Source organism: Amblyomma americanum, chromosome 4 (assembly GCF_052857255.1).
Source record: "Amblyomma americanum isolate KBUSLIRL-KWMA chromosome 4, ASM5285725v1, whole genome shotgun sequence".
Classification (NCBI taxonomy): domain Eukaryota; kingdom Metazoa; phylum Arthropoda; class Arachnida; order Ixodida; family Ixodidae; genus Amblyomma; species Amblyomma americanum.
In genome coordinates this window covers 111,505,496-111,577,584 of record NC_135500.1, presented here as the reverse complement: position 1 = coordinate 111,577,584, position 72,089 = coordinate 111,505,496, and the positions used below count along the sequence as shown (strand labels likewise).

General features: G+C 45.9%; 1 protein-coding gene across 1 annotated transcript; it reads left to right on the top strand.

Moving 5' to 3' along the window:
• Positions 1-32,211: 32,211 nt before the first annotated feature.
• Positions 32,212-70,772, top strand: LOC144130305 (uncharacterized). The gene is made up of 7 exons (XM_077664252.1): positions 32,212-32,252; positions 38,661-38,715; positions 43,846-43,861; positions 46,885-47,020; positions 63,114-63,405; positions 65,328-65,372; positions 70,468-70,772. The coding sequence occupies exons 2-7, from the start codon at positions 38,677-38,679 to the stop codon at positions 70,687-70,689; spliced, it is 750 nt and encodes a 249-aa protein (XP_077520378.1). The 5' UTR covers positions 32,212-32,252; positions 38,661-38,676; the 3' UTR covers positions 70,690-70,772.
• The last annotated feature ends 1,317 nt before the right edge of the window (positions 70,773-72,089 follow it).

Genomic DNA, 72,089 nt, shown 5'->3' with positions numbered 1-72,089 from the left:
AACGGATGGTATAAAGTTTTTCCAAGGGCTAACACCGGAAACAATTTGCTTCTTTATGTAAAGTTGACAATGTGCTAATTGCCATGAGTGATCTGAATTTCCAACCGTAGATTTGACCTCCATAAGATTCTTTATATTACCTAGATAGGTAAACAGACACTACTATCGAAGTTAGTTTCTCATTGAACACCTTATCGACCGCAGGAATGAAGGGAAGACGAGGTTTTTATTGGACTTATAGAGAGTTGGGCCGAAAACGTAGATTCTGCTTTTGCATCGGCACCTGCTCCGCGATACCCTCCTGTGTGCACAGATCAACTTATTTTTACATTGCGATTTATTTGTTTCATCAAATATAACGCAAGTGTTTCGCTGGAATGAAAGCTTTCGCAGCATACCTTCGAAGATTCCCGCGAAAGGAGTCGTATTGTTATGGCTTAACCGACGCTTAATTCCCAACAGTTGTCAAGGCAAACACGAAACCTCACTGCCCCGCCTTCCTGCGCCTCTACATGCTCGATAAATTGCAGCGCTGCCTGCTTTGTCTTGGGCTTGGGCAGGGCATGTAATGCTAAGGCAAGATAACCGCTGGTCCTTAAGGGCAACGGAGTGGATTCCAAGAGAAGGCAAGTGTAGCGGGGGGTGGAATAAGGTTAGGTGGATCGGTGAGAGTAAGGAGTTTGCAGGCATAAGAGGGCGCAGCTGCAAAGTACAGGGATAATTGGAGAGACATGGGAAAGGCCTTTGCTCTGCTGTGGGTGCAGTCGGGCAGATGATGACGTTGATGAATATATAAAAAAAACTCTATTGTTGAAACCAAACTGACCACACCGTTGGCGGTCGTAAGTTACGCTTTTGTAACGCTTATTCTAGGGTTGGATTCTCCCCTGGTTTGATTTCCCAAAAGATGGCTTCGGCTAGCGCGACTGGAAGGCAGGCCATCCGTACGGCGACAGTTGCCTTTCTACTATCGACTCGTGCCGACAAATCGTGCGAGCCGAAGAGAACTGATTGGGAAAATGAGCTGCGCGAAAATCAGAGCCCTTAAAAGCGTTTGATATATATTTTGCATATAAGCACCTGTTTTTCATAATGAAAACAATCCAAGTACAATGGTGTCTGTCGTGAAACTACTGTATTTCGGGCGGTACAACGAGAGGCTCACAGCAGATGCTCGAAAAGAGGGAGTTGCGCACTGATGCAAATGTGTACACAATTTTTTACTGCATCCACAGAGGCCCAAACTACCTCGTATGGATCGCTGGTAAATGCAATGACAAATCTGTCTTCCATATCGTGCAGGTTTGTGGGTTCTTTCTAACACTCCTTATTTTCTACATACCACCAGAGAAAAAGTTCTCTGGTTCATAGGCCCGGTGGGCTCGAATGCCGTGAAATCGGCTTCCCACAACAAATCCACGGCAAGATAAGTCCACGGTCTTATAACCGTGCTTTTAGCACTTGACGTGTGCCTTCGCTCCCAAAGGTCTCAATTAACCGACACCTGAGAAGCCCCGATGGATCGCCATCTACGAAGAAACCCCTCACTCCTCCACCAACCTGATCAGCGGCGGCGATGTTTGTGACCCCGGAGGGTACAACAAAGGAACCACAAAGAGCGCCTTAATACAAAAACCATGCGAGTGACGAGCACCGCACACCGCGACCCACACAGGCCCGGGGGCATGGGTGGGTGGAAGGTGACCTTTTACGCTCGCCTCTTTGAGAGCCCGACCACTCCTGATCCTAAATGCAGTTGCGGTTGAGCCAGACGATTCCTCCACAGTAACAATACCGTCCATGGTGGCGTTCCGTGAACCCGCCCTTGGCAACCAGCTTCCGCATCTCGGCGAGAATCCGGCATAGACGGCACATACCCACGTGAGGCATTTTTCGTTACCACAATGAGCGAGTAGTGGTCGATGTAAACAAGTAAATACAAAATGAGAACAAAATAAGCTATCGACTGGTATTTGAACCAATCGGGTTCAGTGACACCACAAGAAGGCAATGCCCAAGAAAAAGACCCACTCTTTGAAGGGCAAAGGCAGGAAATTGAGGAGACGCTATTTAAGGAGGCCCGACTCTTGTTTCGTTGTACTCTCCGCATCGTCGTCACTTTCTTTGTAGTGTACTTTGCAGCACTTAAACATGTAAATAGTTTGAATACATTCCTCTTGTTGTTGTTCATGAACCTCCCTGTTTGCCTGTAGTTTCCCTTTCGAGTTGAAAATTGGTTACCTTAGCCAGAACAACTGCATGGCAGCGATGGGATAAATATCGTCTCTTCACAGCATTTGGCATCGCCTGGTAGCTACAACAGCTCGCCACGCCTAAGGACCCCGTGATTGCAGCTATGTGAGTGTCCGACCTTTGGTTCCTGAAATTTGCGAATTTTTAAATTTACAGTTATTGCTGGCGTACTTTCTTAAACAGTGTTGTAAAGGCTAACTATTGCATGGATTGTAAAAAGTGACATATCAGTAGAGTGTCTGAATTCATATACCTGAATTCTTTGCAGAAACCAGGCATGGATATAGAAAGGAAGTGGGAGTGTAACTAGGCGGTGCGGTTCGCAATCCGCATTGTACAGGCGACACTATTTGGAAGAGTTGACGTGGAGGAGCTCATTGGAAACAGGAAGCTTATTAAGGGAAGAACAGCAGCTTAAGATAGACGTCGCTATATCAAGCAATATTATTGTGAGCGCGAAATTAAACTTCTGGAGAAGCTCAGGCTTAGATGTTGAAAGCAGGAGTTTGAAATCCAAAGCGTCGACGAACAGCTTCTAAAACTGGAGAGGCTTGAGGTAAGAGCTAAGTAAAGAGCGGTTTGTAGTTTGTGAGAGGGTGGGAGCGAGGAAATCTCGCTAAGGGACAAGCCATCCTATTCTTATGCTGCAAGGAGGCAGGCCACATTGCGTTATGCTCTTTAAAAGACATCGCGCACAAAACACCTTGGGTAGGAAAAGCCAAGGAATCAGGTGGCATGAAAGAGCGGTCGAGGGAAGATCTTGTCGTTGGTAGCGCTGCCAGCAGCCAAACCATTTTGCATCCGCACGTCAATAGCTCCTGAGTGCGTTAACCAAGAGGGAACAAGACGACGAACGGATTACACTCACACTCGGCTCGGAAGCATTCTAACCAATGCAGTGTGGTGGTAGGTGAGGTTGAGTAGCCCTCCCAGGCAGATGTTGCTCTTCTAGCGTTTTTTTTACGGCTGCGAGGGTTAAAGTTAGTGGTGAGGCTTTTTGACTAATAGAGTTACTTAAGGTACTGGATTCGATGCAATGCCATCGTCAGGGTATGTCATCAGGGTAGTTTCACAGTTGGGCAGAACTGTAGTGAAAGACGGCATCTCGGCGTTCTGGATACTCAGATCGCGCAGGGGGAAACAGCCCAACTTGAAATTTCAAGTACCACTAAGGACGCAGCACAGGTATATCCAGATATACCGAAAACCAGTCATCATCATCATCTGTCCAATTATGCCCACTGTAGGGCAAAGGCCTCTACCGTGACTCTCAAATCAAACCTGTCCCAGCTACAGTGGCGGCTCAGTGTTTATGGCGCTCGGCCGCTGACCCGAAAGACGCGGGTTCAATCTCTGCCGCGGTGGTCGAATTTCGATGCAGGCGAAATTCTAGAGGCCCTTGTACTGTGCGATATCGGTGGAGGTTAAAAAAAACCAGGTGGTCGAATTTTGCGGAGCCCTTCAATACGGCATCCGTTATAGCCTGAGTCAATTTGGGACGTTCAACCCCAATAATTCAAACCTAACCCATTCCTGCGCTAGCTGGGGCTGCAATACTCCCAAAAACTTCTTAAACTCATACCCACCTATCTTTCCGCAACCTCCTGCTTTGTTTGCCTTCTCTTGGAAACCAGTACGTTGCCCATAGAGGCCATCCGTTTACTTGCCTTAATATTATGTGCCCTTAATATTATGTGCCTTTGTTCTTAATTTCTACTGAAATGTGAATAACCCACGTTTGTTGCCTCACCCATACTACCCTGTTCCTGTCTCTTATCATTACACCTATTAGTTTTCTTTGGTTTTGGCCAAATACGCTAAATCAGTTGTAGTTTTTTACACACACACACACACGCAAGCTAACTCGCGGAATAGAGAATGGGCACTGCGTTCAATGAAATGAACGACAGTTCTTAGGAAGAAGTTTGCATCAGGAAAGAAAAATTGTGACCGACGGCCCCACGAGCAGCAGGCATGCCGCAGAGGAACCCGACAGCTTGGGTTTCTCAAAGACACGAAGAGAGTGCCCTACGACTTGACATCAAAAGCAATGAAAGCAGGAATGTTGTGGTGAAACCTCCGCAAAAAGTGTTGGCGTCGCACCATGAGCGGCAAAGGTCTGACATCAAACGCGATCAACGGAACGCAGTACCTCAGTGAGAGTCCGCCGTAGAGCACTTGCAGCTAAGACAGGGAAAGCAGGCTCATGCGTGAGCGATCAGCGGGTAAGCACTGAATCCTTTCTGCATTCTCTGCATTCACTCGGTTTTCCTCTGACATTTCGCGAGGTTTTTTCATGTAGGAGGAATGCCACTAGCATAAATGACAACCGAATTCGCTTCGTCTCGCTTTGTGGCGACAGCACATCGCGAAACCTCGTCAAATGGCGATACCATGAGCCAGAACTAAAGTGCAGGGCATTTTGTGAAACGCTGGCAGTACAACATTTTGAAATCAGTTCGGTGAACCACCTTCTTTCTTTGTGTTTTTCTGCGATCTCATCCTGCAGAACACTGCTATGTGAGTGAAAGCGTATGTTCAGTTGACAGCAGTTCATTAATTAGCAAATAAATTTTGTCATGACGCAGTAGTACTGCTGTTTTAACATTCATCGAGTATCCATCATGTTCTAATATGATAAAAACTCTGTCGAATGTTTCAAGTAAGAATCACCAAGAAAACAGTGAATTTGAGAGGGTCAGCCCGGTCCGGTGCGTTCTATGGAAAAGGGGATAATTTTGACGGAAGGAATTGAAATTTTTTAATTGTTTTCAAGCAATCATTTACAACGCCATTTGGCACTCACAGTTTAACATGTTACCAGCTGACAATTCTATGAGTAAAAAAGAAGGCTTGCAGGTCTCTCAGGCTAGGGAAGGTCTTTTGCAGGTCAGGGTTGTGCTCGGCCCAGATCTGCCCTCCAAATATAAAGCCAGAATTTCGCAATCTATGAGACCGGCATTGACTTCCGAGCCGAGGCTTCCGAGCATGGAGTATAGAGAAGGGGCAGTGGCCTCCTCTCCTGCCCCTGCTGACCAAGGGCGGCGATATCTCCGCACCAGCAGGGTACAAAAGACGAACCACGAGGACTGCTTCAGTTTCCATGCAAGGGGAGTCAACGAAGAGCGCTCGCCGCGGCTGTGTGAACCTGCGCACTGGAGCTGGTGGTGCCCGTTTGCTCTCCAATCTTTGGGAGCCCTCCGACACCTGATCTGATCTGCCGGCGTAGTAGCGGGGGACGATTTCCGCGCTAGCAACGATACCCTCCGCGCTTCCTTCCAGGGTGCAAGCGCCAGCATGACGCTGAGGATAGGTCTGTTGACGACAGACACCCTCGAGGTACACTTCATTAGAAATGAGCATCTGGTAGTCGTTGTAAATAAATAAACACGAAACAAGTGACGCAGCCTTGATTTGCACCATCGCCGTCTGCCAGCGTTTTTATTCCAAGACACCGGTATAGAGGTCTCCGTCCAGATCATGGTACCATCTACTCCTCATCAGTTGTGCCTGCTTCGTTGCTGTGAAATCCGTAAATTACAGTGTTAATACAAGAAAGCGATGGCACTTGCCGACCGGGGTGTCGTGCCACAAACAGCTGTGCAGCTCGAGTGGTTTTCTTCCGCGCTGAAACAAACAATAACACAGTGGAATTTCTCAACCATCGAGCAATGACTTGACGCAGGTTCAGCCATTTTAACTTGCGGAAAGAATATAGAACCCTATGGTAATTGGTTTTAGAGGAAAGAAAATGGCGCAGTAATTGTCTCACATCTCGGTGGATACCCGAATCACGCCGTAAGAAAGCTAGGAAGGGGGCACTGAAAAAAGAGAGAAAGTTTGAGCGCTCCGGTATAATTTCGACCACCTGAGTGCCTTTAAACTTTACTGACATCGGACAGCACACGGGCGTCTTTCGCTTTTCGCCTTCATGAAAACGGGGGCGCCGCGGCCGGCTTCGAACCCGAGTACTCCGGCTCAGCACACGCGCCCTAACCACTAAGCCACCGCGGCGGATTACATCACTGGAAGGAAGAGGAAGACGAAGACGTTTTTTGTCCTACTCTCGCCCCAGCTCTGTTTCTTCACCTAATTTTCCATAATTTACCTAGTTTTATTTGAATATTCGAGGACGGCAGCATCTTTAAGGCGGTACTGTCCCTATGGGAAGAGTAGGACTGCTCCGGTGCCGGCAAACCTAAAGGGACCACGCCAATCTAAGAAGGCTGGCTCGAAAGAGGCGGCATGCATGGCTTCCAAGGCTGCGGATTGACCAGAACATGGAGACGACCACCCGTCCAGCGAGACCTCATCGCTTAGTGGAGATGAGTCAGCGATCGTGGAAGGTGACGAGTCAGTGGGCGATATGGCTGACGTGGACAATGAGGGCTTCAAGCTGGTGAGTCATCGCAAGCAACGAACGGTCGGGATCCCGGTAGTGGTTGAGCCCACAAAAAAAGGGGTTGATTTCAGAGAGAGGAATCCCATCTTTATTTTCGTGGCCATTCAATCACTGCTGGGATCAGTTCCGATTCGTAGTCGGTTACCCATGCACGGGGCTCATCAGCTGGATGTCTCGAAGGAAGAGCAGGTCGACAAGCTACTGCAGCGCTCTCAGATTGGTGACATCAAAGTTAACGCGCGGTTGCCCCATTCCTACATGAAGGACACCTGTGCCTATTAAGGGTGTACCAAAGTGGTATTCAGAACGCGATATACTTGATTATCTAAAACCACAAGGTGTGCTGCACGAGAAACGACTTGTGCGTCGTGTGGAGTCTCCAGGGAAAGAATGGGCTGTGAAACCTACCAACTCTATCGTGTTGACATTCGCTCCTAACTCAGAACGCCCCGAGAAAATTTATCTGGGATTCACAAAACACGCAGTTGCCGATTTCGCTTAAGCTCCTCCACGGTGTTTTAGATGCCAACGGTTTGGGCACGTGGCCAAAGTTTGCACAAAGGATCGACGCTGTAAGTGGTGCGGATGCTACCACGACTTTAAAACCTTCAAGGCCGATTTTGCTTGCGCCAATTGCGGTGGTGATCATCCAGCGAGTTTCGGAGGCTGCCCGTTCCATGTGAGTGCTCTGCACCGTCGAATATCCTTTATTGCTGGTTCCAAAAACTAACCGAATGAGATGCCCGTCCCAGGATTAGACGAGTTCCCAGTGCTGCAGTCTGATGTTGATACGTTACCCAACAATGTTCCTAAAGACCTGAGCCCAGCAAGACGCCAAGGTCCATTGCGTGCGAGTCGGTTGTTCGACCTCCAGCAAGAAGTGTCCATGTTCCTGAGCGACCGGATCACAGCCAGACTCGACGGCAAGGGGGACACTCATATCCACAAGTGAAAAAAAACCAGCTATTGGGGCAAAGAGTGTATCCCCGTCGGCTTCTTTTGTCGATGTTGTGAGTGCGTTGCGCAAAATAAGGAGCTTAAAAATCAAGGTATGTCTGACCTTCTTCATATTTCGTTTGGAGACCTGCGTTCCCATGTTCCAGCGATGGCGCCTGGTAACCTGAAGAGCTACCTACAGCTGGTGCTTTCTTTTGAGTCCCTAATTACCACCTTCGTAGCGAACTTCCTTGCGGTCTATTATGAATGGATGGGCCTAAACCCCATGGATCTAATATTCACCAAAAAGTGCCGTTTATATTGCAATATAACTGCGCTGGGATTTTAAGTCGGTTATCTGAACTATACCTATTCTTGAAAGAGACTTGTGTTCCAGTATTGGCCCTGTCAGAAGCTGGCCTGCCAAGCGGGAGATGTTTGACTGCATATGTCGCCCGTAAAAACTGCCGCACGAAGTCATTTCCTGCAAGAAGTGCCGCGCTTTACATAAGAAGGGAAATTCCACATGTTTCTCTAAGCGTTGCTGATCTTTGCAGGGATAACTTTGAGGAAGCGGCTGTGAGAATACAGCTCGGCTTTCGAACCCTTTCTATTGCAGTCGTGTACGTGTCTCCGCGGAAGAAGGTAGCATTGTATTTGTTTTTACAGCAGCTCTGCGACCGCTGCCCAGCTCTTCGAATCCTCTGCGGTGATTTCAACGCCCATCATACCGTATGGGGTGACAGAAACACGGACTTGAGTGGACCCAAACTCGTAGACGTGATTGAAAGTTTGGACCTGTGTGTTGCCAATGACGGAAGCCCCAATTTCTTCCGGCCTCCAGCCTCAGCGACAGCTATAGACCTGACACTGCATTCACCTGACGTCCGCGTGAGATTGTCAACAGCGCCTGACCACATGGGAAGTGATCACTATCCAATTTTTGTGTTTGCTGCCGACTTTAGGACGGGTGGTCCTAAAATTTGCAATGCGGTCAACTGGGACAAGTATAGAGAGCACCCAGAACGTGTTTCTGGTAAGTTCTCAAAATGATTTCTAGTAAGCTGGCAGCGACTACGCTGGTCAAGTTACCTGATCATTTTCTGGCCCCGGATTTAAAACTCTGGAACCTTTGTGGCGGTGAGAAGAAGGGCGGAGCGCCAACTCATGCGGAAGAAGGACGACAGGGAACTGAAGACGACCTTCAATAGGCTCAATTCTGCCATTATACGGCATACGAACAAGCTCTACAGGTCGCAATGGCCCTCATTCTGCGCTAGGTTTACTGTGTTCTAACCGATGACGAGAATATTGCAAGTTAGTGGCAGCCTTGCTGGAGAATCTCGTCATTCGAAGCCTTTTGAAGCTCTTGCAATACGCAAGAAAAAACCTATTGCGTGCTCGGCAGAGGAATTTGCAGACGCACTCGTACGGGCTAATTCTGGAATGGATATATATATACCACCTGCTTCCTCCAAGTCTATCATGGACGTCCCGTTCACGCTTCGTGAGCTTCAGACTGCGTTCAGTGGCCTGCGGCGCCGGTGTGCACCAGGTCCCGACGGCATCACCAATCAAATGCTGAATAATCTGCCCTTAGAACTCTGGCAGGAGCTCCTCAACTTCATCAATCGAGTATGGGAGACTGGAGATGGTCGTCCGCCATGGAAGGTGGCACATGTAGTGCCAGTACTGAAGCCTGGCAAAGACATGACAGACCTTGCCTCGTATCGACCTGTGTCATTGACCTCCTGTGTAGCTAAGTTAATGAGAAGCTGGAAAATGAACGCTTATCGGGTGGCTTGAGGACAGCAAGGCACATTCAACATGTTTGACAGGATTCCGCCGAGGTCTTAGAGCCCAAGATAGCGTCTTAGACTTCGTGAGTCACATTGAACACCAGAGAGCTTTCGGCCTTTGCGAAAGCTTACGACAACGTGGTTCAGAGCTTAATTCTAAACAGTTTGCAAGGCATGGGCATTCAGGGCCATATGTTAAGATTCATTTGCAAGTTTATAAGGGATCATGCGGTTCGTGTACGGTTACGGAGTACCTTAAGCACCGAAAGGGTTCTATTTCGAGGTCTGCCTCAAGGAAGTGTTCTTTCCCCCACGCTCTTTACCGTCGTAATGGCTGGCCTTCCCGATTCGTTGCAAAAAAATTGCAGGCAGGTGCGTATGTCAATATATGCTGACGACATCTGTATTTGGTTTACTGGCTACCAACACAAGTGATTAGCCGTGATAGCTCTATAGGCTCTACTTTCGGTACAAACTTACCTTCAAGGTGTGGGATTGTCTCTATCAGAAGAAAAATCCGGCTTCGTTTTGTTTCCAGGTGTAGGAAGACGTCAAGCGCGGTTGAATATAGACCTGGGTCACTCTTTCAATCGTCAATTCAACCACACGCGTTTCTTGAGCGTCATTATTGACTCCCGTCTACAGTGGCGAAAAGCTGTCGACGCGATTGTTTCTTCTATATCTTCGCGTCTCAATGTGCCCCGTAAGATTGCACGTGAGCAATGGGGAAACCATTCTTCTTCTATGGTCAAACTTCATGAAGCGCTGGTGGTCAGTCGCATGATGTATCAATTACCTTTCATTTTCCCCTCGGCATCACACCTTGAACGTCTCGAAGTTGTCCACAGAAAGGACCTAATAAGAACCATTGGAGTTCCTCAGGCGGCTGCAAATAAGGCAGTACTTTATGAGTCTCTATCGAAACCTCTTAGCCTTGTCGCTTCTCAGAGACTACTAATACATCTTAGTCGCCTAGGAGAGACGGTAGCTGGGCGATCCCTTCTCAAGCGGCTCTGCAAGAGCCTACTTGACACTTAATACTCTTAGTTCTTTAGGCCTTAATGTCCCAAGGCAAAGGAAACGGTTCAAACCCCCTGGTCTTTTCCGACCCTCGACTGTAAGGTCACAATTCCCCATGTGAGCGCAAAGTGCCGCTCTCTTTTGGCAGCAACGCGTTCGCTCGTACTAGAACATATGGAAACAGAGTATGCCCGCCATCTCCAAATTTTCACGGATGGTTCTGTGGTCAAGGTCAAACAAGCTAGCGCAGCGGCTTTTTACATTCCTTTTTTGGACTGTAAGTGGTCTGTACGCTTTACTGCTGTCGTATCCTCCACAACGGCCGAAAGTGTTGCTATTGAGGCGGCTTTACGGAAGTTAGGGTCTTGTCCGGGTAAACCTGTGGTCATCCTAACTGATTCCAAATCTGCCCTTCAGAGGTTAGAGCGCGGATTCCCAACTGACGCCTTGTCTATAAGCTCTCTGCGCTTGGTGCAGAATCTGCACAGCAGAGGGTTTCTTTATATTTCTAATGGGTGCCCTCTTATATAGGAATCAACGGGAATGAGGTGGCAGACAATCTCGCCCATAAAGTTCTGTCAAAATGCAGGCAGCGCCGATAAACAACACACCTACACCGGAGCAGTGGGAGGCTGCGCTGTCCAGCTCGAAGCCTGAAGAGCAGCTCAAGCTGATCGACAGGGCTCGCAAGACTGCAAAGGCCGCTGGGGCCCTGGACTGAGGGCTCCACCTACGCTGCGAGAAATAACCCTTATACAATAAAGTTTTTCATTCATTCATTTCATTCTGTCAAGGAATCCATGAAAAGTACCTCAAGATGGAAAAAATCTTTACAGGAAAACGGTGCTCGATCATTTCAATACCCTGTGGAGTGCGTCCCGCTAGCCATGTGTGACCAAGGTACTGAGAAAATGAGAAGATACCAGGCGACTCTACTACATCGAATTCGCACGGCCTCTGCTCGCACTCCTGCCTGGACGCATAAGACGGGCATAGTATCGTCTCCGCTATGTACTTTACGCGGTGTGAGCGGGTATATCGAACATATCATGTACTGCCCAGAGTACAACGCGGATAGGTATGTGATGTCCGCTTCCTTCAAGAAGGCTGGAACCCTTCACAGTACAGTTGAGGACATTGTCTACCCGAGTGAAAACGAGACATGCAGAAGGGAGGCTGCACGCCTTCTTTTACCATTTATGCAGGACACGGATCTTGTTTTTAAATGGTGACAGCAGGAACGGACTATGGCCTACTGTGATTGAATTTGTGCGTAGATGGTTTCTTCTGGAGTGGACTACGTTAAATTGTGAGTGAATGTGTGTATAGATTGTAGATTGTGGCACTATGTTCTAATGTTACTGAATATGTGCATAGATGATGACTTCTCGAGCGGACTGTGATGTGGACTGAGTGGAGTGATTGTGCACATAGATGGTGACTGCAGGAGAGGAATGCGTGCTATTATAAGAGATTGTGCGTATAGCGGGGCAGATGAGACAGGTTTTATGACATTATTAACATAGAAGGGATGCTACGGTGGAGCACTTGTCGACAGAGTAAGCAAGGCTAACCCCACCTGCAGCCTTCAACACCTCAACTCAGCTACATCACTGGAAGAAACTGTTTTTGCTGCCGGCCTCCGGATGAGTGGCACAATCCCACAGTGTGAAAAGAATATCGTGCCGCCGGTTTTGGAGATGTAACAAGTTTTAAAGCGAAGACAATAGTACTGCTATTAGGGGAAAAGCCGCCGGCGTGTGCGTATCTGTCCGTGAACTGACAGATAGCCCAGAATTGCAGCGATTCCAAGAAAAATATGAAGACGTCATCAAGCAGACATATGACGCACTCAGCAAGCTGGGCACCGGCTCTTCACACATTTTTCATTACCCGTTCGTTTATATATACCCGCCATTGGCTGATCTCTACGTTGAGCAAGTGTTCCTGATATTTGTACCAAAATTGTGACTCAACCGTTTGTCGCACTGCGTTCCTAGTGGTGGCACGCCGTTTATCGTCGAATTCCTTACATGTCCTAGTGAAAGTTGCGGCTTGTTTGCGACAGGTATTCGAGCTGATCACATATGCATCTTCAACTATTTACCTTCCTAGACTTTGGTATGAAAAGTTTGATGCAACCGTTCATCGTACAGCATCACAGGTGGTTTCATGCACGCGTGTGTTTGTGTGTGTGTGGGGGGGGGGGGGGGGGTTGTGAGAGTATGTATGAGTCTCTCTGGTGAATTTAGTCTCTCGTATTACGTCTCACTGGCGAATTTAGTAGTGCGAAAGCGCTACTTCAACCGGCCAACTGAATCTGTATGAAGCTTGACTTTGACGATGCCTTTGGCCAAACCATAAATAGATAAATATTGCCGTGACTGGTATTCGAACGCCCCGTGCCGCGACCAGACCAGCTTCGTACTAGAGCCCTATGGTTTTTCCGCAGTCGATTACACCTTGTGTCAAACTGTAACACGCCCTCGCGCTGTAAAACGTTCATCATGGTTTTCTTCAACTAATACTACTAATACACACACTCTCGCACTGTGCATTGAACATCGTTCTCTTCATCAACTAATACTACTATCGAACTAATATCGTCGCCCGACGTGCCGGGTATCCGGCAAAGCAAACTCATGAGCCAACAGGCTACACACATGCTTCCACTCGTCTACTCGGTTTATGTACTTTCATAACCTACCGCTCTTTTCCAGCTTCCTTCATATTTCCTGGCTTTGCGGCCGCACTCGGCGCTGGTGATAAATCACATTTGGGAGAGAGAGGAGGTGGAAGAACACGGTTTCTGCCCAGAGCTCTTTATTATACCAGCTGTGAAATTCCGCTTCGAAAAGTTACTAGTCTCGGTAGCCACTTTGCGAGTGTTTACGGATGGTGGCGCCATCTGGAAGTGGAACCTTTTTCATGCGGGCAATATGGATGATTTTTTGTTAATGCATCTATTTTCATGATTTTGTTTCCAAGTGGTTCCTTATATATCAACAGTCTCACAGTTTGCAACATAAGCGCAGATTACGCTACTGACCGCGTTTGTTGCAGCAGCGCACATCCACCCAAAAGCTGACTATCTCCGACAGTCGTACTTTAACATCTCCGACAGTCGTACTTTAACATATGAACCTTAAGTTTCGAAAGTGGTAATACCGAAGAGCTCTGATGGCCACGCCACACCGCTTGTCACGGCTCGAGCTGGAGAAAAAGTGCAAGATGCATGTGACGGGTTCACTTCCAGAGCGACGTCAGCCCATAGGGGTGGTTGTGCGGCCAACAGGCGCCCGGTGTGCACCTATGGAAAGCCGAAATTTTCAGCAGCGTATTGCCCCCAGGAATTACGTTCTCGTTCTAGTTTCGTTTGTGAGGGTTTGACGTCCCGAAGAGACTCAGGCTATGAATGGCGCCTAGTGAAGGGCTCCAAAAATTTTGACCACCCTGGTTCCTTTAACGAGCACTGACATCACACAGTATCCGGGCCTCTAGAATTTTGCCTCTATCTAGATTCGACTGCCGCGGACGGGATTGAACCCGCGTCTTTCTTGTCAGCAGCAGAGCGCCGTAACCTCTGAGCCACCACGGCGACATTTTTATGGATCTAAAAGGTTATATCAGATGATCATCTACGATTTCAGTGCTACAACCAAAAACGTACAAGCGGTATTTAAAATTTTATTTACTGATTGATTAGCCTGCCCGCGGTAATTCGGAAACTGTTTCATAACGTCCGGAGCGGCTACGCTGAGGATCGCGCGAATTCCGTTAACCGGCCGCGGTGGATCAGTGGTTAAGGCGGTCGTCCACTGCTTAAGTACTAGGGTTCGAATCCGACCGCGATGGCCGCGTTTCAGTTGAGGTGAAATGCAAAAGGCGCCCCTGTGCTGTGCAATGTCAGTGCGCGTTAAAGATCCCCAGGAGGTCGAAATTATTCGGAGACCTCCACTACGCCACCCCTTTCTTCCATTCTTCCTCCACTCGTAACCTCATTCATTTCATTACGGCGCGGTTCGGGTGTTTACCTAGACATGTGAGACACTTACTGTGTCATTTCCCTTCCTGAAAACGAATTTTCATTTTTTTCATTCCGTATATTTGTAAGGAGCCAGAGCAGACTCACCAGGTCACGCACGAAGAAGACGAGAAGCGAAAGTGGAATGTGGAGCATGGAGAGCCTGCCGTGGAGAACAAGAAGAACGCGGAGGGCGACCGATGTCTAAAATATGTGCTGGCCTCTCGGGTTCCCAGGCCTGGGCGTTAGCCGCATATGTCCGGGCTACCAGACCTGAACGGCCCGCCGTCTACAGCCTGAGCCACCAGGTCTATGCGCTGCTCTTCCCTTCCTGCCTTTCCTGTGGCCGGCAAGCTCTGACGACGACCCGTCTCCATCTCCACCGCCGCTTTCCCAGGCTACCTGACCTGGCGGCCACGCACGTGTCCCTCATACGTGACGGGTCCAAGCGGCAGCGTTGATGCCTGCTGTGGGCATTGCCGTCCACATTACGCCAACGTTACACCAACACGTTACGCCAACCATAGTTGTCCCTACGTCTCTGTCAGAGTACCAACAATATCCCTCAGACTGCACTGACGCCCCGCCACACCTCCTCGCCAGACGCACCACATTGTGAGGCTCAGCATTGGGACACTAAAACTTGAGTGGACCTTTCTTTCCCCTTTATACGGTCTCTCCTTTGCCTATAGCGAGTGTTTTTCTGTTCTTGTATGTTCTTAGATCGTTTTTCCTGAGGACTTAGATTATTTTTTTTACATGCCACCTCATTTGTTTCCTCTAGCGTCCAACATCGAATAAAAATTTTGGGGGCGTTCAATTGGGTATGTTCTTGCAATTTTTTTTACACCAAAACACCTATTGGAACCAGTTCCGTTGCCTTTATATAGCACACGTGAGTCATCACCTTCTAAAATTATCCAGTACTTTCATTTCGATTATCACGTGGGGTTATACTTATGGTGCCAATTATTCATCCTAATCCGCCCACTCCATGATCTTAATCCGTTTTCTGGGGAGGATCAGTTTCTATAATTGCGAATTATGGAAATAGAATATATGAGGACGGGCCAAAGTGCAATTTTTTTCTGGGGGGGAGGGGCGGCACTGATTTTAAAATTTCCTGGTGAGAGAGAGAGAGAGAGAGACTCTTTAATGAAGAAACAGAGAATTTAGCCGGCGTTTCAATATCGCTGGCATGCTACTCTGCGTAGGGAGGGGAATTTGGGAGATAAAGACTGAAGGAGAGCAGTGTGGAAGAGGTGAAAAAAAAACGAAGATAAAATGCAGCCATGAAATGGGTACAAAGAATGCAGTGGCGAGTATTGATGTAACCTATAGAATGATGGAGTGCATAGTCCGACGAATGGGTTGACGAAGTTCACTGCAAGAAGAATGCATGAAGGTAACCTGCAAGTGAATTTAGAGCTTATCGAGATGTCCAATGTCTTTTAAATATGTAAAAAGAAAGTTCATTGCAAGTCTCTGTTGCCTCAAGCAGGCTAAGGGGCCTAAAACTTTGTCCATTGTTAGGGGCACTGGGCAGAGCTTGTTCATAGTACGCACGCTCGTTAGCATACGCAGGGCACTCAAGCAGGATATGTTCCACAGTTTCTATCGAAGCACAGTTGTCACAATGCGGACTGTTCATTTGTCCAAAACGGTATCGCAGGCCATTTGTATATGCAGCATTCAGACGAAGTCGGTGATAAAGTGTTTCGAGTTGTCGAGGAATTCTGGGTGAGAGTCTTGATCTAAGATGTGAGTCGATTGAGTGAAGAAATTGGTACTGATGTGTCGGCAAACTCCAAAGCCGATACGTTTCTTCGTACGCAAAACTTTTAGCCATTTGGGACGCATCAGATTTCGTGAGAAAACTTCGAATGTATCTCTGATGTTGATGGCCCTTACGGGCCGCTTCATCGGCTTTTTCATTAGCCATAATGCCACAGTGAGCAGGTACCCACTGAAATGTTATGCAGTGGCCTGCGGCAATAGCTAAATGATAGATATACCCAATGTCCAGGGAAACTGGCTGGTGATTCGTTTTCTTCAGCAGGTTGGCCAGGATCTGCAGAGATGCTTTTGAATCGGTGAAGATAACCCAACGGCCGGCGGTTCGGCGCAGGATGTAAGAAACAGCTTCCTTAATGCCGTGAAGCTCAGCTGTTGTAGAGGAGGTCCTCCGCTGCAGCCGGTAAGAAAGGGCATGGCCTGTTGAGGGCACATAATGGCCACAAGAAGTTTCTTTAGTAGTTGAACCATCGGTGAAGATATGGGTGTGCTGCGTATATTCTTTGACTAAGTAGGCGAGAGTAGCTTGCAGAAGTGCTGCCTGTGGCATGCGGATCTTTGCATTCACACCTGGAACAGACTTCTTCACCTTTAGAGGAGAGAGTGTCCATGGAGGAAAGGCCAGAGGTAGTAGTTTCTGAGGCTGATTAATAGTAGGAAGGGGCAGGAGCTGCACTGCCTGGCCAAAGCTAGAGTTGCTGTGAGTTAGGTGGACACGGTGTAGGAAGTGCTTCTTCCCTTGCAGGACATGGCGGAGATGGGTACGCATAGTTTTCTGGGCGGCAATTACCTCTAGTGGGAGACATCCTGCCTCCGCTACTAATCCTGATGCAGAGGAACCCTTTGGGAGGCCAAGACATATTCGCAGGCAGTTTTCCGTGCGGCATTGAGAGTCTTATTGCTTGATGTAGATAATCTTTGAAGCACTGGTAGACAGTAGCGCAAGGTTCCTTCAATGTAGGCTTTTTCAAGCAGAAGCATTGATCGGCAGTTGCTACCCCACCTTGTTCCCGCCATGAACCTGAACACTTGCGATGCTGCAGTAATCCTCGCACGGAGTTTTTTGATCTGAGGTGACCATGACAGATTATAGTCGATTACAACACCCAGGAATCGCTGAGATCGTACATATGGCAGCGATCGTCCGCCTAGGAGCAGCGGATATCGGGTCATCGTTTTTCTTGTAAACGCCATTGCAACACTCTTTTCTGGCGAGAGATGAAGACCTCTGGAAGCCAGGTACATCGAAATGTGCAGTAGTGCTCTCTGAAGACGTTGCTGGGTAATATAGCGCGAGCGTGACGCGGTCCAGATGCAGATATCATCAGCATAAATTGTTATGCGGACCCCTCGCGGAAGGTGTCTTCTTATGTGAATAAGGACAATATTGAACAGGAGAGGGCTGAGCACCGCTCCCTGTGGTACGCCCCCCTCCACTGCGTGAAAGCGTGTTGGACCGTTTGGAGTGGTAATAAAAATTTGTCGTTCTTTTAAATATTGCCCAATCCACTTGTATAGCCTTCCTCCAAGGCCAAGACTGCCAAAGGCTACGAGAATTGCATTGTGAATGACGGAGTCAAAAGCGGCCTTGATGTCTAGGAAAACGGCTGTTGGGATGTACCCAGCATGAAGGTACTCCTCAATTGATGAGACGAGGGCGATGATATTGTCAGTCGCAGACCTGTTTTGACGGAACCCGTTCATTTCTTGGGGGAACTCATTTCGTCTTTCTAGGAACCAAGTTATGCGCTTGCAGATCATGCGCTCCATGAGCTTACCTACGCAGCTCAGTAGGGCAATGGGCCGGAATGATGCGTAGCTTGTTGGCTGCTTACAGGGTTTCAAAACGGGCACGATTTTCGCCAGCTTCCATTCCGTGGGGACCTCACCAGCCATCCAGGAAGAATTGTAATACTCCAGGAGTCGAAGACGGGAGGTGTGGGGTAGCTTTGCAATGGCGTCATAGGTCACCTCATCATGACCCGGAGACGTGGGCCTGTTTGTCTCCGCGATAGCTGTGGATAGTTCTTCCATTGTGAAAGGCAGGTCTAACGCTGGCACTGCCGCCTTTGGGATGCCTGTTTGACCATCTGCGGAGAGTGTCGAATGCCCTGACCCTGCCGACAGCAGCTTGCAGTATTCTTCTGAGACTTCTTTTATAGATTTTTGTTCGTGAAGGGAGAGTGCAGCGAAGGGGTGGAGTTGTTGAAGTGGCGTGCGCATACCTCTAACTATCCGCCAAATATTGGTTACTGGTTTGCGCACATCCAGCGTAGAACAAAAGTCACGCCACTTTTGCCGACTGAGTTTATCCATGTAGCGTCGAATGTGACGTTGTGCCCGTCGGCATGCACGTAGGTCATCGAGGCTTTTTGTGCGCAGAGCTTTCCTTTCAGCTCGCCTGCGTATAGCGCAAAGCCTTTGGAATGTGTCATCATTTGAAGGTAGGTTATCATTTTTAGCTGTAAGTTGTGTACTCGCCCTCAGGCAATACGCAATTGTCGATGCTAATTCCTCATTGCGAGTTGCCGCAGTGACTCCTATGCTTACAGCGTCCTTGTATGCGTCCCAGTCTTTAGATTTTATAAGGAATTTCTTTGGGTTCCTCTGCGCATGGAAAGCCGATATGAGGATTGGGTAATGGTCGCTTCCACGTGTCTCCAAATCAGTGCACCAGCCAAAGTTGTGGGCGAATGAACTTGTGACAAATGTCACGTCGATGCTGCTGGTAGTCGTCGGGCCTCGGAGGTAGGTGATGCTGCCGTCATTTAATGGCTGAACTGAATGCTTGGAGAGAAGTTTTGCAAGCTTGGCACCTCGGGCACATGTATGTGAGCTGCCCCAAATTTCATTATGAGCATTGAAGTCTCCGCAAATAATATGCGGAGAGGGCGTCCTTGCTATCAAGTCTTCAAGTCTCAAAGCATCAAATGACGTGCCTGCCTCAAGATATACTCCAATCAGAGTGTACTGTTGTCCGGCAATAACTGTGACAGCGCATACGTATTCATTGTCGCTGTGAGGCGGGACATCAACCGGTGAGGCCGGGATATCCTTGCGAAAGCCTATCAGCAATCTGCTGACGTTATCTGGTCGTTGTGAATGATGGAAATAGTATCCATTGAGTCGGAAAGTTTCCTCGACGTGTGATTCACAGATGACTATGAAGGGGAAGCGGTACGCTCGCACGAGCTGTCGGAAATCTGAGAGTTTAGAGCGTAGCCCGCGAGCATTCCACTGTAAAATGGTGCATGTACGAAAGATGTTGTGGATTGTCAGCTGCGGTGAAGTTCTCGCTGTGGAAGCCATGATTACTGAAGTGTGGTATTACGCCCCTGCGGAGCGTAGGAGACCAACACCAACGGCTCCATTGCAAGGACAGCTTCTACTTCTGGGAGTCTTCCTGACGAGGGGTTTGCACGGATAAGAGCCTTGATGGCTGCAAACAGCATCGGAATCAGTAGGCATCTGACATCTTGTTCAGAGCTTCCGGTTTGCTGCCTGCCGCTGATCTTCTTGTCATGTTGTGGTCAGAGCAAGCGACGCTGTTTGTCGGGTCTTGCGTAGTGCGTTGCAGTAGCTTTGATGAAGGAGAAGAACCAACGGACTTCCAACGCTTCTTTTTTACCGCATCTGCGTAGGTCTTGTCAGCTGCTCTGCCACGCTGTGTTGACTGATTCTCGGAAAGAGCTGCCGTAGTCGTGAAAACCACGTCGGGGTTAGGTGGTGCTTAATGGCGCTTAGGGGGTTTCCCTTGTGTTTGCTCTGCCGTGTGAGCAACTGTGGCTGCTTTCTTTTTATAACACCCTCCATAGGAAGCAGGGTGTGGGCCACCGCAGTTAGCGCATTTAGGGTGCGCTCTCGAAGTGCATTCTTTGTGCGAGTGGGGGCCAGCACACACTTTGCAGCGCACGGGGCCGTTACAGTGTCTTGATATGTGGCCATGCCTCTGACATTTATAGCACTGAGTTGCTGCTGCGACGTATTCAGTTACAGGGTAACTACAGAACCCCAGCGTTACTCGTTTTGGTAGCGGCGCATCTTTTGCGAATTCCAATATAACTGCGTGACGACGTACCGCTTTTATCTTTCCACCACCCTCAGGAGTGTAGGCGATTAGCCTCCTTGCTGAGAGGACACCTTGGTCGCGTAGATATTCCTGCAGATCTTCGTCTGTGTAGGTGACAGGTACATCTTGTATTTTGCCATAGCTTGCCATGTAAGAGTATGGGACTCTGGCCTCTACAGCCACTCCAGCCAGCTTAGTTACCGTGAGCAGACGGTTGGCGGCGGGCAGCGTCAATACTGTAACCATCAGTCTCCCATCCTTGTGAATGCGATGGCTGAGGACTTTTTCTTGAGCCGATGCTACAACCGCCGAAGCCACAATGTTGGGTTTGGCTTTCCATAGGCTTCCTCCTTCCTCAGTGGGCCTGAAAACTACAGGAACACCGGTAGCTCTCTTTTACTTGTACGATACAGCTGTAAATGATGCTTGGTCCATGTCCTCTGGATGGTCGGTCAGAGGCTCGTTGCTGGCTTGGTCATCGCGCAGTCTCTTGTTTAGCGGGGCCTGGTCTGTAGCCGCAACTACAGGGGCCGCTGGACCCGCCGCTGGCGCTGCTGCCATCAGTGCAGCATGGAGTTCAGCTGGCGGTGATGTTCCGTGTCGGCGTTGATACGGCGCACAGCGCCGAGGAGGTCGTTTGACGTGCTTTTGCCGGCGGCCAGGGACCCCCAGGTCGTCGCACGTCGAGGACACACGCCAAAAAGACTGGAAAACCTCTGAAGTGAGAAAATAAAGCCGAAAATTACGGACCGGTGTCAGACAGCCGGCCCACTAATCGCCGTCTTCTTCTTCCTCCAAGGTACCGAATATCTCCTGGTGCCTTTTGATTGGTCTACTGGTAGTCAAGTGGTGTTTATGACACCACGACCCTTCATAGATTGCGGAAAGTCCTCAAGTGGTTAAACGACGCGCTATTATGCAGGCAGGTCGCTGTTTCAAATACAGCCATTGTAGAGCTTCTCGGATCCAGGTTACTCGTCCCGAGCCCCCGTTGTCTTATGCACAGCGCCACGGTGTCCATTGCCTCGACAGGGGTCAAATGGCTGGTGACAACTTGGCAGGTGACACCAGAGAACTTGGAAGCGGTGCGGAGGTTGTAATGATGTCACTAGATCACCTGGCCTCTCTCGACGAATCAGAGAATTCGATACAACTAGGAAAGCCAAAGTTTTTTTGCAAGACAACAACCTAATACCCAACGCATTTAAGCGCAGGCAGCTGTGGAGTGCTAGGGTGTAGGGTAAGATCTGAAGACATAGAAAGGGCACGGTGGGTTAAGGGAGCAAAGTCAACAGCTAATGACGTCGACGGCTGACTCCCCAGTTCACGGTCTACGCACGCCACCTAACGACTATCGACATAATGCCGTGTTCGGTCTTTGAGCACCTGCGCTGATTTTAGTTTTGATTGGTGTCTACTATATTCTGCAGTTTGGAGATGAACAACTGAAAACTAAAGCATCAAGCAGGTCAAAAAAGCTACCCAGGTACAAAGTGCGACTTTCCGACGGGCCTTACAGGGAATAACCTACACCTAAACAACTTTGACAATGCATTACGGATGAATGTCGAACCCGGGTGGATAAACTGGACATGGACCTAGTCCTGGCCCAAACGCAGGGCTATTATTAATAGCATGGCTGAGTGTAGGCATAGTCTTGGCGCGAATATCGGGTCATTCTTCTTAGATTGGCTGCATATGGGCATAGTCTTGGCGCGAACACAGGTCCATTGCTAACAGACTGGCTGAACAAAGGCGCTGCCCCGCCTTGGACGATGAGCCACTGCCGATAGCTAGACTGGTTGATTATAGGCCCTATGAGACATTGTTGGAAAAAGTCTCGGATTCCCGAAAAGCCGATGTAGGACCGATATTCACGTCAATTTTCGCCACCATTAGGTCACTGTCGGGTCATTCTTTTTGTGCTGCTTGGGTACGCAGGAGATTATGAGATTGCGCATTCCAAGTCAACACAAAATAACCACTTACCACCCTCAAATGAGCGGACTCACCGAACGGCTGAAGAGGGCGGCCGCACACATAATTAGAATGATTGTCGATGCGGGCCACACAATTCGGACGCAAAGCTCACGTCACATTCCCATACGCACTAAGATGGAAGAAACGACGCGCTTCTCTCCGTTTTTATTAGTGCACGGTCGAGAACCCCATACCCAATTATTCTAGACAAAACATTTTTTAGCGGGAAATCACTTATGAACGCAATTTTTTCACAAAATTTAAGAATTCACTACAACTGTCAATACATCAGCAGATCAACCAACGGCAGTTTTTTACATTTTTTTCTTAACGTTTTTGCTATCGTCAAAAGCGTTGTTCATTGCCTTTATATGGCAGCCTTAACTGTTCGACCAGATCACTGTAAAGATTTTAAAAGAGGTATATTGCTGCAGATCATAGGAAAGAATCATTAACTTGAGCATTTCCATTACAGCGTCTTACAAGTTTTTCATTTTCAAAACTTAGTTAATCCGAGAAGACGTGCGAAAGCAGGGGCTCATTATTCAATTCCAGGAGGCACGTAAGCTCCGCCTGAAGGGCATACGTGATGTATATATTGGTTTAATATCCGGAAATGCCAAATTGCGCGTTCTCTACTTAACATTCATTAATGGCGGCGAGTCCTCATACCACTACCAGCGCAGTGGAACAGCGGTTAAAGGATTCGTCACTGCACTGGTAAGTGGCTGCTCCTATCACAGCTATCTGTTGGGATTGTGCGATCAAAGTTGTTCAGGGGGCACACTGACGCTACGCTTTAGAAACCTGGCGTTGTGAAGTTTTCGCTTCAAAACTTTTCTCCGAGAATGTTGGACATGACCATCCTGAACGCAGTGCTGCTTCCAGATCGTGCTAATTGTTTTATAGCGGTTGCCGACAATTTTTTAGTCAGGCTGAGGTCGTCTGCCAACTTGTGCGACAGCGAATACGGCGCCAGCAAGCACAGGACGGTCGCCGCTATAACCTCAGCCACAGAGATGTGAGTTACCGAGTTGGCGAACTAGTCTCGGTGTAATGCTCAATGCGTATACAGGGGCGCTCTGAAAAGCTTCTTCACTGATACTTTGGCCAATTAAATGTGCTAATCCAGCGAAGCCAATAACGAAATTCCACCATAAGGCACAGTTTACCCCTCTAGACTACCTACCTCCGAAGTTGTTCATGTCAGGATGAAGCCATACCACGAGAGCTAGACCTTCACGCGTGTGCACAGCACACGCAACACACTTTATTCATCCCCTCTCGTTCTGCTTCTCATTGCTCGGACTCCAACACTGCCACACTGAGTCGGTGCCCTTCATTTAGAAGGCAGGGGGGGGGGGAGGGGATGACATTACCACATTACTAACACCATGTAGCGGCGACGTCCTTCGGCCAAAATGTATTATCTGTCTCTTTTCAAGCCTTGGGCATGCTAGGGACTAGAGGTTCTGTCTCTGTAAGAGAATACGGCAGGGAAATGGTTTGTACACCACCGAATGCTACCTCCGGTGGGCGGTATGTGAAAACGAGGCAACATAAAACAAAACAAAAGAAAAGCCTGTTTCAAAGAGGGGTAAAATACAGGGCCCACGCGGAGAGCGCAGGAAAAAATTTATGAGGTGAAAAAGAAACGTGTACACACAATTATTTTGTCCTTCGGCCTTGGTGTAACGGCTGAAGTTGAAGGGCGAGGGCGCGGTGAGGTCCGAGATCACACGAAGGCTCTTTGAGCAGAGGGCAGACGGCGTCCAGGGCGTGTGTCACCGACGTCGTCAGGCCAAGCCCCCGTGTCCGGGTGAGGAAGAACGCAGAACCGAGGTCGACCCGAAGCTGGTCGCCTGCAATCCAAGCCGGAAGCAGCGTAGGCCAGGAAAGCTTGGAAACTGCTTGCACGGTGGGACCGGCTGGTTGCGTCAGGGAGAAGATGGCCGTCCAGATCCGGTAACCCAGCTACGACGGATGATTCATCGGGACCAGTGGAAGCAGGCGCTGAAAACGGGACGGCAAGCATGAAGCGCCTGCAGCGCCTACAGTATTTCTGAAAGGGAAGCAGTTGGCAGTACCCAGGTCGCCGCTCATCGTGCATGGCAGTGGGAGGCAGGACGGCGAAGGCAGCCCCTGGTTCCACTAAACATAATGGAGACAGCTTCCTCAATCTCGCCACCGAAGTCCACAGCAGCAGGTGGTCTTCGACCTTGTCCGTTCTCTTGTGCTTTGTTCGTCGCGGTGTTCGAGCCAAGTTATTTCCGTGCTGTCGCCCTATTTAACGCTACAGCCTTATGGGCCTTTACCCAGAAAATTCGGCGTCGGCGCTGTCGGCATTGTGAGCGAAAATTCTCTAGCATGACATTGGCCGGAGTTGCCGAGAGAGCAACCTAGGAGGCAGGTGAGCTACCGAGGTCATATGATCATGCGGCGTCATCTTAACGTGCCCACTGTAGAGTTAGCAAATTGCACACAGAGGCAGGTGGCAAATATTGGTTGGTCATATTGATTGGTCACTTGGGAAGAGAAACCTGGGTGCCCGAGACCCACCGCTGGAAGCACCTGCAACCACAGCGCAGTGGCGCATCGCTTAACCACTGCACTATTGCGCCAGGAAGAATATGATAGCGCCGAGGGATCTGTGAACGTAAAGTAGAGAATAACCTCCAGCATATATGAGAATTTACCCTTACGCTATCAAGTCATAACCTTAATGCGTAGCATAGGTGTCACCTCTAATGTTTCTTCGTTGTGCTCCCGGTCGTACCGCCAAGACAGCTCGCTGTATGGCACCGGTACCTTCCGAAGCCCCTTATGAAAATTTTTTTAGATGGGAAAAATCTTCAGTAAGACAGCGGCGCACTGTTAACGTGACAAGGCATGAAGAGCGGACGACGAGTCGCAGGACATCGATGTTCTCATGCCACCTCCCCACACATCCCGCACCACACCATCAGACATGTACCGCACGCACCAGGCCGCTGCTACACACAGGGCCATGATTCGCACCACATACGCAGAGGAGACACAGTAGACGAAAGAAAGCGCAGGACATGTCAATTAACATAAATATCCACGTTGCACAGTACAATATTTAAACGTTGTTGTTCCTCAAAAGTACACACCCGGCCAAGAAAATTGGTGGATCTTTGTTAACGAGGACCGCAACATGTTTGACGGGGAATGCGAGAGTTGAATGGCTCCTAGCACCAACATGTCTCTGACTTCCTTTCCGTTTTTCTTCCAATCCTTTTTTTAATCGCAAACAGAAATGGGTCTTGCGGAATAATGATCAGATCCTTGCTGGTCATTTCGAGGTGGCATTCAGGAAGGATTATTCAATCAGGTACTTTCTTCCCTTCGTTACATTTGGTAAATATCGCTGGCACTAATCGCAAAACTTCATGATTAGCTTGATGCCGGCCCGCACTCCTGGCCAATGGAAATTGCCGACAACTCTCTCAGTGGTCTTGAGCTTGCGATGAGGGCCGGAGAGTTTCTTGTCATGCGCAATCTTGAGAACTTGGCCGCGCAGGCTCTTCAGTACCTCTGCCTGTAGTAGTTTTTTTACCAGTACATAACTGAAACGTTCGGAACCGAACACCTTCTTCAAAGTGAAAGTTATAGGCGCTCTTCCCCTTGCTCGGATATGTCTTGCAAACTTTTCTCCCACACAAAATCAGCGCTGTACGTGTCCTCCTCTTTGCTTTGAATGCCTTTTTCTGCTTTGCTCCAATGTCTCCTCAGAGGTGCCCCCTGCTTCGTCGAATCGTTTGACGTGACCAACATGGATGGGCTATCGGTCACTCGTCCCTGTATGGTGAGCCAGATGCCTCGAGCGCACCAGCCAGTCGGCGGCGGAATAGGTCTTGGGCATCTGGTACACTGCCACTATGACGTCCTATAGTAGAGCCGTCAGGCCTCGAGCGATGATATTGCCCGAGAAATAAGGCGATGAATCACCACCTCCGCTTCTGGGACCTCAGTGCGGTCGAAATCGGCGAGAAGAAGACTATCCCTATTCTGATTAAGGGTGGCGTAGGGTAATAAGTCGCGGCAAGCAACGATCCCGCCGGTATCGGTGTCTCGAAACAGTGTTGCGGATGTCCAAAAGAGGTCTCTTTGCTGTACGTGCATGCCAGCTCTTACGATGGTCGGTCGATCCCCTGTATGCTTCATAGCAGGTTCTTGGCGTGCTACATCTTAAAAACACCAAAGATGCACGCAGCAAGCTGACATCTTGCGGTCGCCGGAGCACTTGAGCTGACAAAACTACGTCGTGCCCTGTCTTCCTGCAGAACGTGTAATACAGCTCTTTTGGCCGTGTGCGGCAGTCCGCTGCTTTGTGTCCAACTTTATCGCAGAGAAATCGTTGAACCTTAAGCTTGGAGTAAGAGCTGCTCTCCTTTGCTTTCGGGACATTCAGACCCGCATAATAATTAAAGCTTAATCAGTTTCTTTGACTCTGGGCCTCTAGAAAATGATCCGAATTCATCACGATCTCGTCGATAATTGTGCAATCGCGCTCGCAAATGACGGGCGGTTAACCGTCTGTGGCAACTGCTCAAAAACTCTTCACAAGTTACCATCTCGCGCATCACCTTGAACGTTTTGCCTTGACCACTCATTGCAACTGATAGGTCATCAACTGAAGGTTCGGGTAGCGTACAGCCTACTGGTCTGTCTATCGTGGGTCTTACTGGGCGAAATTTCTTTCGGCATCCACTTGTTATGAAGGGTAACCGTTGCAGAAGCGCCACTCTGGCCTTCTCCCAATCATTCGAGTGCTCGGGCGATATTATTCTGGAAACCCGAAAACCCTCCCCTGGCGGGCACAGTCTTGGTGTCGTGGCCTCTTCTATTTTGGCCATCCCTGACCAGTGGGCACATGTTCAAATTTCATCAGGCAACCGTCCAAGTCACCGTTCAAAATGAGATTTATACGAAGCGGACTGTTAGAAAACGTGGGTTTGGCCCTGGGGACACGAGGCAGCGCATCTGCACGAACCTCACCAACTTCCATAATCCTCACTCGGAGCTACAAATTCAGGACCCCTAACTTCAAACGTTGTTCTATGGTCTCCCATTGGAAACTATATCGCCTGCACCTTCCGAAGCTCTTCGCCCGCCCAAGCGCACAGCTCTGTAACCTGGAGACCCATGCGTCCCCCCACAACAACCAGTTCTGCAGCGCTTGTTGTACACAACAGAAAAAGTTATCTTAGGAAAAGCGGCAATCGGCCTCATCCTGTCGTCGCGGACGCCAGATATGTTAGAGAAGATTGCAGGGGACTGGTTCGCACACCACCAGGTGCCACCTTCGGTGGGACGGTACGTAAAGACAAGGCCGCATAAAAAAATATAAAGACGCTGTATATTAGCGAAGGTGAAATTGATTAGGGCGCAAAGTCGGAAAGCTGAGGGAGAAAGCTCTGAAGAGAAAAAAAAAAGAGTCCTCTCAAGTGTTCGGTTTGGGGTCGTGACGAAGCGGATGAGGTGGCGTGGCGGGAGGTCGGCGTGGTGTGCTTCCAATCTCACGCCGAGGCTGGCTCGCCAGAGGACCGACAGCGCCCAAAATGGGTGTCACCGGCGCGGTCAGGGTTGCACGGTTTCCGTGCCAGGGAGCCTCGAGAAGTGGGGCCGGCATGAAGCAGATGTTCAAGACTCTAAGCCGGGACCAGAGTTGGTGACAAAGGCTTGGAAAATCCTTGGAAGGCGGGATCGGCTTGTTACGCCAGGGAGGAGACGCTGGGTACGACGGAGAGGACACCTCGACCAGCGGCAGCACGCACTGAAAACTGGACAGGAAGCACGAAGAGCCTGCAGCGCCGGCAGGATGACCGAGTGGCAGCAGCTAGTAGTGCCCAGTGGCGCCCATGGTCCGAGGCAGCGGGAGCCAGGAGGGCGACGATAGGCCCCTGGTTCTGCTAAACCGGGCGGAGACAGCTTCTCGAATTCCGTCACCCGGCTCCAGCGCAGCCCATTATTTCCAACCCTCTCCGTTCTGCTCTCGTGACTTGCTACTCGCGCCGTTCCAGCGACCGTTTTTTCTCGTGCTTTCGTTCGTTTTCTTCATTGCGTTCCCGCTCGTACCGCAAAACAACCCGATGTTTTGCACCGGTACCTTATAGTTTGCTTTCTCTCTCCAGCTCTCTACTACCCGTCGTGTCTCAGCACGTCTGGGCAAATCTCCCTGCGTACGTCAAACTTTGCCGGCGGCAATATTGAGTCCTTACCAAGCAGGCAATAAGACGGCGACCTTAACGTAAAACTGTCAGTTGGTCATGGTTTTTCGTGCAGAAGATAGTTTAACTTCGCTTGAGAAATACTCATGTTTTTCAGTAGGTAACAGCAGTAATTAGCGCATCTCTCATTACGCATGGCGCTGAGGTTTTCGAGGAGCTGACAAGCACTGTAGGCCCCAATACATTTCTACGAAAGCTTCTTCCATCATTAGGCCATTTATCTAGTTGATTCTTTTTTTACACTATGAAACGGCACATCAGCTGTACAGGAAAAGGTAAAAAGACCATGGCAATTGTAACAAGTTCAAATAAATAGAACTTACTACAAAAATTACGGGACGCTCTTTTAACGCAATGTGGTGACTTGCATTAGCCGCAGGTGTTCTACTTGCTTGAAGAGCTATGTTATTCGGATTAGCACATTAATCAGCGAAACCTGATTGTAATTGGCTGGTAAACAATTTGTCTTCCACTTAAGTAATCCACAGAGCTCTTTACAGGGTAACCACCCTGACGCTGGGCATTCCCCCGCCAGCGTCAGAACCTCCTCCACACATGGTAGCCTTCCTCTCCGTTCTTACTGTGGAAGCCATTTTCCGGCTTCTAACTACTCCCTGCTAGAAGTGGCGAGGGGGGCGCCACTCCATTTCCCACCAGCCGACTTGGTGCGTGCCGTCAAGTTAAATGGTCTTAATGAAAGTCTCTCTGAGCAAAAGTTCATTCTATACGCGCTAGAAACAAATAGCCTGTTTACATAGGAGGAAACGTCCGGGCTTCGTGTTAACTCTGTGCTTGGCTTAAGACGCTCTTGCAAGTGAAAGTTTAAGAATACAATAGAGTGGTTGTTTTTTCTTTGACTGTGTAATCAATTATCTTTCATGCAAAAAAATATTGTCACGACTAATTTACCACTCCATATTGCCACATATAAACAAAAAATTCTCCTATGATTTCGTTGGCTTCAGTGACTATTGATTTATTTCAAGCGTATCTTACGCCGAGCCTCTTGTTTCCGCACCCTTGCCTGGCGAAAAGCTAAAGGAGGGCCTCGGTATAGTAGTCTTGGTTTCATAGGCAGCCTTTAAGATGACAAGATTCTCACACAGCTGCAGCCCTCACCGTTCGATGGCGTTCAACTTGTCAGTTGCGTCATTATTGGGCGTTGCGTGTCCATCAATATTATTTAGCGGTGCCGCTAGTCAGCAATCTCAAGGTTAGGCTGTACATTCCTGTAAATAACTCTATTCGAAAATATAAGGTTCCATAGAGGGCGGCGCACCAAAGGTGATAGATCTCACTACGCGATATGCGGAGGTCGTGGGTTTAGATTCTCTTGTATTTTTCTACTTTATAATGCATTATATTTAAAATGAGAAAATATTAGTCTACTAATAAGCCATTGACCAACACCACAAATAAAAATTATTTGAATTGACATCATATGTTAGTTCATATGTCAGTGCCATTTCTCATTCGGCAGTATTGAAACTGGCATCATTTTCTAGACCACTAAAACCTTCGACTGCGTAAGCCATTCAAAACTAATCGGAAACCAACGCGGTTTCATCGGTGTTTGGAAACTCTTGGCTTGGATGGAAGATTCCTTCAGGCAACGTCCCTAATTTGTTTTGTCTCATCACATTCAATAAAAGACGGTAATAGTCAAATCCGCGCTTTATCAATGTTCGGTCATTCGGCCCTTGTTGTTTCTCATCTTTATTAATCAAAATACCAAGAAATTGCTTGCAACATCAAACTCTTTGCTGACGATTGTATAATTTACATGTAAATCAGAAGCCGTAGAGATCACGTCATACCGAACAGATGAATGCAAAAACATTTGGAGTAATCACTGCCAGATGTCAATTAACACAGAGAAGTATGAAGCAATTTCAGTAACCAAGAAATAAACCATCGAATTTTGTGCACAGGATCAGTGGTATTGCACTGGCTTTCCTCAAGAAATATAATTACCTGGGCATTGTATTAAATAAAGATTTTAGATCGGACAGACACATCGACGAAGACAATTCAACTTCATAACAGAAACTGTTTTTTTTTTCTTCAGTTGTGTCCTCGCTTTGGGCCAGCAGAAACGAAACTTTTAGTATCTGAAACATTTCGTACACCTGTATTAGATTATGTTAACACATTTTGGTTTCCTGCGCTGCAAATAATATTTAACGACTTGAAACAATAAAACTTAATGCACTGAGGTTTATCACAACAGATTTAAATAGACTCACGAAAAGAAGTAGCGGTAGTCTCCAGGCTCGAAACCCTATCAACAACAGCAAAGTGCGCGCGTCTTAATTTCATCGATGAGCTTCTTAATAATGCCTTAAATGTCGATTCATCAAACTACTTTTCACTGTCACATAAACGACCACTAAGGAGCTAGCATGCGTTTAGGCTAACACAATATCCATTTCACAGTGGCACCTTCAAACACGAATTCCCTCTGTAACTTCCTTCCCGCTAGTAACAAGAGAATAGAACCACCGGAACGCATCTTTCACTAACTATAATTCATTTCCGCTTTTTTTTTGTTTCGAACTAGACGCTGCGTTCTGAACACTAGTAACGTCGTCTATTTTTTTCATTATGTCTATATCTTGGGGTAGATGGTGTGTTGTAACCATGTTTACTTTTTTGAACTTCTCGTTGTCTTTCTAAAAGTTACCTGGGTAAATCTGTTATATCCTTTTCAGTTTTCGGTGCTCCTTGAATTGAATAGGTTCGTGCTGCCTTTTGAAGAGCTGCTTTTAGAAATATCTTCACTTGCTCTGATAGATGGAATGTCCACCTGCTATGGTCTCAACCGGAGACTCGGACAATTCCAAATAAACAAATAAGCAAAATTAAATAACACATTCCTCTCTGCTTTCTGTTTTCATTGGCTGTTTAATTTCTTAGTATGGATGTTCTTATGAGCCCTTCATTTCTCTGTCGCTGTCAGCTGAGTAGAGTCTCACTAGCATTTCCTCATGGAAAATGTGTTCAATGTAATGCCCTGCCTTGCTGCTAGTTCATCGGCTCTATTTCAGCATGAAGGAAAAATTGTAGGTAACTTTACTCTGTGTAGGAAGCATCTCAGCTTGCAGTCCTAAAAGTGGCAAAGTAAAAATTCGTCTAGCGGCCTTATTTTAACAGCCTTTTGCTACATCTCCACAGACCAGATTTTTTACAACCGGTTGAACAAGCAACACTTGTACGGCTGCGTCGCTTAGGGGAATCGGTGTTGCTGCGCGTGTGGATGCGTGCCTGGAAGCGCCTTAGTGTGCCCCCTGGAAAAGAAAGAGGAGGGATCAACTTGAAGAGCGAGAAAATGCGTGTAAGGGTATAATATGTACATTCTGTAAAACGGCATAAAAGGGGTATGACAGATGTTTTACTACATAATAAAAATGTCATGACGAGTCGTTTTTGCTTACGGTATGACGAGATAAATGCTTCAGTACTGAGAAATCAACATATTGGCCTCATCATTTGCCTCATTCCAAACAATACTTCAGCCGCGTGCTTCTGCACTAGAAAAGGAACAAACAAATACTGTTTAATTCAGCACGTGAACAGAAGGTGCGTTCACAGCTGCAGAAGCATTTCGACAATTCCTAGAACTTTTTCTTCTTATGAAGTGTGAGCCGCACAGCGTATAAAACTCTTGTTTTCTGCAACAGCTCGGCAGTACTACCGCCACGGCTGCAGTAAATCGTTCAAAGTAAGTTGCTACTGTCCTCTACTTCCATTTAAATTCACTTGATTTGATATCATATTTAACTGCTGTTATCTAATGCTGTTATGCTCTTATTTTATGCGCTTATGACGCACGAACTGTTAGAAAACAAACCATATAATTCACAAGTGTACTACAGGCAACACAAGTGCCCAGGACAAGCACCCACTCGCTGATATGAATTTGCTGAGTCACCAGGGTCATCTACCGATCCGAGTACGGCGCTTCATTTTCGCTCTCTGAGGGGCGCTCGTAGGGAAGAGTCTGCTTTGTTCTCTTGAACTTGGTGCGATAAGCAGCCAACACGACCGGCTGGCAGCCTAAATTTCTTTTCAAATTTTGCCAGTCGCTCTCTGTTGCGCGCCGCCGTATAGTTGCTTCACAAATCAAGCCGAAATTTGGAACACTGTACGGCAAGATTATATGACGACCACTCCTTCAATTTGAATGAGTTGCAGCATCTCAAATGCTTCATCAGTTCCGACTCTCGCCGCGCATGTTTTTTGAGCTAGCGCATGGTAGATACCAACTACATTGAGGGTCACATTTTGTCCAAGACAGATAATAATGTTGAGGCTCTTAACTTGACTTCGCACGAAAGTTCACATCTGTATAAAATATGTGAATGGCAAAAGTGTGCAAAACCAAAGGAGAATTTTTATTGAGACATAATCGCTGGCACCGATAAGAATGCGCATGAACTGAGTGCATAAGTGAACTGAGTATTAAACGGGCTTTTCCGAAATCAGAACGAAATATGTTGGAAAATTTGTTGCTTCTTTTTTCTTCCTTTATTTTTTTCTACAGAAAGAGGCAGCCGAGACAAAAAACTGAAAAACCTTAAGAGGCCACGGCACCCTCGCAGTTTGACAGACAAGACAAATGAAATGATAGTAGCAAAACATACAATCACAGCTCAATTAGTACATACATGTGTAGAAATGCTGTACAAACGCAAGAGCTGCCGGAAGACAGACTGTACAGCGAGAGTCAAATGACCAATATAATCACAATTATATATACAAGCAAGATAAATTGCGTGCATGCAATAATAAGCTGCCGACGTGGGCGATCGGTGCCCAACTGTCCCTCACAAACGAAGTCATCCGAAAGAAGTTTTAGAGCGAACAAAATTCAAGATTATTGGTCATGAGGTATTGTTTAATGTTTCGTTTAAATCTAACATTGCTGACAGAAGAGTCAACCTCCCGATTGAACCTATTGAGACCACAGGGAACATTGAAAATTAATGTTTGTTTGGCATAGTTTGTTTGAACTTCAGGAATAAACTTTCCGTGGATTCGAATGTCATATCGTGCTGGGTTGTTGTCGGGAATTTCTACATGCAATTTCTGCTGATGGATGTACTGTAACAAACGAAAGTGGTAACTCTGATTGGCTTTAAGCTTACGGTGCTTTTCTATTAGCGCTGCGGTACGCAGATATTGTGCGTGTCCGTAGTATTCTTCAATTGCTCATAGCGCATATTTTTGTGCTACAATGTGCCGGTTGAGGTTTTTCAGTGTTCTACGCCAAGTAAGGATGCAGTATGTCAGTCGCGAACAAAATAGTGCATATTCTAATAGACGCATGACAGAGGCAGGAGCCAAACCAGCAATTTTATACAGACATCTGACTACTTAGACTACTCAAAAGAAAGGTACAGTAAGTTGAATAATAATTATTACGCCACTAAAAATGAGTGTTGAAAGAAGAAAAACATAGTATAAACGAGACTGTACGGAGCCGCTGGAGAGGGTGAAAAGAACATGACGAAAAAAATTATTTTGTTTGTGGCTTGTGTGAACAACGAAAACAGTTGACCTGGCTAGCGTTCTGTAGAAGACTGGAAAGGCAACAAAGTAAATCTTGTTGAGGGATCTCACCGACACCACGGGAGCCCTAGAAACTATCGCTTTTGTTGAAACAAGTCCAGCCTACTATCTTGTCATAAACGCTGAGCAACAAGGTTTCCACCGATGGCAAAAGGTATTTGACATGGCACCGATCCCAACCACCAATGGCAAATGTGAAGTCTCTCCCTGAGTGCACACATTTTTTTTCTTCATTTTACGCAGTAATCGTCATCAGCTTAAATACTTAGACTAAGACTACGGGAGAACGGCCGTTGCGCTTGACTATAATTTAGCTCTATGCAGAGCGCTACAATTCTGAGAGACCGGCGGGACATTCAGGCCAGTTTTGGGCAAACTTTCGGCCGATCTAGCGGCCAACGCAAGCCTGGCATTAGTTCTTCGACATAGGCCAGTAAAGGCCTCGGACTGGCTTTCCAGCTTTCGAACACTGACATCCACCTTTCGAACATAGGCATCCAGCTTTCGGGCACTGGCACATCAAATTTCAAACATTAATATCCAGCTTTCAAACTTTATTATCCCGCTTTCGGAGATTGGCACATGCAACATGAGAAACCCAATGACCAATAACCGGCACTGTGGTTGTACCGTTGTACATAGCAAATATTCGTAAAACAGGGTGCCAAGACTTCAAGAAAAAGACCCATTTATTGCATCGAGTTACAAGGATTACGCTTCTAGTTCATACAGAATGGCATGCGCTATTACCAGCCATCCTGTGGAGTAAGAGAAAGGGGGCCCAACAGCATGGTGGCGGAGGGTGATTGAAAATCTTATATTTTCAAGTTTGCTGCGTGCCGATGATTCAGGTTGGACAACGCAGCTAGGGCAAGCTGCTGTGGCGCGGCTAAAGCATCCATAAAGTGCTTAACGGAGCTGTACTCTACTCAACCAATGAGTCATATCGAAACTAACCGTTGCACTGTTCTTGCAAGAAGACTGCTGCACTGCGTTCAAACAAACACCTCGTCTACGTCTTGCACGATGGCCTCACGATGCGTCAAGCCTGCAAAGAGATGCATGTTGTCATGATGAGCATAATTGTGGCCGTCAGAGGACAAAAAAAATGAAAAATAACACTGATTTTTGTGAGGCGCAGCTTGCGTGAAGACGCTAGAAACACACATTCAAGAATGAGATGTTATTTATGCCTAAGAACTGACACCTTATTAATTAAACAAAGTAGAACTTAATTTATTAAATTTACATTGTACCAAATGGCTCCTCATTAGTTTAATGCGCCGTGTCACACCCACAGTAAACGCATTAAACGTGACACAAACAAATTATTGTGATATTGAAAGCAAATTGATGATTATTTTGTTTTACAATAACTAAATATCTCTAAAGTGCGAGCTCATTCTTACTGAATTAAAGATCCACAGGTTCTAGCATCTCATCCGCATGGACAGCAAAACAACATTTTTGAATATTTTTTTGTTTGCACGGGGCTAAAAATACGGTCTGTGCCTTTTTTGCTAAATATGCTGAATGCAAGAAATCAGGGCACCTTGTTTTTCTTAACCAAATCAAACAGTTTAACTGTTTACCTTAGTCGTTTCGAGCGGACGTAATATGATATTCGTCTGTGTAACTTGAAAACCCCTCAAAAATGCCCGTCTGACAATGTAGAGTAATCCCTTCTTTTCATTGAGAGAAAACTTGTGCGGAATTTTGAACCACAAATGGTGGCATTTCTATTGTGCCTGCAGGCGTGGAAGGCAAAAAGAAAGAGTGCGTAATTACTACACATATCCTTATCGACTGGACTCCTGTGGAAGTCTAAGCGATTCTGATTCCTGTCGTGAATAAGCGGTATATGACAAAAATGTATTCCCGAAGGTATCAGACGTGAGGTATTATGAATTCAAACCCGCTGTTAGGCAAACTAGTCAATGTTTGGTGAATTCATTTCCCCAAAGACGGAAATAAATCTTACCATTCGGGCAGATTTGTACTGTGCACGACGCCAACCCAGACATTTCGCATTGACAGTAGGTACACATAAGTCATCCTCGTGCTTTGTCTCGTTCTGTTTTCCTGCCTGAAAAAATGAAGCCACATGTAGTCGAAACAATATTTACTCCCAGAACCACATACATTTTAAGAACACATCGAAAGATAAGAGAAGAAAAAAAGAAAAGAGAACATATCTCAAGAAAGAGTACCGTTCCGCGTCGGAGATCTTGTAACGTATTAGGTGTGGCTTTTCGCTTGCACAGACTGCGAATGGTCCCAGCTCGAACTACATGCTTTTTTGTCGCTCTGGTTGTGTGGTTGGGCGCCGCCGTGTGACCCAAGGTAAGACCCGTCAAGTCAAAGATGTTCCACGGCTGCTCGATCTCAAGCGGCCGTAGAGGCGTCCGAGTAAAGTAAGGCGCTGATCCAAGGTGGGTCGCAGCGAACACCATAGTGCAGGGGGAGAGGTGGCTGCAGGGGATGGAATCATTATTTTTTACACAGCTTTTGTGGTCCGTGAAAAAGTTTCCCACTGAAAGGTGTTGAAAGGGAGATCATGGGAGAGCGCATGAACGGCGAAGTGCGTAAGGCGTGCGAGGAAAAACAGCTCGGAGAGAGTAAATAAAATCAAAAAGAAAAATAGTGCTTCACGGGGTGGGGGCTTGGCGCTCTACCCAAGAAAGGGCGCAGCCAGTAGAAAAGGTTAAGAGGTACGGGACGCGAATCAAACAGGGGAGAAGGCCGAAACATGTGAAATGAGCTTGCAAGCATTCTTGCAAAGCCACGGGAAAAGCACTTTGTTAGGCGCCGGAAAAAATTTGATGCGAAGAAACGTGGAGCTACCAGATGGATTTCACCAAAATAACTTCAGACTCTCGCGTATTTTCTGGGGCTGTGTGATGTGGCTTGTGTTAGTTCAAGATGGCCTGAATGTTTCCGTAAAATAACAAAAATATAAAACATTAAATAAAATATTGCGCAAGAAGATTGTGGGCTCTTTCACAGCTTCATGTACGGTATATATGGCAAACAAGCTAAGTTAACATGCGTCTAACACCAGTTGTCAGTAGATTCATTCGCTGGACATGAAGAAAAGCTCAAATCTTTTGTTGGTGTGCAAGTTTCACGCAAGTTTCATTAGTAAAGGTGCAGTTTTAAAGCAAAATAAAGTTGTGAATACATTAGCAAGAATGCGAGAAAGAACTATAGCCCTCAACGCAAATTGCGCAATTGAACAATGAAATAAAAAACAGGAAGAATTTGGAGCATTGCGAGTGGCATAAAAGGAATGATATAGTAAATGAGGAAAACACGGAAGAAGGCGTATTTACAGGGCATGGCGCACTCAAACGTAGGAATCTCCGAGCGCCTCACCGCGCGTGTTTAGGAAGCGGCCGTAATATTTCGCGCATGCTCCACGTATAATTATAAATTACCATCCCACTGCTTCGTTTCTGGACGTTGTAAAACTGCGCAAAAAGTTGGCTCAGCGAATACGCTTGCATTAAGCTACTGCGTTTGATTCAGGATCCCCAATACACAAATGCCCGCTGAGCATAGTGGCAGTGCGGTTTCTAGATTGAAGCAAGAAGCGTCCAAGTGTATTATGATACAGTTGCCCGAATAGTACTAGAGTACTGAACAGCGCTAATACTCTAAAACTGCTCGTATGCTGTAATGCGCTCGAGAAACATGCGTTTTGATCTCAAGGATCAACGTAAAACAACTACTTTGGCAATGCATAGATTCCAATTATTGTTGAACTCCGATAAGACGGGCCTCACACTTCGTTTAGAGAACTCAAGCCAGTTTTTAGAAGTGCGAAAAATCAAGGTGGTGCTCGTCACAGTAAAATAAATTTTCTGTCTTTGTTGCAGCAGTGTTGAACGTTGGAATGCTGTTTTAGCAGACGGCACAAGGTTTACCAGCGTTTCTCAGCATACGTTTAAGCCTGTATGAGCGATGCCGAGGCTAAGCCAATATAGACAGCTTTCTAGAATGACATAGACAATTCTGGTAAATGGTGTCGGAACTCCGGCTAATATGGCCCTTGATAGCCATGATTCTAGGATGGCACAAACAGCAATGGCTGAAAGTGGGAGAATTTTGAGTAACCTGGCCAATGATAGCCAAGGTTTTATGACGGCACTGCCAATACCGGGAAAGTGACGGACAACTAGGGCCGTCATTGGATGTGATAAGCAGTGTGATAAGTACCCAATGTCAGATACTGATTGGCAACTCTGGGACTACTTATGTCCACGATTTGCCACTCGACTTCTAATATTGGCCTGCTGTCATGCGCTACCTAGGCCATTCTCGTACTGGGCATTCTCGTACTGGGCATGATGTCGAACGTAGGGGACGTGGCCAAAAAGATGAGGTATCCCTGTCATGGCGACGCGGCACAGTGTCGGAGAGAGTACTGATCGGTACTGTAATATCTCGCAAAACATAAGCACTTTCATGTTTTCAAGGTTTCAGTGTGACTGGGTCGGCCCGCACAGCAACGAAAAATCAAATCTGCATGAATCTTAATTTTCTTTTTGCTTTTCAGGCCCACAGAGAAAAACATGCGTCGAAAGCTAGCTCTACGATTTCTCATACTTACGGTAAGTACTTAGTTTCGTAGTTTGCAAAAAATAAGCGAAGATTAGTGTTTAATCAACCCATGAACATGGTACGATTAATTGTCATAATCTGCTTAACGCGCAAATCCTCACAACGCCATTTGCTATTTAGTAGTGATATCAAAGTGTGCACACTGTTGCCAAAAGCGGTTTGCACAATTATTTACGCGAGATTTGCTGTGGGAGTTTGAGAGTAATGACGGGTCGCGCGTACCATCGGTATTAACTATATGAGGAGTGTAAACGTTCTCTATTAATCTCGCATATTGACAAGAACGCAGCGCCCTCGAAGTGGCGCAAAGTACGGATCACCGGATGTAAAGTTCGGTCTCTTTAAAATGAAATTCTGATTTTTATTTTTTGTGTTTACTTCAGTGATCAGTCAAAATTATTAGCACTGCCTAGAAAATCGAATTCCTATATGACCCGGAAGTGCCGACTGGTTTCAAGGTGTGAAATAACAATGTAAGATGTGTAAGCCTTAGAGGCACCAGGTCGCCCTTTAATGTTCCGCTATGAATTTAAAGTGTTACTTTGTAAATTTTTTCTTTGCTTAGTTCTTGAAAACAACGCAGACTTTCTGCAGCAAACTACATGGGCACGTTGTCACAGAATCGATCAGCAATCATTAGCAGTAAAGTTAAAATAATTTCGAAGGATGAATGTCACAAATGAAGCAAGCTCTGATCGAAAGTGAAAATTGAAGTGGATTTTCGCTTACTACGGTGCCAAAATGTTCCTAATGCTCCACAGCTTATTGTCTATACCTGTCAAGAAATGATCAAACGGCCAGCAGGTTTACGTGCCAAAAATCAGATCATTCGAGTTTTACTGCGAGATTAAATTAATGTAAACACTGTACGTTTTTCAGCATAGCTGTCACTCATGTATTTAGGCGTTATTAAGTTGAGAAAATACTTAAGATAATTCATCGTCTGACAGGGCACGCCGGCTCAGGGCTGCACAGTGACCGATCTTTTATGTACTTATGGGCCAGACCATGTGCTATTTATCGGCAAGAGCCTACTTATTCAATATTCGATGGCATTTTAATAAAAAGATGCACTTATCTACAAGAAAACAGAACTGATTCAAATGGATACATAGTTATACATCGGACACACTTCAATCTTAATGCTGTTTACACGAAAGGCAACCATGGCTAAGATAAATGAAACTCATGCCAGAGCAGCTGGAACAAAAGAAAGGAAGACACAAATTTGGAGGATAAATGAAGTGCGCAGTTATATCTATTTTATTAAACAGGAAGAAGCATGATTTTATATAGATGGTGGCACACGGCGCAAAATGATCACATTGCCTCGTCACTGAATTAAACACACTAGACAACCAAAAGACCCTTCTACATGAATCCCTATAAAATGTAGCACGATCGAGACGAGCACGATAAGAAGAAATTGCTATATAAGGAAGACGGGGCGCTGTCTCAACGACCGTTGAAGGGAGCATGCTCTAAACATAACACAAGATAAGCTCGCGAATTTAGTTTCGCATGTTCTGACGGGCAAGTGCGAGTCCCGCTTTAAAGAAGAGAAATTTCTAGGCAGGAGTGCAAACACAAAAAGCAGAGTTTTGCTGAAGGCTTTCCACATCCACGAAAAAAAGCGAGTCATTGTATTAGCAACGCCTCAATAAGTTTGTACTCCTCCGAGCACGTTTTTCTGGAAAGTTTTCTGTAAGAACAACGCCGCCTCTTACGTGCCGTGCCTGTCTTTTAATTACGTTTTTTTCTTCAATGCCTGTTTGTTTCCCCTTTTTTTCGCTGCTGATGCACTTGATAGCTGTTATTTGTTTAGGTTTATGGTTTAGGGGGGTTTAACGTTCTAAAGTGACTCAGGCTATGAGAGTCGCCGTAGTAAAGGGCTCCGGAAATTTCGACCACCTGGGGTTATTTAACGCGCACTGACATCGCACAGTACACGGGCCGCGGTCCGGGATCGGACGGGCCGCGGACCGCCGCGGTCGGGATCGAACCCGCGTCTTTCGGGCCAGCAACCGAGCGCCGTAACCACTCATCCACCGCGGCGGCCACCTGTTACTTATGCGATTGTAGATATGTAATGAGATTTCTCTTTCTTTTTTATGTTAAGAAGCCCAGCGCCGCCCTACTGTCGTGTGCGCATGCGATGTGTACACCTATATATTGATAACAGTTACGGGAAATAAAGCCGGTTGTTAGTAGCGTTCGTGTTTGTGATGTCTTCCTCCCGTGCTCGTCTCTGATGCGCTACATTTTTTTTCAAGTATGTGTCACCAACTAGCCTAGCAGAAGTTTGCTTCGACTTTCAATGTCCCCAAGATGGAGTCAGGGTTGGCGCATTCGCTTGTTTCGTTAACCCTAATCTTGTTGGCTACAACAATGTCCTTTCAAAAATCGTTCTTTGCATGAGCTCTCTGCGAGCGAGATAGGTGCAACTTAAGAGGCAGGAAGAGGACAGAGTGGGTGAGATAACAAAAGCGGGTTAATGATATCCTACTCAAAATCAAGGGGAAGAAATGTGTGCGGGGAGAACATATAATACAAAGGTGAGATAACTGTTGGTCCGTACGAGTAGCGGAATAGATTCTAAGAGACGGCAAGCGTAGCAGTGGGAGGTAAAAAGTTAGGTGCACAGATTGGAATAATAAGTTTGCGCGGAAAGGATTGCCGCAGCTTGCACAGCACAGGGTTAGTTGTAGAGATTTGGGACTAGTCTTTGTCCTTCAGAGAGCGTGTAATGCTGATTATGGTGATGCTGAACATGCCGGAGTCTACATTGCGAGGCTTGCATTGTTTAGCGCTACGATTTGAGGGGGACGGAGTATTTTTGCGGTGTATGACCTCTATCGTGCATAAAACCCGACTCGTCTGTGTGTACATGATGACTGTCTATACACCCACCAGTATTATTATAAAAAGGAGCTTTCAATTGTCGAACAAAGTCAATCGTGAGTGCGCGCTTCTTCTCTCCAGTCGTTGTTTTGTGCCTTGTCTTTTTTTCGTCTTTACAACGGGCTTCTAACTTACCTCCATATCACGATTGGTTAGACTTGTGAAGTACAGAAATCAGTGAAGCGCTAGTATGTTCAAACGGCATGATGAATTTACCCGTATTAGTGTATTATGCACAGTGTCTTATACATTGGTTGAAGTAAGAATAAAGTAAGGCACCTTAAAAAACCCGCTGTAAACGGAAGAGCTCTCAAGCCACCTTTGCTAAAGCGACGCGGCTTCTCAGTAACTTGGCGTTAGGTCTTCAGGTGGGCTGCATCCTTCTAGCGCACTAGACGCCTATAGGCCAAATGTCGGAACAAGATAGCTTTGCTATACCTCATGAGAGAAGAAAATTGGTCGTCAGTAATTGAAGCATTTTTTACTTCAGTTGTGCCATGACATGTGCCACGTAGGCATTCATCCTTGTGCATAAAGATAACAGATGTGAACGATAGAAGAGGACTCCCAACTCCACATACCTCTGTGTACTATCAACAACCATCATTCTAAGCTTAAAACACGAGAAACATGCTTGAGTCAGAGGACCATAGATTCTTTCTTGGTGTAGTTCTCACTGAGTATATTTTTTATTTTTGCATGTAAGTGCTCTGAGTACTCTGAAAGTGAGCATCGACCTGCTGCATGCCACTTACTTTTTAGCTCAGAATATAACGTGTTAGAAACATATCATGGTCTTCATTTCTAAATTAATAAATTAATTTTATGTACCTCGGTTCGCCCGTAGGGGCATTAAAGTACGGCCCTACAATACAAAATTTTTCATGGCTTTCACTCCGGCAGAAATAATATACAGAATACTGTAAGCAACATTTTTGTCTGAATCCTTGATTTCACACCTGCAGACCCACGGACACACAGAGAAATCCTGCAGAAACGCTTTTTTTCAACCAGAAGTTGTTCTTGAACATAACTTTGTTAGCATGTTTTAAGACTGCATCATGACAATCAAAATATCCGCACACCTTATGTCGTGACTCTTGTAGTTTACATATGTTTCTTTTCAAAAACACACCCCATTGGTTTTATATACCAGTCTTAAACACGGTAGTAGAATAGAAAAAATTTAAAAGCCATATTGTTATGCATCGACAGGCTTCACCATTCCTATCAATATGCTCACAAGAGAATCTCACAATATTTAACAGCTGCTTACCAGGTATTGTCGGAATCACGGTGGAAGAATAGTCCATTCTTCCACCGTGGTCGAAAGCGCGTCCGATTGGGTTTTTAAGGGTGCTTTAAAAACTCGATGTAATTGCTGGACAATCTTGAAAAACCAAAATTTTCCTACGCATTGAATGGGTATATCATTTCCATCAGAATGCTCATAACAGCATCTTGCAAAAGTAAAACCCTCAATATTAGAAATTATGCTCCAAAATGCTGCGCTTGTCCCTGCTGCAATGATCATAGTTTTCTTCACTACTGCTCATGAAAATGTTGGTCTGGAAAGCAACGCTAAAATAATGGCCAGGCTTAATACTTTATTAATACCGTACAGCACAGCATCTTTTTTTGTGTTAGACCGAACATATAAGCTGATAGGAAGGTTTTTCTGGAAATGTTTCGTTTCTTTCATGAAGCTCCTACAAAAAGACATCCAAGCGGCTGAAAATGTAACCCATTTTCTTTACTCACTTTAACGCCTAGTAAATACGCATAGGTTCACTTTTCACATTAAGTAACTCGCCAAAGCTGGTCAGCTGCAGCGTGTGAACTAAAATAGAAGTGGCATAAAATGCACATCTTTTTAGTGTTCTTGTTTGTCGTTGCTTGCATAGCGCCACGCACTAAAGCACAGAGAATACACAGAAGGTGGCAATGGATGTGGCACATATATTAATGTCATTTCTTTCTTATTTTCATAAACGACACATTTATAATGTGAAAATTCGACTTATGCCGATTTCATCTCGCACCATTACGCTGTCCTTAAAAGTTGTGGATAACTACTACGCATAATAGCCGAAAGAAATTCGCATGCTACAGCCAGGTCCTATGTTAAAAATATCTTTAACCAGCGGATATCTTCATTTTCTTCATGCACAATGAAACGACTGGCCTGTTAATTCTGAATCCCACCTTTGTCGTTATAGGTCACACTTGCTCAGGGTAAGTAATGCTATGTTTATTTTTAGAAATATTTGATTTAAACGCTGCGTTGCTTGTGCCAGAATAATACTTAGGAATTTATTTCAACGCTTGTATAAATTGAGGGACAAGTATTCTAAAAACATTCAGCTTGAGACACTGTAATACAATTGCAAAGAAAGATGTTGAAGTTCTGGAAATAAAATTTGCCACCCGATTCTTGGTCGATCCCCCAGTGTGGGTATTTGCCATCTTTTGATAGGCTAACAACAACAACAACAAAATTTGCACAATCACTCACGGATTGAAACCATGTTGTAACTTTCTTTGTAATTACTACGTTGCATCTATAACATAATAAAGTATGCCTGATATCAAATGCTACAGATCTGAACTGGTTTTTTGATTGTGGGTCTACGGAAGAAACTCATCTTCTGCCTAAATGTTTTCATCATATGTCGCTAAGCCAATAATTGCGCGATAAAGCACTTCGTCTGCCACTTTCTGGCTTCATTTGTGGTAACCGAAATTGTAATGAGGGAGCTCTTATGTGGGACAAGGTTTTTAGTCTTCGGAAATAAAAAGTAACCACGCGCCACTGAGTACATTTTTTCACATTCTTTGCGCTTCATAAATACGAGAGAATTATTACAGGCAGCTTTTTCAACCTTCAAAGAATTTCATTTGAAAAACTGAGAGATACTTGCTGTCAGTTCACCTAGACTCTACCCCAGGGCAGATATATGCACCGCATATGGATTAATAATTAATGCGAATAAAACCCTCAAAATAACAAATGAAATTTTAATGTTTGATTTCAGGGTGCAGGGTTATATCGCGAAATTGATGACCGCCAACATCGAAACTGAGCAGTGTTTGCAACGTTTCGAACGTCAATAATAGGCACTTAAATCTTCATTGAGTTAGCTTTCCTAAATAGTATATTTTTAGAATGGCATCTCTCGCATTTCTTGCGCCTCCAGAAAAGGCTCATTGCCGTGTTTGATGACGCAGGCGGAGTTCACTTCGGCGAATATATCATGGCAGGGGCGCCATTTTAAAATTAGGTAATGCGGAAAGCCAGCCCAACAGGCTTTCAAATTCGTATGTTGGACGTTGGATATTTGAACCGCATTGATTAATTACAAAACAGGGCTCACCTTCGATGCTGACGGCCTAAAGTCTCGCGTATATTCTTGCCCTCGAAACTGAAAAGTGAAAAAGTTCAGTACTTTATTTAAACTCCTTATTCGTGTAAATATTGATCCATATAAAGTACATAATTGCTGCCTTGCTATAAAACCCGGATTAATTAACAGACAGCGCCGACTCATATCTCACAATTTCAACGCGACAGCGTTAAGGAGCTCGTGTCGCCGAAAAGCCGGTGTCGTCGGCGTCGACCGTGAGCGAAAAATCGCTCCTCCTCCTCGTGAGCGAAAATTTCCTCCTCCTCCTCCTCCTGCTCCTCTCAATGTACGCCAGTGACCCAACAGATAGCGCGCGAAGGCAGCGCAAGGAAAGACGGGACGCCTGTCACATATTTCGGTGGGCAACCCGCACCGTGCCGCAAGGAAGGAAAATGAAATGAAAATTGGTTTTAAAGAAAGGAATTGAGGCCTGTCTCGCATATCTCTGTCGACCCGAACCGCGCCGTAAGGAAAGTAAAATGAAACGAAAATTTATTTTCAGGAAAGGAAGTGACGCGTCTGACATATCTCTCTTTCGGCGCAGTGGGGCCGTGCGGGTACGCAGGAATCACGCGGTGAGCGGCGAACAACGCAGCGCACATCCAAAGCGCGTTCACCACGGAGCTTGCGGCTTGCTGCCCGTTAGTTCGGCGCGGAAGCTATGCTGGCGTTCCTGGCATCGGGTTTGTCGAGAACGATGTGCCGACGAACTACGACTGCAACTTGATCCAAGCGCGTATCGGCAAGGCGCCTGGCAGCGCTTCTACGGGGTTTGCCGCTCCGCGCGTCCGTTTCACCGTACGTAGCAGAGCGATTTGTCTAACGGACAAGGCGTCGCGCCAAACAGGCGATGGCGTTCCATGGACTCCCTGGCAGTGCTGCTCCACTCTTAAAGGCAAAGCTTAAGCGTCCTCCAATTTTTTAAAATGAACATTTGTAATTGTTAAAAAAATCAGCCTGTGGTAGGCATAATTCTTAGTATCAACTTTTGAGCTTATCTGGATTCATTTAGCTGACTGAAAGAAACTTCCCTAAGCGATGAAAGGCTTTTTTTTTGTCTCTCTTATGCGAATAAAATTCAGTATGAATCGCAAAAATATTCTCTTTCTCAGTGTCTCTCAACTGAATTGTTCTGTAGAGAGTAATAGGCCGCGTCGTGAACGCTGTTCGGGGCCTCGTGGTAGCTATGACCAAGCGCAAAAAATAAGCATGCAGATATTAAAGTTCTTTACATGGCACCAACATCAGTACAAAGTTGAAACGACGGTTCCTGATTCAAGCGTTCTTTTGAATAAATACAACAGAAACCTGTGACCACTCTCGGTGACCAATGAAAATTAGTTATTAGCGGCTCTATACGCACTTTATTTACAGGAACTACCTTTTCCGTGCTCGAAACAAAGTATCACCTTTCGCTGCTTTTAGAAAAAAGATTCATGTCACAATTAAATCTCTCGTAGCAGCGCTGGCATTTTTTATGTTCCTTCTTTAGTGCTTTTGTCTGTTTTGTGTTTTAATATTATTGCGTGCCTTTCGGTTTTTTTCCCAAGTGGCTACGGTTTCAAAACAGCGAACGCAAAGGTGCTCGTGGTAGATAGCTATAGTGTCGTGGCTCTCTTCACGCGACGATCCCTACCTCTTGCTTCAATATATTGTTGCCGAATGTATTGAAGGCCATTAAGCAATAGCTTTCGACTCAGTACGAACATAAAACATAACTAATCAACATCATGTCTGAGCAACCACTCCCTTCTATTAGGCCCACTGGCCTATGTGATCTCGCAACCGGAAGGGGCCGAGTTGGAAAGTTTACGGACCGAAAATCTTCATTTCAACGCACTTATTTGAACGCAGTTGCTGGAGACTTGAACCTCACAGAAGAAGTGGAGCGATATATTGTGAAACTCAACAATACAAAGCGTAGCATTACATCTTGGGGAATGACGGACAGCTACACCTACTGGACGAACATATCCTTAGCGAACAATGTGTAAGTATAATGAATAATATGCTGGAACTTCTCCAGACAGTAGTAGAGTGGTTATGGCTAATACTCGCTGCTAAACCACCTAAAAATCTTTCGCCAAGTGCACATTTCACATTACCGAGTCAAAAGCTTTTACGTCAGTTATACGTCATGGCGCAGTTGAAATTTTCCTCATGTCCTTCGTACACCCGCCGAATTTGGCCACCTGATGATGAAGACAGTGAACTCAGATGATAAAGACACTGAAGTTGATGATGAAGACAACGTGCAAGGCACAGCGCGAGGGTGTGTTGCAGCATGTGCCATCGTATTTGAGGCAACAACGACAAAAACACCAAGCATGTTCGGCTACGGTAAGAGTCTAGTGCTATAGAAAAGATAAAAAAGATAGATATTGCTCCCGCGCAGTGGTCAGCGAAGCTGATGTGTTCGCTTCCGCCGCGAGTTGGAATTCTAGGCACTGGTGTATATTTATTTATTCTTATTTAGTTATTTACTCAAATCCAAAAACATTGCAAGGTGTTCGCAAAACCACATCTCAAGACCTTGCTCGCGGTTTGCCCATCGGAATAGTGCTTCCGCAATAATTATCGCCGGCACATTTCTGCTGCAGTGACGACCATAAAAGCACGTAAGTCATTTTCTGCGGCCTTTCCAAAAATTGACACTTGATATATGCCTACTGTATTTTTGAAAACGAAGTAGGTTGGTTTTACTTATGTTAGAAAGCTCTTATCGTTTTCGAGCAGATTTCACATTGAATGAGCTGCGACCAGTGCCACCAATCAAGGGAGATGATTGATGCTGACATTACACTTAGAAATGTGTTACTAGCATCGTTAGCTATATCCGGGAAAACTTGAACGCATCCACACATGTAAGAAGGGGGATGGCGTTACTGGTACGGAACAACCCACTCTTTCTGTGGTAGAAACCACCTCACATTCGAGGAGTTATCTTAACGTGGTTCTCCAATAACTACGCACGTGAATTGAGAATCATTTTTTATTGTTTTCTGAACTCTGTGGCAGTCTTATGAGGCCGTGATCATATCTTTTTCTCTGGTGACTGCACAGCGTTTTTTCTAGGGATGTGCAAATACCGAAATTCTGAACATGAATCGAATTTGTATGATATACTTCTCATACTCTTACTCAAGAAATTTATATCGAAAAATTTCCGAATATTCAAAAAGTCCCAAATACCCGGCAGCGATTGTATACCGCGCCGAATTCTATACAATTGTCCATGGCAAAAATGCCGTATCTGTACTTTTTATCGGAATAAAAAGTTTAAAGTTCCTGGAAAATAGGAAAAAACTGGGTTTTAGGGAAAGAAACTGGCGCAGTATCTACCTCACATATTGGGGGACACCTGAAACATGCCGTAAGGGAAGGGATAAAGGATGGACTGTAAGAATGAAAGAAGAATGAGGGGACGTAGGGGAGGGCTGCGGAATAAGTTCGACCACCTGGGGATATTTTAAAGTGCACTGAGATAGGACAGCACACGGGCGCTTTAGCATTTCGCAACCACCGAAACACGGCTGCCGCGGTCGGGTTGGGACCCGGGTACTACAGATAAGTAGACGAGCGCTCTAACCACTGAGCCAGCGCGGCGGGGCACAATACATAGGCATACACGCTTTTTTCTCCATCGTTTGCCGTGTCGACTGATAGCATTCTATGCCGCAAGGCTTGACCTCGTCCGCAATTCCGCGAGGAGGCTTTCCTATATACCACACGTCCTGCGATCAATATGATCGACGACCCTCTTCTTACAATCGAAACGTGAAAGCGAGCTTTCTTTACACTGCCGTCTCTCGAATTAGACTGCACTTGAAAAGGAAACAGAAGAAACTAGTGAAGCGGAATCCCATTAACGAGTTAGATGCTATGGTGAAAGTCGAACAATACAGGATATAGTTGCAGAACAGATATTTGTCTTTAACAGAGGATGATGTCGTTAATGTTCTAGCTACGAACAGCATCTCGCAGCTATCATTACGGAACGCGCTGTAGAAGTCAGGGATAAGTTAGTTCGACAAGATACCCGCAAGCCATCTCAGGAGAAGAAAGCTAATATTAAAATCACGAAAGCATGAACCCCACGGACACCACAGACACCATATAACTGACAGTGTTATCATGTTCAATCATTTAATGCGAGGTAGCCAACTTAAGGAAGCTTAATATGGACAGAATCGGGCGTGCTCTGAAAACCGGACGTAGCCTAAAAGCGGAGAAGAATTTGACAAAGGAAAAACCAGCTGTATTTGTTAAAAGACAAAGCTGACAAGGCAATTAGTAATATGAATAAGATAGTTGAAGTGGCCGTAAAGGTCTACGCAACTAAAGGAGTAGCCAGAGTAATCAGGACAGTAATGAGGGGCAGTAGCGCACAGCACTCGGACATGCCATCAGCAACGGAGTAAAAAATTATGAGTTAACTCTGCCTACGTGGAAAAATGCGAAAGTATGAGTTTTGAGGAACGGACACCTTTTTGGCGAAAGAAATGGCACAGTTGCTCTCAGATCTCGACAGCTCGGGGGACACCTCAACCGCGTGAAAGCATGTGTGTTGAGGAAAGGAAACGTTCTTGACGAAAGGAAAGGGCGCAGTAGCTCTCAGATCTCGACATATCGGTGGACACCTCAACCACGCGAAAGCATGCCGTTTGAGAAAAAGGAAACGTTCTTGACGAAAGGAAAGGGCGCAGTAGCTCTCAGGTCTCGACACATTTACATTTTGTTAGCACATTTTTTGGCCCCATTTTGCGGACACCTTTTCGCCGACATAGCCAAGTAATGCTTTCTCATTAAAAAACAAGGATTTAGAGCAATGAAAAGGTGGAAAGCAGCAGGTGAGGATCAGGTAACAGCAGACCTGTTGAGGGAGGGAGAAGGATTGCGCTAGAAAAACAATCCACCCATTATACGCAATGCCTTACGACCTCAAGCGTGCGAGAAGGTTAGAAGGACGCTAAAATAGCCTTAATTAAAATAATAAAATGATCAGGCAACATTTCGTAAAGGTTACGTGACAATAAACCATATTCATAAAATCAATCAGGTGATACGAATATGCGCAGTGTGTGTGTGTGCGCGTGCGTGCGTGCTTGCGTGCGTGCGTGTGCGCGTGTGTGTGTGTGTGTGTGGGGGGGGGGGGGGCTCGTTTTGACAAACTTATGAAGGGAGTCAACAGTCACCGAAACCAAGGTGCATAGGGGAATGTTTAATCTTATCAGTATGATAATTATACTTATATTAATCTATCGCTTAAAGAAAATTAATTATAATGCAGAAGAAAAAGCAACAATGCCGCCGGTGGGATCCGAACCCACGACCTCCGAATATCGCGTCCGGTGCTGACAACGTTATGGAAATGAGGGGCTCGTTTGATAAACTTTTGAAGGGAACCAACAGTCACCTAAACCAAGGTACATAGGGGAATGTTTCTTTAATTATTTTAATGTGTAGTGCTGATCAGTGGGATAATAATACTTCATTTAATCCACCGCTTAATGAAAATTACTTATAAAGCAGCAGAAAAAGAACCATGCCGCCGGTGGGATCCGAACCCACGACCTCCGAATATCGCGTCCGGTGCTCTACCAACTGAGCTACGGCGACGGCTGTTCAATCTGCTCCTCTCGTGGGTATTTATGTTTATTGGGTGTAAGCGAACCTTGAAAGTGTTCACTAGCGCCACCCTCGTCCATAGCGGCGCTATGGACGAGGGTGTCATAGGTAGCATAACAGGGCTCTCGCACAGTTTCCGCCCTCGTCGTTAGATGACGTTCTACATCACATTCACGGTAATACAGGACGTGCTACGTTCGCCGCTATGGACGAGGGTGGCGCGGTTGAACACTCTAAAGGTTCGCTTACACGCAATAAACATAAAATACCCACGAGAGCAGCAGATTGGACAGCCGTCGCCGTAGCTCAGTTGGTAGAGCACCGGATGCGGTATTCGGAGGTCGTGGGTTCAGATGCCACCTGCGGCATCGTTGTTTTTTGTGCTGCTTTATAATTAATTTTTTTTAAGCTAAAGAATAAACGAAGCAATAATGAAAAAAGAAAATTAAAGAGAACAATAGAAACATTCCCCTGTGCACCATGGTTTCCGGGGCTTTTGGCTTCGTTCATATGTTTGTCAAATTTCAAAGTACCTAACCGAGTTTCTAGAGCGCAATAACTTATTATCGCCTCGTCAGCATGGATTCGGCCGCAGCTTATCAACAGTTAATCAATTAACAGAAGTTGTGCATGACCTAACTTCAAGTATTGACAATAGCCGCCAAGCTGACATCATATTACTCGACTTTGCTATAGCCATCGACGGCGTATGCCATTCCAAACTAATCGTAAAACTACGTGGTTACATCTGTAATGGGGAACTATTGGCTTGTATTGAAGATTTCTTGCGGCAAGGTTCCCAACTCTTTTTGTATCAAAACATTCAATCTGAAACGGTACCAGTCACATCCGGAGTTCCTCAGGGCTCTGTCCTTGGGCCACTGTTTTTTCTTATATTTTTTAATGACATTACGACCGATATTACCTGTAACATAAAATTCTTTTCAGACGATCGTTTAATTTACAGAGAAATCAGAAGTATCAAGATCATGCTGTACTTAACGAATGAATGCAAAGATTTTCGGACTGGTTTAATGACGGGCAGATGTCAATTAACAAGGTGAAATCTGTAGCAATTGCAGAAATTAGAAAAAAGCAACCATCAAATTTCGTGTACAAAATCAATGGTACTCCACTGGCCTTCGTCAACGAACACAAATACTTAGGATTTACATTAACTAACGATCTTAGATGGGGCAAACACATTGACAAAGTCACTTCAACTGCATTACCAAAGCTGTTTTTTCTTAAAAGGTGTCTTCGTCTTGCGCCAACAGAAACTAATATTTTAGCTTATAAAACGTTTGTTAGACCTGTACTAGAATATGCTAACACTGTTCTGTTTCCTCAGTCTGTAACCAATATTTCACGTCTTGAAATAATTCAGCGTAAAGAAGCGAGGTTTATTCACAACAGATACAAAGAAACCGACTCACCAACACAACTAGCTGTAACCTCCTGGCTCGAAACGCTATCAACAAGGGCAAAGCGTGCTAGACTAAAATTCCTTCATCAGCTTCTTAATAGCACTTTTAAGATCCATTCATCAAAGTATGATTCACTGTCAAAAAAACGTGCATTAAGAAACCAGCACGCGTATAAGCTAACCGAATATCTTTATCACAGTGACACTTTCAAATATTCTTTCTTCCCGCTGGTAACAAGAGAATGGGACCGCCTAGACGCATCCATAACTAACGCTGATTCATTTTCAATTTTTTGTACCGAACTGGAAGCCGCGTGTTAAATCTGGAGTAGTGGTTAGAAAGCTTTTTCTCAATTTTTGTCTATTTCAAGGAGTACACGATGTGTTATACCCATGTTAATGTTTAAGTTTTCGAACTGGCATGCTTGTTTTCTTTCAGTTACCTGTGTAAATCTGTCAACTTCTTTTCAGTTTTTTTCTTTCAATACTATGAACTGTCTAATATATAGTTGTCTTTTGCACAGCCTCTGTTTGAAATGTTATTCTTTGCTATGATGCATGTCATGCCCGCCTGCCAAGGTACTCAACTAGAAACTGGCAGTATTTCCAGTATATATATATATATATATATATATATATATATATATATATATATATATATATATATATATATATATATATATATATATATATATATATATATATATATATATATATATATATATATATATATATATATTAGCAAACAAGTTTAAGGAAATGAGGGGCGCGTTTGGCAAACCTATGAGGGTGGCGCTGGTGAACACTCTCAAGGTTAGCACCGGATGCGAAATTCGGAGGTTCGGATCCCACCAGCGAGATGGATGTTTTTTCTGGTGCTTTATAAGTAATTTTTTTGAACCGATAGAATAATCTAAGTATTATTGCTCCACCGTTAAGCACTTCACAAAAAATTAATCATTCCCCTATACACCTTGGTTTCGGTGCTTGTTGACTCCCTTCATAGGTATATATATATATATATATATATATATATATATGCAGCCATTGTAGAATACCACCACTCTTTACACTCAGTAGACATTTCGGCAGTCCTGTAGACATTGCGTAATCAGGGTGTAGAAGAGCATCACGCAAAAATATTCAGATAGCTATAGCCGGCGCACGCCTACCGCAGCCTTATATAAAATCAGCAATAAAATTTTATTAAGAAAGCGGGTCAAGCATGGAGACATGATCTCACCAGTGCTGTTCACCGCTTGTTTACAAGAGGTATTCAGATGCCTGGAATGGGAGCAGCTGGGCAGAAATGTTAATGCAGAATACCTTAGTAACCTGCGAATTGCTCTTAACATTGCCTTGCTAAGTCACAAAGGCGGTGAACTGCAAAACGTGATCAGTGAGTTAGCAAGGCCGAGGAGTGCGTTGGGTCTAAAAATTGGCAGTGGCTTAGCCCGGTTATGCCAGGATATACGTAGCGAAAGCTAAGGCATAGCTTGGTTAGCCTTGGTTAATCTTGATTGCAAATCCAGGTTAGTCTGGTTGCCTGGCTAGTTGTTGTCACGTGGTTCGTCACGCGGTTGGTCACGTGGTGCGGTGCGACCACGGTGGGAATGCGAGCACGATGGGAATGCGAGCATGGCGAAACTTCGAGTTCGTTGCCAATGCAGCTGCGGTTTAACCTGCGGTTTAACTACTGCTCAACCTGGCTACAAAGCGAAAGCTGTGGTGTATCGGGCAAGTACACGCGGCTTGGCGTCTATAGCGTTGAGTACGTTTCGTACACTGGATAGGCAGCCCGCCCACCCTGCCGCCCTGGCAGATGGCAGTTAAATGGCTGATCTTGAGAGGTTGGTCACCCAATAAACACTGCATGCCGCCAATTCTACCACCCTCTACCGGCAAATAGAAAGGAGAAAGGTCAAGTGATGGGCACCATGGTGGACCACATACGGTAAGGCTTATAGCCACACTTTACCTCTGGCTCACTTGAAGGTCAAAATGCAACGCGCGGCGAAATCGGCTTTACCTAGCGTCGTGAAGCTTTCGCTTAAAAAATAAGCTGCAGAAGACCAAACTAAAATTCGTCTATGAACGAAACAGCAGTTTACGATTAGTAGCGAGGTGCTGGAAACTGTAAGGAAATACGTCTACGTAGGGCAGGTAGTGACCGCAGACTCGAATACTGAGAGCGAAATAACTAGAAGAACAACAATAAGTGGAACGCATTTGGCAGGTTCGCTGATATCATGAATGACAATTTATCAATATCTCTCATAAGAAAGTATAAAAAGGAGTAGGCAGAAACGTGAAGTAGGCAGAAACGTGGAGTGTAACGAAAAGGGTTACTCTTAAATTGAGGTCCACACAGCCAGATACGAAAAAGAAAACGACACGTGTAACGTTAAGATACGCGATTAGCGTGGAGTGGTTAAAGGAACAAACAAGGTTTAATGACACCTTGATAAATCAAGAGGATAAAATGCGATTGGGCAGGATATGTATGTATCCCGAAGCCAAGGTAAACGATGATCGTTAAGGGTAACGAACTGGATTCGAACAGAAGGCAAGCGCAGCGTGGGGCGGCAGAAAATTATCTGGGAGGATGAGATTAAGAACTTCGCGGAGACATGGAGGCCGCAGAAGAGAGAGGCCAGGTTAATTGAAGATATATAGGTGTCACGGATCTCTCCGGAGAACACTCGGACTGAAAGAATGGACTAGGCGACGGATGTACTCACACAAACGCACATTTAATACACCCTACGTGACACACACACTAGAACACAGAACTAACAAAACTAACACAACACACAAAGGCTATAAATACACACGACCCGGGCACACTACTACCAGCGTCTACTACTAGCGTTCTACTATTCGTGGTCGGCGTTCGTGCTCACGGTTGGTTCGGTGCGGCTGCGGCGTTGTATGCATCCCGTAGCCGGCGTCGAGGCGGCGTTCGGCGTGCTTGGGCTGGCGTCGCTGGCGGCGTCGCTGGCTGTGTCGTACAAGCTCCCGGTCCAAGCGCCCGTGGAGGTTATGCCGGTGTTGTTGGCGTTGGGGGCACCACCCGGATCGGTGGCAACAGCGCTGGAGACACCCCTGGCCGTAGCAGGTGGTAGCGTCCTCTGTTGACTCCCCGGAACGAGCTCAGGCACGGCAGGAAGTCCACGATGCCATGTCGTAGAACGCGAGCTCACCGGCTTTGCTCTCTTCTAGCCGATGTGTCCCTGACCTGCCGGAGCCTCCGCTTCTCTGCTGTTCCCCCCTGTGCCTCGCTCTCACTCGTCCTTTTATAGCCTCGGTGTTAGTTGTTGTTGTTGTTGTTGTTGTTGTTGTTGTTGTTGTTGTTGTTGTTGTTGTTGTTGTTGTTGTTGTTGTTGTTGTTGTTGTTGTTGTTGTTGTTGTTGTTGTTGTTGTTGTTGTTGTTGTTGTTGTTGTTGTTGTTGTTGTTGTTGTTGTTGTTGTTGTTGTTGTTGTTGTTGTTGTTGTTGTTGTTGTTGTTGTTGTTGTTGTTGTTGTTGTTGTTGTTGTTGTTGTTGTCAGCGGTGCTGACTGACGCCATAGCTGTCATGTATTTTCTCTTCGGTTCATGGTCAGACTCGCGCTCACGGCGCGCACAGCAAAGCTACGGAGGGGAGTAGTAAAAGCTTTCGTTTTAAAAGAGCCGGGTCGCTTACGGTCGGTTTTTGCGCTTCGCCGCACATTGGAGTCCAACCTTTGCGACAGGTATCTTTGTCGCACAAAGGACCCGGTTGAGCCCGAAGAAGAGTACGCGGGCCAGCCGAATCCAGGCATTGTTTCCCCTTTTGACTGCACGGCCTTACTGCCGCATTAGCTAAAATGTGACAAGGTACGGCTCCGGGCCTGGATAGCATAACAGTCAAACATTTGGCGAATCTCCTCGACTTGGCCTACCTCCACCTGCCAGAGTACATGAACCAGATTTGCGACGGGCGTCAAGTTCCTCCAAAGTGGAAGACTTCCCTGGTAACTTTCATTCCCAAGGCAGGCACGACGGTGAATGCCAACAACTTGAGGCCTATCTCATGGCAAGCTTATGGAGACGATGGTTAGCGATCGCCTCTCACCACACATGGAGTCGGAGGACCTCTTTGGAGACAATATATTTTGGTTACGACCGCATATGTCCGCACAGGACGTCTTCCTCTAATTACATCACGACAAAATATGACACTGTCATGCGCCATAACGACAAGGCCTTCCATTCCCTCTATCTTAAGGGGGTCTGTGACAACGTCGGTCATAGCAACAACTTGGCCAAATTGAGTACCACCGATTGTGGGCACAAAACCTTTGCCTATGTACTAGACTTTCTCTAGAAAAGTCAGGCCCTCTTCAAGATAGAAGACGACGGACCTTGCACAATGGGTACACGGGGTACACCTCAAGTGGCAGTCTTGTCGCCTCTTCTTTTGAACATAGCCATGATGCAGCTTCCACACCAATTGGTCAGGGTGGAAGTCATCCATTACGTACCATACGCGGATGATATACCAATTTGGACTACAGAAGAGTATCTTGGAGAAATGGATGACCGCCTCGAGCGGGCCGTCACCATAGTTGATAGCTACACTATCGACTGTGGTCTGCAGTACGCTCCCGCGAAATCGGAACTTCTGCACATCTGAGCCAATCCTAAACACAACACGATTTTGCGAATTTCTCTGACAGGAGATCCTATCAGAGAGGTCAAGGAGCTCCGCATACTAGGCCTCTTCATCCATAACAGGCTCAGCCCGGAATCTCCCATTGCCAAACTCAAACGCGTAGGCGAACTGGTCGGAAGCATGATTCATCGCTTTTCAAACAAACGCAGCGAGTTGTGGGGCAGGGACGTACTTTGGCTCGTCCATGCCTTCGTGACCAGCAAAATCCTCTACTCCATTCCCTACGTTCGCAATAGGAAACAACACGAGACACGAATCGGCGCTATCAGTAGAAAAGCTATAAACAGACTACTGGACCTGCCAGCGGCCACGTCTAATGCTAATTTTTGGGCGTTGGGGTGCTCAGCTCCTACCACGAGTTGCAGAAGGCCCACCTCGTGAACCAGTATACGCGACTCTCGCCGAAGGCATTTGGGCGCCGCATGCTAGACCGCCTGCACATCCAACACGACTGCACTCCAGACGATACGTGTCGGATTCCGGAGCTATGGCCTCACAAGTTGTGGCTCGTTCCACTCCCGAGCAACATGGACACGCAGACACACGAAGGCAGACGAGACGAGCGGGCTCAGGCCCTCAAAAACCAACACGGATCCAGCCAGAGTGCATACTACGTTTCGTGGAAGGGCCGTCGCCCATTAGATTCTATACGGCAGCCGTAGTTCACCAGTATCAGCACGTTAACGGCCTCTCATAACGAGCTCCAAATTCAGCGCAAGCCGGGCAGGTAGCCATTGCGCTTGCCGCCGCAGACCCGAATTCGAAGGTAATCATCATAGATTCGGGTCGAGCCCGTGAACACTACCTGGCGGTCGAGGCTTCACCTTTAGTCTGTCATATTCTAAAGCTGCCAGTAAGAGAATCGGACCCTTCACCCAAACGCATAGTCTGGAATCCTGGCAATCAGGGGTGTGGAAGCTGCATCATGGCCAACACTTTGCTGTGCCCTGCAATAGCAAACCATTTTGACTCCAAAATTTATGGGCGCTGCCCTCATTGTGGGGAAGTGTCTGATAACTTCAACATGGTTTGGGCCTGTCAGAAGAATCCTTCCCTTGCCCCTTCCTCTTCTCCTTCTCAAGAGGCATGGGAGTCAGCCCTGCTCAATTGCTTGGGGCCGGAGTCTCAAAGGGCTCTAATCCAACGGGCGTGAGTAGCGGCCTAGTCCAGCGGTATCTCGGACTAAGGACTCCACCTGTTTAAATGGCTATTTTTTGGCCTGAAAACTCACTACTGAATCGATTTTTCACCACCACCACCAAAGGGCTCTGGTAAAGCGGGCGCGAGACAGGGCCTCGTCGTGTGGTGTCCAGGACTAACGATACCGACCTTGTACCGGGGTCTTCTGGCTCCGAAACTTTTTCACCACCAAGGCGACTGCATCTGCCGGTCTGCGCATTCGCGGCACTCCATTCCCAGCACCACGCTCGTCTCGCACGCCAACTGACGCGTCGCTGTTCATTTCTCTTTATTTGTTAGAAGCAGTGTCACTGTGCAGATGCCAATCTGCGTTCCCCCCTCACTTACGTTCCCGTGGTTATTCCGGTTCTCGTGCATGGGCACGAGAACCGGACACGGGCACGGGAACTTGTCACGGGCACAATGCGGCACAATGGGCAAGGCGTTTGCACAATGGAGGCGCCTCATACGGGTTTAGCGCATTTTTGCATTTTCAGCTGATTTTTTTTCTTCTTCTGAGGTGCCACGAGGCATTTTACCCATTCACTTTCGCTAACACGGGCATTTCTTCCTATCTCTTGAACTCTGAATAATGAGGTTTTACTTGCCATCATGTTGTTTTTTTTGTTGCCAATCCGGCCATTTAATGAATTTCATTTTGCATGGCCACACTAAAGTTTGGATGCCGCTATGCTGTCTATTCAAATAATACACAATTCTGTGCACATTATGATTTATACTCGGTGATCAGTCGGATTTCTGGTTTTTTGAGTAGAAAGGACTATACAGTATCTCAAAAAATTAAGAACAACATTCTGAATTATTTTTGTCATCAACTAATATTCGATTCAATAGTCCATGTCATTTTTTCTTCTTCTTTGCTATCTATTCGCATTCGAAAATTTAAATACTCTGACACCCTTAGTTTTTTCGCTCCTCGGTCCATCGACCTGGGTACTCTACCCATCTTTTGAATATCGCTCATTTTTACTTTCCTCTGGAATATGAACTGCTTTATCTCTGCAGTATTATTTCCTGGAACTATTTCAAAACCTCCTGGCATGCAGAGCTACCTTCGGGCACTGTTATGGTACAGACGATAATGCCGCTCGGCCGAGCCATTGCTTCTCTGCGGGCTTATATATGGCGATAACCACGTGTATTGTCAAGCTACAGTGAACTGGAATGATTGGTTACCGGGCTCAAGACGGTCTGTAAGCTGCAATCACCTTTCTAGCAGCACTTCGCCCGGAACAAAATTGGCCTCCTCCCCGTTCCGTTCCATTTTTGCATTCTCCGGAGCCAATTTTCCCGGCGGATTATATCCAGTCCGTTTACTGGCAGCTTCCATCTTGCTTCACAAGCTTGCATTTCGCCAAAGTCGAAGTCTTGGCGAGTTGGCAGGTGCTCATTCCAAAACAGCGCAAACAAGATAAGGACGAAGGAAACGTCCTTTTACTGGTCATTTACACGGTTGCATATCTTGTACTGTTGCAACTTCAAGTGCTGAATTTCGCTTTTCCGAAAAAATCCCAAATCATTTTATCAGCTGCTTTAATGTTTCTTTTTTTACAAAAGTAATTTCGGCTTTCTTTTACAAAAACTACCATATTATTTCTCGCTTAGCCTTCACGTCTCCCTCCTTTTGGTTTGAAATTTTCAAAGGGAAAGGAAATGGCGCAGTTTCTGTCTCACATATCAGCGGACACCTGAACCGCGCCGTAAGGGAAGGGATAAAGGAGGGATTGAAAGAAGGAAGGAAGAGAGAGGTGCCGTTCCGGAGCCCTCCACTACGGCATTCTTTATTTCTTTCTTCTTTCACTCCCTCCTTTATCCCTTCCCTTACGCCGCGGTTAAGGTGTCCGGCGACATGCGAGACAGATACTGTGCCATTTCCTTTCCCTAAAAACCAATTTTTATTTTCATTTCATTGACAGGGTGCACGTGATTTCAAGAGAGCTGTAACAACAGCTAGTCGTGGCATTAACGTTTGACAGTATATTTGGCGGCTCCCTTCTGTATCATCATCATCATCATCATCATCATCATCATCATCATCATCATCATCATCAGCCTTACTACACCCACTGCAGGGCAAAGGCCTCTCCCATGTCTCTTCAATTAACCCTATTCCTTGCCAGCTGCATCCACCCTTTGCCTGCAAACTTCTTAATCTCATCCGCCCACCTAACCTTCTGCCGCCCCCTGCTACGCTTACTTTCTCTTGGAATCCACTCCGTTACCCTTAAGGACCAGCGGTTATCTTGCCTTCGCATTACATGCCCTGCCCAAGCCCATTTCTTTCTCTTGATTTCGACTAGGATGTCATTAACCCGTGTTTGTTCCCTCACCCACTCTGCCCGCTTCCGAGCTCTTAACGTTACACCTATCATTTTTCTTTCCATGGCTCGCTGCGTTGTCCTTAACTTAAGCTCAACTCTTTTCGTTAGCCTCCACGTTTCTGCCCCGTAGGTGAGTACCGGTAAGATTATGCTGTTGTACACTTTCCTCTTGAGGGAAATTGGTAAACTGCCACTCATGATCTGCGAGAATTTGCCATATGCGCTCCACCCCATTCTTATCCTTCTAGTTATCTACCTCTCATGATCCGGATCAGCTGTCACTACCTGCCCTAATAAGACGTATTCCGTCACTATTTCTAGGCTCTCGCTGCCAATTGTAAACTGTTGTTCCCTTGCTAGGCTGTTGAACATTACCTTGGTTTTCTGCATGTTAATTTCTAGACCCATCGATCTGCTCTGCCTGTCTAACTCATTGATCATGATTTGCAGTTGACCTCCTGAGTGACTCAGCAAGCAATGTCATCAGCAACTCGCAGATTATTTAGGTGTTCTCCATTTATTCTTATTCCCAACTGTTCCCAATTGAGGCCTCGAAATACCTCCTGTAAACATGCGGTGAACAGCATTGGCGAGATCGTGTCTCCTTGCCTGGCGCCCTTCCTTATTGAAATTTTATTGCTGACTTTATGGAGGACTATAGTAGCTGTGCAGTTGCTATATATATCTTCCAGTATTTGGACATAAGGCTCTTCTACCCCCTGATTACGCCATGCCTGTATGACTGCTGAGGTTTCCACTGAGTCGAATGCTTTCTCGTAATCAATGAAAGCTATATATAGAGGTTGGTTATATTCTGTGCATTTCTCTATCACCTGATTGATAGTGTGAATATGATCTATTGTGGAATATCCTTTACGAAAGCCTGCCTGATCATTTGGTTGATTAAAGTCTAACGTTGCCCTGACTCTATTAGCGATTACCTTAGTAAATACTTTGTAGGCAAAGGATAGTAAGCTGATCGGCCTGTAATTTTTCAAGTCCTTGGCGTCTCCCTTCTTATGATTTAAAATAATGTTTGCATTCTTCTAAGCTTCGGGTACAGTCGAGGTCATAAGGCATTGCGTATACAGGGTGGCTAGTTTATCAAGCACGATGTCCTCTCCATCCTTCAACAGATCTGCTGTTACCTGATCTTCCCCAGCTGCTTTTCCCCTTTTCATTGCTTCTAAGGCTTTCTTTACTTCATCTTTCGTTACTGGCGGGATGACGCATTGCTGTGCACTGCTGTCTTTCTCATTAGCGCTCTGATTACATTGGCTACTGTACAGGTCTGTGTAGAACTCTTCGGCTATGTTAACTATCTTATCCATATTGCTAATGACATTGCCCTCCTTGTCTCTTAATGCATACATCTGGTTTTTACCTATGCCTAGTTTCCTCTTCACTGTTTTTTAGGCTACCTCCGTTCTTTATAGCATGCTCGATTCTCTCCATATTAAACTTCCTTATGTCGGCTACCTTGCGCTTATTTATTAACTTTGATATCTCCGTTAGTTCTATTCTATCGGTAGGGTTAGATGCCCTCATGTTTTGGCGCTTCTTAATCAGATCTTTCGTCACCTGAGATAGCTTTGAACTGTCCTACCGCCTACTTCTACTGCGCACTCCGTAATTATTGATGTCAGATTATCGTGCATTGAATGAACATCAAGATCATCTTCCTCAGTTAAAGCCGAATATCGGTTTGGCAGCGCTATCCTAAACTCCTGTGCTTTCCCTCTTACGGCTAACTCGTTAATGGGCTTCCTCTTCACTAGCTTCTTCCGTTCCCTCTTCAAGACTAAGCTAATTCTAGACCTTACCATTATGTGGTCGCTACAACGCACCTTTCCGAGGACGGCCACATCCTGGATGATGCCAGGTTTAGCGCATAGTATGAAGTCGATTTCATTTTTAATCTCACCATTGAGGCTCTTCCAGGTCCACTTCCTGTTTTCTCGTTTGCGGAAGAAGGTATTCATGATCCGTAAATTATTTCTATCCGCGAATTCGACTAATAAGTCTCCCCTGCTATTTCTAGAGCCTATCCCATAGTCACCTACCGCGTGGTCGTCAGCCTGCTTCATGCCCACCTTCGCATTGAAGTCGCCCATCAGTACAGTGTACTGCGATTTTACTTTATTCATTGCCGATTCTACGTCCTCATAGAAACTTTCAACGGTCTGGTCATCATGGCTGGATGTGGGTGCGTAGGCCTGCAGCCCTTAGCTTGTACCTCCTACTCAGCCTTTTACTATAGCTGCTACCCTCTCGTTAATACTGTAGAGCTCCTCTACGTTGCCAGCTATATTCTTATTAATGAGGAATCCCACACCTAGTTCTCGTCTATCCTCTAACACGCGATAGCACAGTATGTGTCCGTCATTTAGTACTGTATACGCCTCACCTGTCCTCCTAACTTCGCTAAGCCCTATCACATCCCATTTAATTCCCGCTAGTTCCTCTATATTCCCGCCAGTTCCGCTAGTTCCTGTATATGAAATTTAAATGTTTAGACAACAAGATATATTTAAAATATTAAAACAAAGCGATGATATTATATCCCCAGAACGATCACATACTATTCCCTTCGTAACGGTGCATAAATGATCCCGTCTAAAGTTTTGAGCGCATATTTCTGCATTTTCTGTAACATACAGTGCTATAGAGAGGAAATGCAAGGTCGGCTTTATTTAGATATTAGAGCCGTTGCTTCCTCTTTGCGGCTGTTATTGTGTAGTAGATATCATTTAGAGGACCCAAGCGTTTGGTGTATAGACAAAAGAAATGACCTATTTTTGCACGTCTTTTCAGGCAGCCGATTACAGCAACGGTAGGGGGCATCAAGTTCGACCCTCCAATTATGAAATTAATTCCGTCGAGCGAATATTTGCAATACGAGATTGTAACACACCTCTTCAATTTAACAAAATCTATATATAGCCCTTTTCCTCTACCTGCAAATGTCTCGCTTCAACTGCTTGAAAATGGACTTCTTAAAGAGAAGAATGTAACTTTCGATATGACCAGCAAGCCTTCGACACGCAAATGGAAAAAGATTTTTGCAACGCGTTTGAGGGGTCAAGTGAAGACCATCAAAAAGGAGGTAAGGTGTTAAGTGCGCTCTTTAAAACAATTTGCCATTTGAGTTCCTCAGCTGTTCGCGAGTATATTGGATGCCAAACGGAAATCATTGATTTTAATTTCTTCCCCTGATATTAATTGTCACATAGGTTTAAACGCACTGTACTAATATGTAAAGCCCCAAACCAGGTGTTTAAACTCAAATGATTCATGGTGATGCACATGCGCTATCGGGTTCATCAGCGCTTCTCCGCCTTTGCCGCGAAACACGCCAGGTAGAATAAAGTAGTTGCACCTCGTAGTCGACCCCTCGAGCGGTCCGTATCGCGCCCCGTTTAGCTTGCAGGGAACCCAGCCTTCGTCTCCCTACGGCATGGTTACCAGGACAGGTTCCACGTTCAGCTGCCGCCACTTTGGCCTCAGACTCCAGCGTGTGGTTCGTACAAGTGAAAGCTGTGCTCGACATTCGGCGCATCACTTCAGAGCGTGTGAAGTACCTCCATGCCGTGTCCACCTTCTCTATTGAGGCGATTGACAAGTTCGTAGTCGTATTGAAGTCGCTTACCCCTCCTACTCGTACTGGACCGGAAGACCATCTCGGTGCGCAGCCACGTGCAGCAGTTGCTCAGCGCCGAAGACCTTGCAGGCTGCCGACCATCTCAGTTCCTCCATTGCATGCGACAGCTTCTCGATGACTGCCAGCATTGCTTTAACAGCCCTCTACTCCGCGAATTATTCCTTCAGCACCTACCTCAGAACCGCATGTTCGTCCTGGCTGCAGCTGGTGACGATAGCTTGCACAAGCTCGTGGGGTTGTCTGACCATGTCGCCGTGTTCTCCGACCCGAGGTTTGTTGCTGGAATCGTGTCCGCATCTCGTCCAATCTCGTCGAGCGGCGGTCACGCCTCGAGGATAACACCGTCCGACTCGCGGAAACTGTTGCCGTGCTGCGAGCATGGATGCCTCACCTCTTTGCACGGTATTCTCACTGCCGGTCGCGCCATAGTCCACGGTTTCACCATCTAAAAAGTGCAGGTACTGACCGGTTCTGCCGGTAGCTGCGCAAGTTCGGCACCCCTGCGTTGCGCTCCGTGTAGCCTGTAGGGGATCTAGTCTCCGTCGCACGAAAATGAGTACCGTTAAATAGAAGCGTCAGGTTCCTTTGATAAACTTTTTTTTAAAGTATACGCCAGAAATGTAAAGGCAGAAATGAGTACATCATATTTTTTTAACTTCGAGGCTGCAAATAACCTAAAGCTTCATTCTAAGCTTAAAAAATCTGCACAAAATACATTTGCCCATATTGCTGCTGTCCACTAAATTTGAATCCTGGCCTGGCTCTGGAGTCTTTCCTCATAGATGGAAACCTCCACGAATAACTGTATGTTTTCATTTCTTTAGCTGTAACCAATTGTATGCGTCATCGTTGCTTACAAATGAAATAAGAAAAAGCCTGCTTATAATCTTAACTATGGGCATGAAGAAATTTATAAGCACAAAGAACTAATATGTCAACTGTTAAAAAGTGGGGGCAAACTGTACTGACATGAAAAATGAGCTTCAATGGGAGGCGTTCACCTCTCGCAGAAAATTGCGTTTGAAAATTTTATTCAGGCTATACAACAACAAAACCGGAAACAAAAACAAAAGAGACGCATATATTAAGCAACCGCACTATATTCCTAGAAGAACTGATCATGACCTTAGAATCAGAGCATACCGGACCAGAACGAACATCTTTGTAAGTTCCTTAACAAGAGTGAATTAATTGTCTCCTAACCAAATGTGCTGTCCTGATGAATATGTGTTCTTTTCGATGATGTAATGCCCTCTGCTTGCACGCATTTGGGTAAAGCGGGGAATCTCTGAATAAAATGCAACAGCAGAAACATTTGACCATGAACTCATTATTGAGCCTCTACAATGGTTTGTTAACTTTTTCAGTTGAAAAACCAGAAGGAGAGTGGCTCTCTTCGGAAGTGGTCCTCGGTGAGTGCACCATTTATCATCTAGCTCTTATTAGGCAATAGTATAGAGTACCTTACGCTTGAACGCCTGCCGGTGGTCGAGCGTTGTAATATTTTTTCCATAATTAAAGCCTAATCAACCAGGCATAGAAGGACGGAACACGCATGGATACAAACGAGCGCTGTGCTGTGTATCTGCGCGTTCCTTTCTTTTCTGTCCCGTACCTCGCGTTGTAGTTAAGGAATAACGCCACCAACTAGCCCAACTAATATTTTAAAGACAGGGCCGCCGCAGTGGCTCTGCAGCTGGTTATGACGCCCGGCTGCTGACCCGAAAGACGGGGGTCCGCCGGCGGGGCTTTGTAGCGTACGTGCGCCGCTAACATGGTGTGTTAGACTGTTTTTCAGTTAAGCAGCAGCCTTGTGCCTTGTGGATGAGCGTAGACCGGCGATACTGGCAGTTATTTAAATGCGGTGCTTAGGGAACTTAGCAATATTATCGATGAGGTTATCACTGTACACCTGGGTGCACTTTTCTTAGTCTGAAAGAAGTATAAAAAACATGCTCCTTTTTTTTAGTAAACCACAATTCTGCCACGCGCGCTGAAAACACCAAGAGGGAGGTAGTTGAAGCTGGCGAACTTGCAAGGCTAGAAGATAATTCTGCCTGGACGCCATCTGTTTTCATTCGATAAGGAGTGCCTGTTCTTAGGTCTTATCACCGAGTAAGGGCTGATTAAGGGCTTCCGGTTGTCGTGTTGACGAAATCTTCTGAGTCGTTTAGGTTTGCAGAACCTTGTACAGAGCGCTTTGTGGTGTCCTTTAACCGTCCGTGTCAATTTCGGCGCCCACTCATGGGGTCAAGGATACGGAACTAACTAGGCCATCAGTTCATCTTGGCCGGGTGCACAGGTCACAAACATCCATCTTTCCTAACAATACAGAGTGCCATTCCTCCGGTCCAATTTCTGTTGAATATCTCAATAAATATCAATATAAAAATTGGCAACTCTAAAAAATTTCTTATAAAGTGCATGTGATATGCTATCCTTATTTCGCATTCCGACACAACTGACCGAGATGAGTGCAAAAGGCAATAATTTATTTAGACACGTAAACTTTTCGTAAAATACAAATCTACTAAAAATTTTCCCACTAAAAAATAACGGAAACGTTTCTCCATTCTTTCTCTGGTCCGGATATTCACTCCATAGAAGTGCAAAAATTTATAACTTTAATGTGTTTTCAAACAATTATTTGGAATCAACATGAGAGCAAGACTAGTGAAATTGTATGAGCAGTATATGAGGGAATATTCCGACGTTAAGAATTACTATCAGTAAAGGTCAAAAAGCGGAGCGGCATTGCGCTGTCATTCTGTAATTCTGTGCATTTGAGTGTTTCTTTTTTTAGCGAAGAGAATTGCACTTGTGTCTGTATATGTTTCCCTCCCTGTAATGACCCTCATGCAGAGGGTTAACAGTATGAATAAATAAAAAAAATAAAATTAACTATAGCGCAATGCTATATAAGCTTTAGCATCCTAGCCTGGGCGACTGCAGTAAGAGTCAGCATAACAAAGCAAAAGCCATAGCAAAATAAGACAATCAGGGGGGTTCCAAGGGCCGAACACTTCTCTTCATCGAAAAAGCATTGTGAAAATAGAACATAGCTAAACATCAGTACTAGGAGAATTTTTGAATATTACAGCCCTCCAATTTTTTTCGCACGGATTTATTTATTATCCCTTAAAAGGTGTTCCATGTTCAATGCCAAACTACACAGTATGTCGGCTGGAAGCTTCGAAGAATGGCTCATCCCAAAGAGCTGCGATAGAACAAAAAGCTGACATTTCATTGTAATTTACCACATATCGTTGATAAATCCAAAACAGCACAAAACCTCACATTGAAATAAGTTAGACTGCGTTTCCTAATCATATTTCTGGTGTCAATTTCAAGTATACTGCTGGTAGACATCTCGGCTTCTATTCGCGTGCGAAGGAGAGCTGTGCTTTGGATGGAATAGCGCGAATTGTTTGGACTTTTGCGTTATAGATTTTGCTATACTTTACATCACTAATTTTTTTTTCCAAAAGTGTGTTAGTTTTGCTTTTCTGCGCACGCCGTCCACCTTTCTCTGAAATATGCACAGCTATTCTGCAAATTATTTAAATACAGTCGATGCCTTGCTCTTTTCTCTGTGTTCGCCTATAACTGAGTTGCACTACCGCCTGGAAATTGACTGGTTACCTACACCTCGTCAAACGGCTTGAAGAGTTCTTTGCCAAGGGTTAGAAAATAAGTTCTCATCGAACCTTGTCTGCCTGAGACGACTTCAGATTAGCGCCTCAGCCACAGACAGCAATTTTTGAGCCGCATCAGATCCCGTTGAACAACACAGAAAGTAAACTTAAGCACCGCCTTAAGCGCATACCGCAATCGCCTTAATGGGTTAATACCTATGCATATATGCGAACTGGTAGCTCTCGACTTAAAATTCTTGGATCTCTGGGAGCCTTCATATGACTCCTGGCGCAGTGGTGCAGCGACGCGCACCGGATAGCAACGGTTGCGAGGCTTTAAACGTCCTATGCCGCCGGTGCCGGACAATTTTTTCGACATGGGGGTACGAATAATCTTGCATTCAAATCATACTTTAGGGCCTAACCGGCTGATCAACACGAAAATTTTAATCAAAAACTATCCCCACGGCTGCGTTCTCCCGATGCGGAAGGAATTTCTGAGTAGGCTATCCATCTGTGAATTTATGTTTTGTGGCAGCGGCTAAGTCAACATGCAAGCCAATACCATTAGAATAGCTAAATCGAATTCTTGTCTATTAAGAACATATGTTACATTCGCGTCTCGACATGTTCACTTTGACCGCGCAGCATAGGGGCTTCGAGCTCAACTTCAGGTATGGCTTAATTTTGCCGTTTCCGACACCCCTCACGCTGGCCACCACGCCTACTCTCGGCTGCTCACTATAGGTGATCCGGCCGTCGCGCGTCTTCCATGGCGAAGGAGCTACGCAGCTCGCGTAACCAACGCTCTGAGTCGCAAAATAGTTGCAGTGGCCACAGGTTCGTCAAGTGCGCGTATCCTAGCCACGTGGTCTGGATGGAACACCGCCGCCAGCAGCCTTGATTTTAATAGCCTACCCCGCATGGCATGCACACGGAACCGCAAAGAGACGAAATGGCCATGACAAATTATGAACGTACGTGTTAATGAGGCAGGTGCATGTTTGTGGCTCCCTAAAACGAATCTGGTAGAGCTCCTTACAACAGATATTCACTGAAAAACAACGCTGTAGAAGACAACACTTGAGATCATGGCTCTCCGCCCATGATTAGTAAGCAGCAGTTAAGCTTGGTTTGAAGCTAGTAGCCCAGCGCAAGTTAAGTCTATGACTTTCCTGCAGTACAAACTCATTTATTTCATCTTTCTCGTTGTCAGTGTGACTTACCGGAAGACAAATGTAGGCATCTTCGTTACGTCTGCTCAAGCACGGAGTAGTTTTTTTTTTTTTGCTTAAAGGTCCGCCACCTGAATCCGAAGGGGTATAGTGTGTCTCCAATTCGATCGAACAAAGCTCTAAGATGGACTGCTGATGTATCGCATTTGAACTCAAAGGGCCTCTCTAGCCAGAAGTTTGCAAGCTGTTTCACGCTAATTGCCTTGCAGCCTGTCTCAAAATCAGTTTTACGCTGTCGTCCCGAGTTAAAATTCGCACTCTTCGCCAGCAGTGCGCTGACAGAGCCAGAACACTCACTACATGCGTGGCGTAATAACCGTGTGGTCAATTATCGGCGCCGATTCAATCCGCCGAGACAATTTAGTATCTGCAGTTGACGCCAGCACAATACTATCTGTGCCGAAGAACTCACGTGCATGGCAACACAAGCCTAAGCTCACTTGCATATCAATACAGACCACGGATACCTTTGCACGGATGCATGGAAACATATATCGAATACTACGCTCATTACCGCATTTGTATTATGTCGTGCGTGCAGGTGACCATGTAAGTATGTGTACGCTATTTCGATGACCGCGCAATAAGAAGAGAGAAAAAGGAAGTAGCTGTCGAAGGCAATTTTGATTGAAATCAGGATCTTCTTAACGCATTAGTGCGAATACTGTTCTTCAGTATTTGCACCTAACCTTTTCATTGTGTATCGGCAGCTCTATTACATCGATCTCCAATGGAACTGTGTCCGCGGCTGCCGGGATTGAACCCAAGCACTCAAGCTCTGCAGCTTAAGGCCCCTGTCAGTTCCCAACGGATGTGTGTTGAGTTCCGCGCAATTTTTTGCTAGGTGCACCTGCGGCCATGAGATACGCTTTTCCATTTGCAAACAATGTAAACGGGGGACAAGAGCTGGGGATAAAGTTATTTCAGATCTGTTGTTCCTGTCGGACACTGTGGCCATTGTGCTACTAAACCTTGGCACTCTGGATACACACAGCCTGACAACCATGAACGTGCCTGAAGAAAAAATGGCTACCAACTTTATCTTATTCCTTAAAAAGGGGATGTCTGTCACTTCGAAGTAGAAGGTCAGCAATTTGTGCTTAGGAAGCCATTCGGATGCCGTCAGATTGAATATGAATGGGAATATAAATATGCTAGCCAATACTGTAACACAGTCGTGAAACAACAAGCACTATCTATTCGCTTAGAGAAGCAGCCGACAACGCGGCAGAAAGTAGGCAAACAATAAAAACAAAAGTGGCGCTCAGCATGGACGAGGTGTTCTGTCTTACGCCTCATTGGTCTAGCTTTATTGCCAGTGCGAGGTATACTTTGCAGCAGTCGGAATGTTTCGTATCTTTTTCTTAATACCGCCATTTATTCAGTGGCTTCGAAATCCAATTAATGGGTATCTCGGCTCAGACACCAGTAGTCAGGGATAAAAGAGTGTTTAGTATACAGGTGGCAAGGCTTTACGCGGAAGCGGTGGCGCATTCCTGTCAGCATGTTTAATGTAGACTGAATGGTCACGCAGTTAAGACCAAAATTATCTGATTATTTTGTTCTGTTCAGTTCGAATACAACATACACTCATATGTCCATTTGTCAATGCAATCGATTTCCTGCTTTTCTTCTAGCAAAGCAAGTTCAAAGTGAATGTTACGTTCTCTGGCTTCTTCGCGTACGAGACAAGTGCTCAAAATGAGACGGAATACTACACTGTGCCGGTTGGAAACCTCAGCGATACACCCAATGGACTCTTGAAAAGAGGCGACAATTTGACGTTCACCTTTGAAGGATTGCACGTCCTTTATATAGTTTTCCGTGACTTCAGTACTTTCAAGCATATTTTAGTCTGATAAGAATCGATTTAGTACTCAACGCATTTGAGAAACGGACAAATTATGTATGTTGCGAATAAACGCCACCGGCACTAACTGAACTTTGACGAAGTGAACATTATTTATTTTTACTGAGCGGAATTTCAACTGTTTATTCTATTTCATTCACATTTTATGAAAATGCTATCTAGAATTGAGATAGCAACGAATAATTTATTTTATACCTAGCTTGCTTGTTTTTCATGGCGCAAGCAACAGCAAGCACCAACGCAGGTTTTGAGAAATCGAGCTCTTTGATGCTTCATATGCTGCTCCTGCACATCTAGAAATATTTCGCCTCTTTACTGAACATGAGTAAATCTCTCTTAATAATGAGCTTTATATGTTACGTACCTCTGCTTCAGTACTATAAATGTGTAATGTATTCAGGGGCAGCTTTCCTAATAAGAAGGTAGAACTTCGCTGTCACCAGAAACCAAAGAGGGCGACGTATGTTCTACAGCAAGAGGTGTTAAAATGACATGAAAGGTGAATTTCCAGCGTCATGATAGTACACATCAGCGCCGGTGCTAATTAAACAAAATTCTGATTTTGCGGCCGAAGTGCAAGTACTGAGTTCCTTTGGGGTACCAATTGATTTGGGCGCAATGCCCCTAATTCCACCATTACAAATAGTAAATTATGGCATTATAGTTGTATGCCAATGCGTTATTACTCTGTTATTACAAATCTACTAAACTTTGAGGGATTCCCCTAAACCTTTCACCAACACTGTTCCCACTTCGAGTTATTGATCAATTGGCTATCGCCCTGCCATAAGCTTGCCGTCCCGGTTAGCGCAGTTGGTATAGCGACTGCTCTGGTGAAGCAGTGATCCCAGATGTAAAGCCCAGACGAGGACGAGTTTTTCTTTAACAGCGAAGTTTCTGAGAAAGCTGTATAGCTTTCATTTGTAGCCATGTGGCTGTGTTTGGGTGGATGCCAGTGAATAATTGCTCCCTTATTACAAATCTACTCCCCTTGGGGGATTCCAATAAACATTTGACCAGTAAATTATGAGGTTTATGTTCCCAGAGCGGCCCTGAGGTTCTGACGGTCAATACAGTGGAGGGCTTCAGATTAGATTTGACAGCTGAGGCTTCTTTGACATATACTGCCATTGCAAAGGACGTGCTTGTATTTGTTTTTCGTCTCGATCGAAGTATGGCAACCGATGCAGGGACTTTATCCCATAACTTTAAGGTTAGCAGTCGAACGGCAAAGCCACCAAGCCATAGCCACGGACCTGGTGTCGCCATTTCAAGAATGATTGCAAAGTGAAGTAGCGCTGCGCCTGCTACCAACTAATTTCATTGTCTTAAGGTTGTTTTCGACAAAAACAAGCATCGCTTGTTTTCGACGTGGAAAGCCATGAGTGT

What these genes read in the sequence shown, in the direction of transcription:
- LOC144130305 (XM_077664252.1), top strand. Translation starts at nt 38,677, where the DNA reads ATGCGTCGAAAGCTAGCTCTACGATTTCTCATACTTACG. An exon ending in ATATCCTTAGCGAACAATGT is followed by an intron (nt 47,021 to 63,113) that starts GTAAGTATAATG and finishes ACGTCTTTTCAG; the next exon opens with GCAGCCGATTACAGCAACGG. An exon ending in TGAAGACCATCAAAAAGGAG is followed by an intron (nt 63,406 to 65,327) that starts GTAAGGTGTTAA and finishes TAACTTTTTCAG; the next exon opens with TTGAAAAACCAGAAGGAGAG.